The sequence below is a fragment of the Balaenoptera musculus genome, chromosome 3 (genome assembly GCF_009873245.2).
Source record: "Balaenoptera musculus isolate JJ_BM4_2016_0621 chromosome 3, mBalMus1.pri.v3, whole genome shotgun sequence".
NCBI lineage: Eukaryota > Metazoa > Chordata > Mammalia > Artiodactyla > Balaenopteridae > Balaenoptera > Balaenoptera musculus.
This window is the reverse complement of record NC_045787.1, coordinates 62177778-62249866: the sequence shown is the minus strand read 5'-3', so window position 1 is coordinate 62249866 and position 72089 is coordinate 62177778. Positions and strand designations below refer to the sequence as shown.

Genomic DNA, 72089 nt, shown 5'->3' with positions numbered 1-72089 from the left:
TATGGCATGAAAAAATATCAGATAGAGATCTGGTAGTGCCTCCAGGCAACTAAAGTCCAAAAAAATCCTCTCTGGAGGACAAAAACTTTAACCCAGTTCTCAAAGAATTCCTACAGATAACGTTCCAAATAATAAAAAAAAAACACATTACAAAACATTCAAGGAAATAAGGCACCATAGGTGAGAGCCAACAGAAACAACTGACACAGAATCACACTTTCACAGACTTTCAAGCTATACAATAAGTATATTTAATATGCTTCAAGAAATAAAAGAGAAGCCTGAACATAAGGACAAGAAACAAAAAATTTTTTTGAAGTATATTTGAAATAGAACTTCTATGAAAGGAAAATATAATTGAAATGAAAAACAATGTATGAATTATATGGTAGATTGGACAAAATTAAGAGATAATTAGTGAAGTAGAAGATAAATCTAAAGAACTTGTACAAAATATAGCACAGAGAAACAAGATTAAAAAGAAATATGAGAAGTTAAAGGTAAAGGAGGATAGAGTAAGAAGTCCATATGTCTAGTTGGAGTTCCAGATGAGATATTAGAAAGAATGGAAAAGAGACAATATTTAAAGAGAGAATGGCTGAGAATTTTTCAGAATTGTTGACAGACACCAAACTACAGAATCCCAACAAATCCCAAACAGGATAAATAATAATTAATGGAAGCCAGAAGACAGGGAATATTATTTTTAATGTGCTGAGGAAAAAAAAAACTATCAATCCCAAACTCTATAATTAATGAAAAGAATAAGGGTAAAATAAGGACATTTAAAGACAAATAAAACTCAGTATAGATCCTCACAAAATGAATTTCTAAGGTATACACTTCAGACTCAGAGAAAAATGAACTCAAATTGGAAGTCTGAAATACAAGAAGAAATGATGAGCAAAGGTTTTATAAATAAATAGACAAACATTGGTCATATAAAACAGTAACAATGATGCTTAATTTGTAGAATTAAAAAGCAAGATAGAACTAAAGTACTATAAACAATAAAGTTGGGAGGGAAGCAATTAGACATAGTCTTATAATGATCTTGTATTTTTCAGGAGCAGGTAAAATGATTGATAAGTTTAGATTTCATAAAATATTAAAATATTTATGCTTACCTCTGGGAGAATAGAAAATGTATTGCTCGGGAACTAGTAGAAGGAAGAAATTAACAAAGAAAATATCCTCCCCCCCAATACACAAAATTCTTTTGGTTTGCATGTTGCCAAACTATACTGTGGGACTGTGCCATCCATATCACTGAGTTTTTCTTATATAAAGCTATAAATAAGAAATTTCCTTCAGATCCAAGTGCCAACAAAAAGCTTTGTTTATTTTAGGAGATTTCTTTATGGCTAATAGGTAATTTTGTATCTATTATATTTTCATTTTTGCTTTTGCCACCTGGAAGCCCCGCCCAAACATTGACCTCCACTTTAATAATTATGTAGGAGCTACTATCCTATAGATCTTTTAACTCTCCCCTCCCACTTTGATTATCTACCATTTATTTTTATTTTTTCTGATCCTTATTTTCATCTTGTGTTCGTGTCTTAAATGCTCTGTTGGACAAATTAGGTAGGAATAAATAAATATATACTTGAATGGATCAATAAGTAAAAATGAAATGATTAAAGCAAATAAAAAATTGAAATCTGTAAAGTGGTAACTATTTTACTTGCTCTTTAGTCTTCTTCATTAGTGGCAGCACAGGAAGAGTGGTATGAATTAGTCTACCCTGTTTGAATCAATTCATCCAGGGTTGGAATTCCAAGCGGCTTGCCTATGCTTGGGGTTTTTAGTAGCAGTTAGTGGTGCAAAACACTAACATGACAAGCAAAATCTATTATGAAAAAAAGAAATGAGAACTTATTACTGACCAACTTTTAGAGCTAGTAGTATTTTAAACATGATATTATACGTATATATGTTTCGTCATTTGTGAACACAGTTTTGTCTCTCAGGTAGAAATAGTAATGGAGAAAGAAGCTGCCCTCCTTTGATATAATGAAGCTGATTATGGCAGTTGAATTTGTTATAAGAGTTCATCACACTTGATTCAATTTATGCTAAAAATAACATTCTTTCTCAGAGCAATCCCACTCAAAAAAAAAAAATCAGTGGAGACCTTCAAAAGAACACAGAAAATAAAAATGAAATGAAATAACAAAATGACATTTTAAGACTACAGTGTAGGTTTATATGGGAGGAGGCCAACAATGGGGTGACCCCAAGAATTAGGCTATGCAAAGAAATAGCTTTTTGCCAGCTGACCACAGGTAATGGGTAAACCCAGTATACAGCTACATCCTGCAGAGTACAGAGACTTGACTTTAACCTGTCCCAATGAAAAATTTTAACACGTTTAAGGAAAGACTGTGGCAGTCAGAAGGGGAACTGGTCAGACATTGAAGTTTTAGAAATGGGTGGTATGGGAAGAATCAGTGAGGCAAAAGTTGGCAGTGGACACGTGAGTTGTCCTGGCCGCTGATACAACCCTTCTGGGACAAGTGGCAGACAGGCCACATGGTAGAAATGGATGCATCAGGTAATTATAGGCTGACCCAGTTAAACCTCACCCTTGTTGCTTGCCAAGCAAATTTCTGTTAAACTGGCTTCCTGGCAGTTTGTCTAAGGATGTACTTGCCTGGTATACACTGATGTGTATAAAATTGATGACTAATAAGAACCTGCAGTATAAAAAAACAAAAACCAAACAAACGAAACAACTAATACTAAACTTTCATTGGGTTATTTGTATGGAAATATGTTAATATAGGTGTTTCAGACATTATATGAAATTTCTAAAAATCTTATATGTTCTGGTATAATGTTATAAGTCATAATTCTAGTTATTACTTTAAAATGTATATCTCAGAAATAACTAAATTTCCTTGTCAATTGCATTATTATGAACTTTCATCAAATCTTTAACCGTGGTCATTTTTAAGTCTTTTGTCATTTACAGACAGTTCTGGGTGTACTCTGATGCTTTGGCAAATATGATCCTATAAAAGTGTTTCATCCTCAAGGAATTCATGGAAAAGACTTGACAAGGACAGGTTTCTGGTAACTGACTATACTGCTGAACTGAATGAATAAGCATTTTCAGAACTCTAATGGAAAACTGATGAACTCATAAAAGTACTAACAAAAGATCAAGATGAAAAAAAAATTAATTACATGGGACTGAGTGAACTGATGAGGATGATTATAATTTTTGTGACTTTCTGTTTGAAAAAAAAAAAAAAAAGAATGTACTTGCCAGGCTGAAGCTAATGTCAGCCCTGTAAAAGACACTTTGCCTTTTAATGAAAATAAGGGCAGTCTGCTTATTATCCTTCAGCCTCCCTCCACATTGACAAGGCAAGAGCTTCTGCATCTCTATGACTGAATCCCCAACCCAGGTCTCTGGTACTTTTACCACGGAAAGGAACATTCCCCTTGGAAGCCAGTCTGGCGGTCTTCCCCGTGACACCTGGCCTCCCCAGGGACCTTCTGAATGTTGACAGTCAGCCATCATTTTACATTAGTAGATGAGGATAATGTTCCAATGAGACATGTGATTACCAGAGGTTCCTTATCAGAAGAAGGAATGTGCCAGAAGGTAAAGAGATGAGCTTCAAAACATGGGTTCACCTCTCCCAGTACAGCTCATAGAGGTCCTGGCTAACTCCTCCCACCTACCCACCCAAGGTGAGGCAGGTGTCAGTCCTTTAGAATGTACCCTCCTATGTTCCCAGGGTCTTGTAGACCTTTATAGAAGGTCTCTCACTTGTGGCCAGGCCATGTAAGCCCCAGAGGACATCACTCACCTTGGCTGCACCTTCCCCTGGGTACCTGGGTCACCTAGGGGAAGTCTATTCCTGAGATAGTCAAATCCTACTTAGCTTTTGCTGCCACCAACTCAGTACTAAAGAAACTAAAACTTTCCTCATCCCCTAATTGTCATTTTTTTTTTAATGCCAGAAAAAAAAAAAGTATGATAAGGTAACACCTTTTTCGTTGCTTCATCTTTTCTCATCTAAGTTTGGATAATGTTCTAAGATTGGGTACTGAATGTTAATTATTTTAAAGGATGTAAAATTTCCATTACAAGATTACTTACAGGAATGGTAACATCTCCAAGTTCTTGGGAGTTAAACACATTTCAATGTGGAAGGAGTGTCAGGGAGACCTTGGCTTTATCTGAATCTGGGAGTGATGACATAAAACTATCACAGAAAGGGCCTCAGTTATTGAGTACAACCCTCTTCTCTCCTTTCTATATGAGGATAAGCCGGGGTTCAAGGAGGTTAACTTATTTCCCCAGAGACAGTCAGTAGCAGACCAGAATGAACAGTCAGTTCTCCAGGCTCCTGGTACAGTGTTCTCTCCACGTCCACATTGGAATACGGTGCTGTAAGTAAGGCCCTTTGTTTGACTCTTATGGGAATGCCAGATAATAGAAGTGTACTCCATAGCTCCCTGCCTATTTTCCTCAGTCTGTTTCAAATCAGAGTCTTTTCTCCACTTCCCTCATACCCCAAATTTCTGTACCTTGGGCTATAATCCACACATGTTCACAAATAAATACTAGCAGCTACTTCATGGTCATTTTCTTGCTCTCTTTCCCTGACCTTAGACAATATCACACCCTTGACCTCCAGCACCTCTCTTGATATCAATCAGCTTAAGTCTGTTGCTGCTTCCAAGGGTCCTGCTGCATCCACAGAGCGCCATTCTGCTTCTGAAGCTCCCACCACATCTGCTGGGGAGCACTGTCATCTCTGCTAGAGATCATTGTTAACATCTGTTGGGAACCATATTCTTGTCTACTAGATACTATTGTCACATCAGCTGGGGACCACAGTCATGTCTGCTAGGTACCATTATCACATCTGGCAGGGACCACATTCATGTCTGCTGGAAACCACTGTCACATCTGCTGAGTACCACCTCTGGTGCTTTGGATCCTGTGAGATTCCAAAGCTGTGCAGCATTTTGAAGTGAAGTTTGAGAGATTACTTCTTTCCTGGTTAGGAGGAACACATGTATTATAGGAAGTTGTGGTGATGCCAAAGCAATGCTGCCTCGTACACCAAAGCTTTAACCAGTTTTCAATGAAAAACTCTTTTCATAATTTACTATAATCCTACCTCTATGGGATTTGATGATGAATCACTGTGAAGCTGGACCAGGAGACAGAGCTAAGAGCTGGGCACCAAGTTATAGTCAGAATCTCTCTTCTGAGACTTTGTTTCTGGGTCAGATTGACTTTCTTCATATCTTAGGGTAATTTTCCTCCAAGGAGGCTTATTTATGGGGTAACTACTATTACAGCTGATTTATTGGGTGCTTACTACATTCTATGCCCTGTGCCAAGAGCCAATTTTACCTCGCTTAACTTTTACAAAAGCCCTGTGAAGCAGATACTATTATTATGTCCTTATTTTACAGAAGAGGAGATGGAGCCTTACAGAGGATATAAGACTTTTCCAAGGCCACACAGCTAATATGTGGCAGAGCTAAGATTTAAACCCAGATCTGTGGAATTCTGGAACCTGTTTTCTTAAGCTTTATCCTATACTGACTGGTACAAATACACTTTGGGCAGCCCACCATTACCACTGTCACATGTGCCTGGCTATGGCTAAAACCCAGAGGTGGACACAAGGCTCAAAGTAGGGCCCTTAATGTTACCACTTTATTCTTAAAATATCAGTATGCAGGATCCTGGCAAGACGCCTCTGGAGTTAAGAAATTAAACACTTTTTTTTTGCGGGGGAGGTTAGAAACTTGCTCCATTTTGAGGATCCCCATGGCCCTGCCTTTTTGCAGCTAAGAAGTCCCCTGTATTCCAGCAGTGGGTGTATGGGAAAGGATGGGGATGAGGGCAGGGAGAGAGGAGAGAGGAATACTTCTAGGAGCCCATCAGCCATTCTAGAAAGCAGACAGTTTATGGTTCCTCATCCTCCCTCTGCTTTGTTCTCTCTAGTTTCACTGTTAGTGCATACTGGCTCCTCTCTCTGCCTTGTGCCAACTGCCTAAGAGGATCTGTTGGTTGGTTAGTCCCACACTATCCAATACAGCACCACTCTTGGTAAGAGTTTTATTACTGTGCTTTGTCAGAAGCTGATCTCCTTATGTTCAGCCTATAGATGGCTTTTACGTCAGGTTCCAATCCCTGGTCCAGTCAGTGGCAGGAACTGGTCTAGCTGCTTTGTTCAGATAGAGGGGGGCAGGCACATAAGCTTTTCTTAGCCTCCTTTCTTTTCACACACCGTTATTTTGCGGAAAGTCCCATTACCACTAAAAGAAAGTGATACATTAGTGCTGTCTGATTTGGGTCTGATTTAGGTCAATATAATTACTGGGGTTTTTTTTTTTGACAGAAACAACCATGTTTCAGTATTTTTATCCTTTACATAAAGCGACTGGTTCTGATATGTAACAGGTCTTAGAAAAGCATCCAATCCCAGAGGTGGGCATAGAGCTCAAAGTAGGACCCTTTACGGAGAGGCTTTTCATTCAGTTCTCTTTGTGGCTTGGGTTTGGGGGAGCAGATTGGAAGTGTGCCCTGGGAACCTCTTCCTGCAGAGCTCTGGGGAGCCAGCCCTGGATCATTCCAAAATTTAGCCAAGTTTGGTGTTGTCATTATTCCTCGAGGGACATCACTGGGTATGATCACCTCTCAGTTGTTCTTGCCCCCCTTTTACCTCTCTTTCTGCCTCTGTGCTTTGTGGGTAGCTTCCTTGATGTAATAGTTTTTGATCTAAAAGAGTCAACAAGCTGAACAAACTCAAGCAATGATTTTCCTTTCCTCCTGTGATTATTCCCCAATATCCATTCACCCCTTCTTCCTTTTAGTCAAGGATAGACATATGTCCTCTTAGCTAAAGACTATATTTCCCAGCCTCTTTTGCAGTTGTGGTGGCCATTCTAGACATTCTAGATAAGGAGATGTAAGTACAAGGGGTTTGTACAACTTCTGGGTCATATCCCATCATAAGTGCTGTGCTGTGCTGCCCTCTAGCCATTGGGGCATGGGGGTGGGGTGTGGTTTGTGGCTGACAGCCCTCTTTGGGAATTCCCTCAGCTGAAAAGAGCCATCTCATCCAAGGTCATGCCCTCCTCCTGGAGCAGCTCACAGCCAATAACTGGTCAAGGGATATAAAGGCCCAACTCCCCATCCCAACTCTGAAGGGCCATCTCTCCTTCACAGTTAACTATAGGGTCAGTTGAGGCCTGGCTGTGATTGTCCTGCAGCCTAACTTCTCTCTCTGCACAATTTTTCCTCCTTCCTTTCCCCCTGCAGAGGTTGATCCCAAAAGCACTGCCTAACGAACCTCTTACACGCTAATCCCCATCTCAGATTTCCTAGGAAACCCACCCTGCAGCACATCTTTAAAAGAAAGTTATTTGCCTTCCTTTCTGCCTACTTTTCTACTGGTTGGAATGCAGAGAGGGCGGTGGTGAGTGAGCTTTGACCATATGAATGAGGAAATGCCTTACAGGGTGGAGGAGCAACAAGATAGAAGGTAGGTGGGCCACTGGATGATGTCATGGGTCAAGCTCCCCATGAACACTGGACCACTGACCACCTGCATCCTTCTAGTCTGTTATGTGAGAGAATAATCAACTTTGGTGTTATCTGAGCCACGCTATTGTTGGGTTTCTATGTTAGAGCAGCTTAGCCTATACAATAGGAGTTGGAGAAAGTGTGATCAACTCTAGTCAGATAATTTAAGACCTTGTAGACCACAGTAAGGATTCCAGACTTTATCTTAAGGACAGTGCACCTTTGCTGCATCTTTAGGCATTGTGTATATTGTCTGTCTAAGAAAGAACTCTGGAACTGAGTTGCTTCACTCTTAGAGTAGAATTGCCTTGACATACGTCTTTAAAAAAGTAACATTAGTAGGACTATTTGCCTAAATTTAGTTAGAATGACTCAATTACTAGAAAAAAATTTTTTGTATTATCCTCACAAAATACAAATTTGTAGATTTCACATTAATAAAAGTAGAATAAGAAGTTGATTATTCTCTTTGGCATTTTATTTGAACCACTGTTCTTTTGAGTCTCTCTTTACTGGAAGTAGATTTGATTTTTTTCACTGCAATCTGGCAATCCTGTAGAACTTGAGTGGAAAATAGGATTATGCTGAAAATTCCTTGCAGGTGGAATGATTAGTGACTCTATATGACTAAAGAATAGTAATTAGAGGCACAAAGACTTGAAAGGTCAATTCTTTCAAAACTTCTCCATAGTATGTGTAACCACATTACTTTCTTGGTTTAGACAGCAAATTAAATTCATATGTTTTCTTGGGGAAAATAGAAGCAACAGCCTCGTAGCAAAATTCCTTGTCAAATTGTTTTCTGAAAATCAAATAGTAAATAGTTTCCCCACTCTGGTTCACAACACATCTCTTGGCAATTTGTTTTTTTTTGGACACACATACATGATTATTCAGCTAGGTGGTCTAGGTTGGAATTTCAGTTATTGCTATCCAAATAAAACACTCCTTTTCCAGAAATCAGCAGACTCTGTACTAACTGTTCTCTCAGAGCCTGGATGAAGGCCATGTTGGGAACCTGAGGCTTCTCTTGAGTACTTTCTATCATCTTTTTCTCTCAAAGAGGAAACAGAAGCTTCTTTAATAGAGCCTCAGGTTGTAAAACAATCCCACGTCTACCCACTCAACTCCTCAACCATTTCCCATCAGTCCTCCATTGGTATCTCTCCCAAGACGCTTTAAAATGAAAACTACGTAAAATATGGTTTTTCCCTTCTTTCTTCAAGACCAGGACAGGCTAGTTTTCTCCCAAGATACATGTACCACACTTACTTATAAATAAGCTTCTTTCCTCAGAACAATGGTCCTCAACCAGGGACGATTTTGCCCCCTCACCTCACCCCGGGGACATTTGGCAATGTCTAGAAACATTTCTGGCTGTCGCAGCTGGGGCATGCTACTTGAATCTAGTGAGTAGAGGCCAGGGATGCTGTTAAACATCCTGACATGCACAGGATGGCCCCCCCGCAACAAAGAACTATCCAGCCCGGAGTGTCAGTAGTTCCGGTGTTGAGAAGCCCTACCTAAATAAGATTTGAAATTGTATTTATTTTCCAAATTAACTGGCTATCATATACTTTGGATTTTATTCAGGAGCAGTATTTGGAAACAAAATTTGCCCCTTAGATTATAGTTACCAGATTTAGCAAATAAAAATACAGGAAGCTGAGTTAAATTTGAAGTGTTTACTTATATGAAAAAATTATCCATTATTCATATGAAATTCAAATTTAACTGGGCATCTTGTATTTTATCTGGCAACCTTATCTTAGATGGAGACATTTGCCATAGTTTTCACTGGTAGAACCACTTTTATATTTTAATTTAAACCACTGATTTTAGTTAGAAGATGCTCACTGTTTAAAATAAATTTTTATGTTAATGTGGTACGTAAACAAACTGGTTAACTTTCAGAAAGACCGTATTATTATGAACACAGCTTGAGAGTATCTTTTGTTTCTTCTCTGAAAATTATATCAATCTGATTTTTGTTAAATAGCTGTGATGTGATAATAGACTTTCTAATGTTCTTACGCTCTGCTAGGAATGGTCCTCTTTTATTCTGGACCTGGGCCCAGTTTGTTCTAAGACCTTACCCCAAATACACAAATCAGGGTCTTTCATTTTCTTTTCTTGCAGGACCACCTATTGCTTTCTTCATTCTCAAAATAAAACTAAGTGGTTACAATTTGAGAAGAATGTGAATAATTAATATTGATAATCTCAGACAAAATCCAATACACCATCCACATCACCAGAAGAAAAGTGACTGTAAGATCCAAAACAATAATATTTGTCTTCCATAAAACTATGTGACATGTGTATGAGCCCAGGGCTGGGGTCAGAAGACCTGCATTCTGGTTGAGGTTCTGTCACTGGCTCACTCTGGATCTCTTATCTAGTGCTCATCCCTCTACACTTGGCTCTCTCTTTACCAAGTTTAAGATGCTCTGTGACTTAGGTATATTCAAATATATGAGAAATGACTTAATGTTATCACAAAATTGTCACATCCGCTAAATTAAATTTTAAAGAATAGTTAATTCAGATAACTGCAAATTTACTAATTAAATTAAACTTTAACTATACTTATTTATACTATACATGGAATTACAAGCTGCTAAACTTTAAGAAATCCATAATCTATTATCTTTTGCCAATATAGGAAGAGCTGGGGAATATTACAGTAAAAATGAAGACATTTACACTATTTTCTGTGTAGTAGCACTGAAGCACTAAAATAGTCCCAAAAGGAGCTAAGAAAAAGAACAAGGAAAAACCACCTTGTTCCAAAATATATTGAATGCAACTTTTCCACATGATCTTAGTCTAATTACTGTCATTTCTGAGCTCTCGTTATTATTTTAATGTTTGAAATTGGTTTTTATTTTACTTTTTTCATTTACCCCAGTTGCAGAATACTAAAAGTTGCCACTTTGCCCCAATGGGTAAACAATTCTCTAATCTTTCATCTGTTTGTCCATTTCTAAAATTTTTCTGAATTTCTAAATCAAATCCACAAGCTTCAGAGAAGGGAAGACTCTAGCAAGTAAGAAGCAAGAAGGATCCAACCCAATGTCGTCAAAGGTCCAGCCTGCAGGATGTGTCTGGCAGGACCTCAGATCTGCATCTCAGGAACAAACACCAAGAGATGCTGCGTCACCAGCATTTGAAAGCACTTGCCCAGAAGGCACAGACAGAGTCCTGACTTCTCCAGGCCAGTCGAATGCAGCGCTGATCACACTTACAGAATGAACAATATCATTTACACATCTTAGTTATCACTCTAAAATGGATAATCTAAAACTTTTCTATTTTCTCCATTTGGGGAAAAAAATAAACCCTTGAGGCAACCCTGAATGACACTTCAGGAAACGTAGCCTCCAGCTTCAGCTCAGCTGTTGCAGCTAGGATTCCTTGTGAAAGTGACCAGCCACGGGTAGAATATCAGGAAGCTGAGCTGGGAGGTTTTCAAAGTCCTTTTAGCTCTAAATTTTAGTTCCCTTTATCTTCACCTCTCTGGCCCTGATTCATTTATGCCGAATTGGGAGAGCCCCAAGTATGAATGACCCATCCCCCCACTTGCTATCACGTATTTCCCTGTGCTCAGCTGCTCTTTTAACTTTTAAAGAAACAGACTTGTAGAGGAATGTTTAAAACCCACAATATATGAAGAGCTTCTCCAGAATCTCTCACCAATTTATTTCTGATGATAAATACCAGATGCTAGAGAGGAAGATTAACTATGCAGGCAACTTGCATGTAAATTATACACTAATGGCAAGAAAGGGGTCTGGAGGGATATGGGATTTCATTTTGAACTTGGCTATGGTATCTGCTTCTGTCCCCAAAGGGGAGCAGTTTTGAGTTGCTGTAGGTTCATTCATACATATATGTTCATTGTTTTTTCTTTTCTTTTTTTCTTGCATTTGCTCTCAGCTTTTTTTTTTTTTTCTTTTGCCCTTTTTCCTTTGGAAGAACTGCTTTTATGTCTGGTTTGCAGAGATCAGAATGCCATGGGCAGTTCTTGAGTCTCATGTGTGGTGGGAAGGGGTTAGAGAGCTTACTCAATCAGGACAAATCGTTAGCAAACAGCATGGTGTGACCACTAACCTAACCCTTCAGAAAGAGCCCGCATGCTGCAACTAAAAGATCCTGCACGCTGCAACAAAAATCCCGAGTGCCGCAACTAAGACCCGGAGCAGCTAAATAAATAAGTAAGTAGGTAAGTAAGTAAGTAAGTAAGTAAATAAATAAATAATTTAAAAAAGAAAGAAAGCTCTCTAGGTTCAAAACCATGCCATCACCTATTTTTCTATCTCTCCCTACTTAATCCTCCTCTTTGTCTAATCCCCTTCCCCTCTGGTCCCTTTCTTGATCCCTCTCTCCTTTCCCTAAGTATTTCCTGAATCTCTAATTTGCTTTTTAAAAGTCTATGAAATGCTTCAGGCATATATAAAAGCATAAGGAATAACATAACAAATATTTGTTCCTACTACTCAGCTAAGTTTGTTATTGCAAATTATTGAAGCCCATTCTATATCCCCCTCCTGATATATCTACCCTCCATTCTCCATGCCAGGAGTTAAACACAATGCTTAACTTGCTACTCATTCACCTATAACAGATTATAAAATGGAACTTAAAAAAAAACTTGTTCTCTCTGAAAAAAAATTACATTCTTTGTTCTTATGATAATAATCAGGGCATTTAAAATGATTATATATACAATGGATAAACAACAAGGTCCTACTGTATAGCACAGGGAACTATATTCAATATCAATGTCCTGTGATAAACCACAATGGAGGGCTTCCCTGGTGGCGCAGTGGTTGAGAGTCTGCCTGCCGATGCAGGGGACACGGGTTCGAGCCCTGGTCTGGGAAGATCCTACATGCCGTGGAGCAACTGGGCCCGTGAGCCACAACTACTGAGCCTGCGCGTCTGGAGCCGTTCTCTGCAACGAAAGGCTGCGAGAGTGAGAGTCCCGCGCACCGCGATGAAGAGTGGCCCCAGCTCGCCGCAACTGGAGAAAGCCCTCGCACAGAAACGAAGACCCAACACAGCCAAAAATAAATAAATAAATAAATAAATAAATAAATTTATAAAAAAAAAAAAAAAAACCACAATGGAAAAGAATAGGAAAAAGAATGTGTGTGTGTGTGTGTGTATATATATATATATATCTGAATCACTTTGCTGTACAGCAGAAACTAATACAACATTGTAAATCAACTATACTTCAATAAAATAAATTAAAAAAAAAGAATCAGGGCACTTAATTAAATTTTAAAAGAGAAAGATGAAACAAAGTTTTTCAAGTGAACGTACATTGAAATAATTGTTCCTCCAGCTACCTCCTGCTGAAGGGGCATGCACTCGTTAAAGTTTCCCAACACCATCAATACAATTGTGTTCAGAAGTCTTGTTCTGAATCTCTGTAATTTTAATAACTCTTTTGTTTAGTTCTCAGTCTTTCCTTTTTTTTTTTTCTCCTGGAGTTTCCCCAACTGTCCAGTTGTTCTCTCCTGTCTCATTACAGGATTCACCCCAATGACATTTACTGCTTGGACAATTTATTCTTGAACATAAAATGTTCTCTCTCTGCTCTGTACCAAATGAATATAGTTGACTTTCTCGACACCTTTTCTAAATGATTTGGTGAAAAAGGATGAAAACCATTCACATTAGGACGGAGCACGAGGTCACTGAGAGAGGTGCTTCCAGCCCTTCGGAGGCAGAATGACTATTAAGCATGGCAGAGAGCATGGTCCTTGGGCGCCTGTTCCTCTTTGGAAAATGTTAATGGTTTAGGGGCAGTAGAGTCATCCTTAGCAACTGGGCCTTCCTGACATCCAATGAGGGGATGTCAGTCCCCGAGGCCAGGACTGAGAGAGACCTCTGCTCCCATCAGGCCCAGCAGATGTGCCTTGGTAGAGGTGCCCTTGATGTAAAGGTCTGGTGTCAGATCCACATCTATGTCAGGCAGCTACTGAAGGCAGTGACTGGATGTCCAAAGAGCAGAGTGCTTGCTGTGGAGCACCACCAAGTGGTGTACCACCAAGTAAGCCCAGAATTAGATGCTGGTCAGTTTGCTGTTTTAATATTGATGACAGTTAACAAAAATAGAGTGCATGGTACGGTATAAAATATGAGAGTAAAAGATGTCTAATCAATAAACTTGAAGTACAAAGAATGTTGAAAGTAGGGCTGTATAACAGTGGCTTTTTCCAAATAATGCTATTTAACTAATTTCCAAATTGTTTTTTTTTCTCATTCTTACAATATGATTTATTTACATTTTTGGTAAATAGTTAATGTCAAGAATGTCTATGAAGTAAATTTTATTTGGTGTAAAAAGCTCAGGCTTTGGAGACAAACAGAACTGGGTAAAAATCCTCATGTAATCACTTTTCAGGACAAGATATCTACCCTTGGTGTCTCCAAGTCCAAATTCCTTAGCATGACTACACAGGCCTCTGACTATGCCTGTAGTCTTATTTCTCATTATTATCTACTGCTCACTTTATTGTCCTAAAATGTTGAATTACACGTTCTCAGACCACAGCATACTATTTCTTTACTCCTTGTCTTTACTGGAGTTGTTATCTCTGCTAGGAACTCCTCACTGGTCATGAGGGGTGCTTGCCTGACACTGCTTCATCTCCAAGCGATTTGCAGACGGGTGAATTATCCCTCGCATATAATTTCATAATACCCTGAACTTATCCCCATCAGCACGAAGCACACAGAATGGATGTTATATGTTTATCTCCTCCAATATAAGCCACTCAAAAACAGGAACTACATCTTATTTATCTTGGTAACACTGGTGTCAGCATTATAGTAAACTCAATAAATGTTTCCTGGATTGGGAGGGATATATCTGTGAAATGAGTATAATACCATCCCTAGGGTTACTGTGAGGAGGAATTTTAAAATGCTGCTGCTAATTCTGTTACCCAGCCTCCTTCTAACGTATTTCTAAAACACAGAAACAAATATATCATACATGCAAAGAAAATATATATTGACAGTCATCTCTAGATGTCGTTCTTGTACTCATAACATTTTCCATAGAAAAATATGTTCAACTGAATTGTAAGCATATTTGCTAATTTTAAGATACCATTTGGCTTATGAAATCCAAATAGCAGAAAGACTCTTATGGACCAGATGAACAGTTTAACTGAGAGTCAACTGGTCTCTCTTAATTTTTATAAACTGTTGGCCATATCTACAAGTAGAAATTATCTTGAAGAAGGATAAATGTAAAAATAGATTGGTTTTTAAACAGGTCTACATACATAATTAATACATCTACACCTGAAAAGATCAGAGAGAAAAGAATTTTTTCTTCAAAATGGAGACCACTTGGGATATTTCTTTTGCTTGAGGAAGTTTCTTCAACAATTCCTGCCTTGTAAGGCTTCTTCCACCCACTACTGCATGAGTGCACGCACACACACACACACACACACACACACACACACACTTGTTCTTGGTGTACCAACCCTGGGTATTGATACTGAGTCACTGTACACACTGGAAAATACACCCAAGAGAACCTCATCTGGACTTGCTTTGGTCACTCTCTTTATCTTGTAGGTTTTCAGTATTTAGCTAACCTTGGATGAGAGTTCAAGGTCACTTAATTACCTACTCCAAGAAAGAGGGGAAAAGGCACATAAATTGTGTTTATTCACACAATAGTCTTATCATCTCATCCTTATGATGGGAATCAGAGGTACAGAGTGGAAGGCTGTGGTGACAGTAACAGAAGGCATGAAGTATTTGGAAGCCGAAGAATGGATATACCTTGTAGAGGCAGAGGTCAGCGAAAGGAGGAAGTTTCCAGAACTGGGGAGAAGATGCAATGGAAAGATAAAATACAGACATCAGAGGAAATCACTATAAGGAGGGGTAGACATTGTCATGAGAAGCAAAGGGTGAGACTGGGACACTGGAAACTGAAGGGGCAATAAAAATTCTGCTCCTTTAATAGTTGAACATGTTTTGCATCCTTCTCTTCACTTTAAGGAAGCTCTCATCAACCATGAGCTTTTATTATATGCTTGCTGGGTGCCATGGGGGATATAAGACTTAGCTCCTGCATTTGAAGTAGAAAACCAGGATGCATCTTCATGTGTGGGCAACCATATGGTGTGAATAGATACTGTTATACAAAATTAATAATATTAACAAGTAGTTACATACAAAGACATTTTGTCAAGTAGTCAACACATATTCCATTCTCCCATATACCTACTCAATATACCTTTTGGCTTGATTTTAGTGCTGTTGCCTCAGCAACCTTGATGAATATGGGAAGCAAGATTTCAAGAGCTGTGAGTGATACACAAGTGTAAAACTGCCCTGTGACACCATTTCAAACTCATTAGACTCTGTCCTTTCCTCTTCCTAATTCATACCATTACTTAAAATATACACTAAGTAAAATATACACTTAGTCTGCTAAGATAACATTTAAAACACTGATGTGAGTAATGGCTGACATTTCAAGAGGAGGTTTCATAAAGTGGGGTATCAGACCAGATATGTGTCATTTTACACAACTGATGTGATTATGTATATAGATATAATTTATAGATAGGGACTATTTTTAAATACTAGGGAGTTTGCTGTTTAAAACAATTTATGTATAAAGCAAAGAATCCTTCAGTAATGAACTCCTACTGATCCAGAGGGCAGGATTTCACAAGGCAGAGCTTAGTTGGTCTTCACTATGAATGGTACCTTATTAAGCTGGAAAAGTTAATGCAGCTCCATCAGACTTAACAATATCATGGAATGACTTAAGTTCTGGAAATAACTAAAATTGTTTTACATACTCATTTTTAAACACTTCCGAAAATGGTACTTTATAACTTTTTAATTACCACCATAAAAAAATGTGGCATGTGAATTTGTTTTTTACCTAGTAACTTGAGTTAATGCAATGGAATAAACATAAATGAATTTATATACATATATAAATTATATATATTATATGTTAAATTATAATTAAAGTCCATACTTTATTCAGATTTTTTTAGATTTTTATCTAATCTGTAACTTCCCACCTCCAACAGTGAAGACGCCTATCGTCTGCCATCCATGTACTTAATTGTTCAAATCCATAGTACATATAGCAGTACCAGAATTGCTAACCCATACCCGTACCTGTGAACTTTATCAACTACAGTACAGCATTATGTACAGTTCCTTTTGCCTTTAGTCATACAGATTACACTCATTTCCAAAGTTGCTTAGATTAGGACCACCATCCATCCCCTTCAGTGTGGTCGTTTCATGCATTTGTAAGAAAGATTCTTTTGTCACAGTCTATATCCCATGCTGGGATCCCCTGACCTCCTAAATAATTTTTTAATTTACATATATTAAGGATCACTTTTTGTGCTGTAAAATTCTATGGTTTTAGACTAATGGTTCATGTCATGTGTCCACCATTACAGTATCTTACAAAGTTGTTTCATCTTCTTAAATAACACCCAGTGCTTTATATTCAACCTTCTCTCCCTCCTTTCAAACCCCTGGCAACCATCAGTCTTTTTACTGTATCTATAGTTTTGCCTATTCCAGAATGTCATGTAATTAGAATCATATAATTTTTCAGTTTCACTTCTTCATTTAGCAATATGCACTTTAGGTTCATCCATGCCTTTGGGGGGGCTTGATTGGTCATTTATTTTTATAGCTGAATGATATCCCATTGTATGTATATGCCACAGTTTATTTATCTACTCACCTATTAAAGGACATCTTGGTTGCTTCTGGTTTTGGGTGTTATAAATAAAGCTGCTATGAACATTCCTGTGCAGATTTTTGTGTGGATGTAGGTTTTCAAATCAGCTGAGTAAATACTTAGGGGCACAATTGCTAGATTGTATGATATATTAATTTCCTAGGGCTGCTGTAACAAATTATGACAAGCTGGGTGGCTTAAAACAACATAAATTTATTCTCTCACAGTTTTGGAGTTTAGAAATGAAGTGAAAATTGAGTGTCAGCAGGGCCTTGTTCCCTCTGAAGACTCTAGGAAAGAACACTTTCTTGCCTCTTCCTAGCTTCTGGTGGCTGCCAGAAATCCTTGGTATTCCTTGGCCTGCAGATACATCACTCCAATTTCTGCCTGTCTTCACATGGCCATCTTCCCTCTCTGTGTGTCTGTGTATCTCTGTCTCTGTGTCTCTATGTCTCCTTCTTATAAGGACATCAGTTACTGGATTTTGGGTCCATCTTAATCCAGTATGATCTCCTCTTAACTTGTTTACATCTGCAAAGCCCCTATTTCCAAATAAGGTCACATCACAGGTACTAGGAGTTAAGATTTCAACACAATTTTGGGGGAGGGGGAAACAATTCAACCCACAATATATAGTAAGATAGTGTTTAGCTTTGGGAGAAATTGCCAAACTGTCTTGCAAAGTTTTGCATTCCCACCAGCAATGAATAAACGTTCCTGTTGCTCTACAGCCTTGCAAAGTAGTTGGGATTGTCAGTTTTTTGGATTTTAGCCATTTTAACAGGTGTGTACTGATATCTCATTGTTGTTTTAATTTGCAATTCTCTAATGACAAATGATGTTGAGCATCTTTTTATATGCTTATTTCCATCTGTATATCCTCTTTGATGAGGTGTCTGTTCGCATATTTTCCCCATTTTTAAATGGGGTTGTTTGTTTTCTTGTTGAGTTTCAAGAGTTCTTTATATATTTTGGATACAAGTCCTTTAACAGATAGGTGTTTTGCAAATATTTTTTCCCAGTCTGTGGCTTATCTTTTCATTCTCCTAATAAGCTGTTTTGTATTTTTATTATTCAATTGTATATACTTTTTTCCTTTGAGACTTCCTCTTTGACTCATTGATGATCTAGGCGTGTCTTGTTTAATTTCCAAGATTGTGAAGATTTTACTGTTGTCTTTCTGTTTCTTATTTCCAGCCTGATTCTAGTATGGTCAAAAAATACATTCTGTATGATCTCATCAAAATTTTTTGTTGAGGTTTGCTTTATGACTCAGGATATGGTCTATCTTGGTGAATGTTCCATGAGCTCTAGGAAAGAAAGTGTGATCTATTGTTGATTGGAGCATTGTATAAATGTCAATTAAATCCTGTGTTTAATTCATCTAGATGTTTGCTTATTTTCTGTCTAGTAGTTCTATCAATTTGCTGAGAAGGGAGGGGGTAACCATAACTATAATTCTGGATTTGTATATTTATTTTTTCATACCTATCAGTTTTTGCTTTATGTGTTTTGAAGCACTGCTGTTTGGTGTACATATTTAGGATTGGTATGGCTTCTTGGTGGATTGGCCTATTTATTGTTATATAATATTCCTCTTGTCCCTAGTAGTTTTCTTTGCTCTGAAGCCTACTTTATCTGATATTAATATATCCACTCTTACTTTTTTATCTGATCAATATTTGCCCGGTATAGTTTTCTCCATCCTTTTGTGTCCAACCTACCTCTGTCATTATATTTGAAGTTCTTTGTAGACAGTATTTATCTGGGTTGTGTTTGTTTTTTAAATTTTTATTGGAGTATAGTTGACTTACAATGTTGTGTTAGTTTCTGCTGTACAGCAAAGTGAATCAGTTATACATATACATATATCCACTCTTTTTTAGATTTTTGTCCCATATAGGTCATTACAGAGTATTGAGAAGAGTTCCCTGTGTTTTACAGTGGGTCCTTATTATGGGTTGTAGTTTTTCATTCACTCTGCCAGTCTCTGTCTTTTAATTGGTGTATTTAGACCATTTACGTTTAGAGTAATAACTGATTTTGTAGAGTTCAAATCTGTCATTTTATTATTCGTTTTCTATTTGTTCCTTGCTAATCATTCCTCTGTTTCTCTCTCACTCTCTCTCTCTTTTTTCTTCTTGTGGGTTACTTGAACATTTCTTAGAATCCTATTTTGATTTATTTAATGTTTTTGAGTATATTACTTTGTGTTATTTTCTTATTGGTTGTTCTAGGCATTACAATATACATATATAACTTATCACAGTCTACAGGCATATGATGTTCTATCACTCTGAGTGAAGTATAGAAACCTTATTTCCTTTTAGGACACTTTACTACCCCCACTTTTAAAATATAATTCTTCTGTTTCTGCATAATTGATCAGTATGTCAAATGATTTTTTTTTCACTTAATTCTTTTTAATACAGGCATAACTTGTTTATTGCACTTCACAGATATTACTTTTTGTTTTGTTCTTTACAAATTGAAGGTTTGTGGAAACACTGTATTGAGCAATCTACTGGCACTATTTCTCCAACAGCATTTGCTTATTTTGTGTCTCTGTGTCACATTTTGGTAATTCTCAAAATATTTCAAACTTTTTCATTATTATATTTGTTATAGTGATCTGTAATCAGTGATCTTTAATGTTATTATTTTAAAAAGATTATGACTTGCTGAAGGCTCAGATGATGGTTAGCATTTTTTAGCTATAAAGTATTTTTAATTAAGGGATGTACACTGGGTTTTTTTTTTTAAGACATAATGCTATTGTATACTAATCAGACTACAGTATAGTGTAAACATAATTTTTATATGCATTAGGAAGCCAAAATATTTGTATGACTTGCTTTATTGTGATATTTGCTTTATTGTGGTGGTCTGGAACTGACGGATATCTCCAAGGTATGCCTGTACAAAATACAGACAACAGGTTCACTATGCTGGAGAAGCAAAATGAATCTCTTTCAATATATATCACTGCCTAATAGCCTTGATACCAAATAAATAAATGAACCTGACTCCCCATTTACATTTCTAGGCAATAAGGTACCATTAGAGGAAGTCACACAATTGTGCTAACTTAGCTAGGCTTCAAGATGACTGAGCCCCACTGCTGAAGCTTTAGATTCCATCTTCTTTCAATTCGTAGGGCAATTCCTAGGATCCCTTCCCTTTTCTATCATCCTCAGGACCAAGCTTTAAAGGGTACTAAAACCCAGGTCCCCACATAGGACTTCTAATAGTTGGAATTGGTAAAATGTAAATTGATCCTGTTACATTCTCTAGCTAACTTCATTTCCATAAAAATAGTTGAATAAATATTTAAAGAATATCTCTTTGAAAGGGCATCTAATTATTAGCCTGCCCATGGCTCTCACTTGATTTGTCTCCATCATACTAATTTAAATTTGACCTTTGCTACTGTCAGCAATGCTTCCATTCACTTTTTTTAAAAAAAATAAATTTATTTATTTATTTGTTTTTATTTTTGGCTGCGTTGGGTCTTCGTTGCTGTGCACGGACTTTCTCCAGTTGCAGCAAGCGGGGGCTACTCTTTGTTGCAGTGCGCGGACTTCTCATTATCGTGGCTTCTCTTGTTGCAGAGCATGAGCTCTAGGCACACGGGCTTCAGTTGTTGTGGCACGCGGGCTCCGTAGTTGTGGTGCATGGGCTTAGTTGCTCTGCGGCATGTGGGATCTTCCTAGGCCAGGGCTCGAACCCATGTCCCCTGCATTGGCAGGCGGATTCTTAACCACTGCACCACCAGGGAAGCCCTTCCATTCACTTTTTACTAACTCCCTGATACATCCTCTAAATTGCTTTCTCTCTCTCTTTAGAGCCCCTAATCTTTTTCCCTCAGGCTCTTTTGATTTGTTTTCTAATGTAACAGGGAAATTTGAAGGTAACTGATTTGAGCTAACTCAGCATTCCATGCTCTCCTTGAAACTTACTCCAGTGTCAAAAAGAAAGCATGTCTCTCATTTTCAATGCCAGCGCCACTGCTCAAGCTTCTGATCTCAGCCTCTCAACTCTTAGGGTAATTCCTAGGACCCCATCACTCTTCTCTCTGCCATCTTCAGGCTTTTGCTCACCACGTCTGTATGTAGATCCACCCTGTCAAATCCGTCAAGAACTTTATCTTGAGTCTTCTTCTCCTGTCCTATTCCTTTCTGTCCTTTATCTGGCATATTCCTTGTGATATTATACCTGCCCCTATTCCTAATACCATTCTCTTTAGTAATCTCTTGCAATTTGATTTCTAACAACCTATTCAATGAGAAATGCTCAGTGCAAGGGTGCCAGGTGACTCTCTTCTAATAATATTCTGCAGCATTTCCTCCCTTCATTATTTTCACATTTAAATTCATATAATGCAATGCATGAGTTCATAAAATGCTTCCTCCTATCATGTCCATGAAACAGTAACATTCCACCTCCCGTCCAGGACTATGTGAATCCATTAATATTGTATTAAGACTTTTACTCTTTTTTTACTTCCTCAAAACTACATATCCCCATGCCTTCCAATATCACCAATTATGGTTCTCAAGTTAGTCAATCAACATTCTTCCTGATCAGTCTCCAGCTTATTGTCAAATCCAGCATCCATTTACTTGTCTTCAGATTCTTTGCCATTGTCATTCCCATCTCTAAGCCTTGACTTATATATGTAGTATATCCCATGGAGTGCCTTCTTCTGTGCCAACTTAAATCCAATGCACTCATCCTTCAAGGTCAGCTAAAGTCCTACTTCTTCTACCAGGCCTTTGCCAAGCATTGCAGTACATTAAAGACTTTGTCTAAAGCCACATTAGACTTGTGGTCTGCTTGACAAAATGGTACCTCTTAATCATCTCTAGTTACCTCAAATATGTAGGCCTTGTTTTATCAACTATCCCTTTGAAAGCATGAACACAAGTTTTTATTCCCTGACTGCCCAGCAAGGTGCTGGGCATATAGAAGTTGCTTCATGAACTTGTTTAATGGCTTAATTCTAAACAAATACTATTAAATAAATAATGATAGTAATATCATGGCACTGATAATTCTACTCTGAGTGAAACTATGATTTTTATAGGACTACTTAGAAGGCTACAGGCAGAATGGCCATCAAAAAGTTTACAAATAATAAATGCTGGAGGGGGTGTAGAGAAAAAGGAACCCTGCTACATTGTTGGTGGGAATGTCAATTGGTACAGCCACTATGGAGAACAGTATGGAGGTTCCTTAAAAAGCTAAAAACAGAGCTACCATATGATCCTGCAGTCCCACTCCTGGGCATATATCCAGAGAAAAACATAATTCAGAAAGATACATGCACCCCAATGCTCATAGCAGCACTATTTACAATAGCCAAGACATGGAAGCAACCTAAGCATCCAGCAACAGATGAATGGATAAAGAAGATGTGGTATATATACACAATGGAATATTAGCCATAAAAAAGAATGAAATAATGCCATTTGCAGCAGCATGGATGGACCTAGAGATTATCATACTAAGTGAAGTAAGCCAGACAGGGAAAGACAAATATCATATGATATTGCTTATATGTGGAATCTAAAAAAAACGATACAAATGAACTTCTTTACAAAACAGAAACAGACTCACAGACACAGAAAACAGATTTATGGTTACCAAAGGAGAAAGGGGGGAGGCACAAGTTAGGAGTTTGAGGTTAAAATATACACACTACTAAATATAAAATAGGTAACCAACAAGGACCTACTGTACAGCAAAGAGAACTATACTCAATATCTTGTAATAACCTATAATGGAAGAGAATGTATAAAAGTGATATATATATATATATATATATATATATATATATATATATATATATATAAAACAGAATCACTTTGCTGTACACCTGAAACTAACACAACATTGTAAATCAATTATATTTCAATAAAAATTTTTTTTAAAAGAAAAAGAAGGCTACAGGCAGAATGACATAGTGGTTAAGAGTATAAGCCCAGACTGCCTGGGTTCAAATCCTGCCTCTATCACCTATTGGCTAGGTGACCTTGGGAAGGTTAATTAACATCTTTGTGTCTTAATTTCCCTCCCTGAAAATAGGGGAACATAACAGTATTTACCTCATGGAGTCATTATGAAGATCAAATGAGTTATGTTGGATACTTAAAACAATTTCTGGCATGTAGAAATTGTTCCATGAATGTCAGCTATTATTAAATGCTTATCACACATAAAATGACAGTGTCTCAGAGCTAGAACAACCTTCACTTTATAAGTGAATGAGTTGAGGAATAAAGGTAAAATGATTGGCTCAAGGTCATATGGCTATTTAGAAACAAAGTCAGGAAACCAGCCCTCCTGACTTCTATTCAGTGTTTGTTAGTTTCCTCCCCAAGCATTCCTTATCTGAACATGGAACTGAATTACAGAAGTTTAGAGTTGAAAGCGACATTCAAGGCTCTCTAGTTCATAATGCATAATCACTTGTCACAAACCTTTCATCTTTGCTGACAGCACCATATTACAGATTCTTAATCATCCAGACAAAAGATCCTAATACCATGGCTCCTAAGTTAAGAAACACACGAGGGATAGGAATGGATGCCAAGATCAGGTCCCTGGAGTCCAGATGACCATCACCAGATGAAGCCATTTTCAATGTCTATATTTTGAAAAGTAAGATTTCTTTTTCAGGGAAAACACTGTCTGGAATACTCATTATAAAGCTGTAATTCAGGTCATCCTACACATACAGGAATGTTTTTCAGATAGCATGCTTCCTGATAGGAATCTGAAATTATTTTGATGAACTTTGAATAATACTCTTTAGCAGCCAGAAAAAGGCGCAGGGGCATACCAACTACCCATACCAGGCATAATTCCTGAAGGTTTCAGCTTTCTCTGTGGTCCTCTGGAACCATATTCAGCCTCGTTGTGCAATCAACTGGCCTAGGGTTTTAAAATTCAATCTAGAAAATACAGACTCTCAAGAGGAATTGCAACAATAACAGATTGCTATTAAACAGGCACTAATAAACCTGTGTGTAAGGATTCTCTCATCAGAAGCATTAGCATGCTATTCTCTGTCTCAACTCAATGCTAGGAGATTTAATTTCTCTTTAATGCAAATGAAACTGTTGTATGTAACAGCAGCAATAAGGGAGAAAGCTAAACTGAGTAATTATGCTGTGTGTCCACAAAGAATGTACATCCACTTTCACCTCCCTCCCTCCTATAAACAAGACTCAAGTAATCTACATTCTCTGTGTACGATTATTTAAAATGCCTAATTATAGTATATGGACTCTGAGCTTTATGGCTTGGGATTTTAATCCTCTAAACAGGGAGGTCCAATTACTTGAATCTGAAAGTTGAATTACCTGCTTTATACTGAAGACTGAACAGACAGACTCCATTGATCCCACAGAGGATGTATCATTCCTACTCTCTGCTTTCATAGTATTTTATTTTTATCTCTAACTTTACACATGATAATCTAACTTGTTACACCTAATCCTTTGTCTCCTTTGTAGAGTATAAACTCCTGAGGATAGAAGTCATATCTTATTTATTCCTGTATTCTCCCAGAGCCTTACAGTGTTTTGGACATAGTAACTGCTCAATAAATATTTTGACATTTAATTTTAATGGTACATATGTTACACATTTCCCAGTTTAAAGTATTGTTAAAGGAATGTCACCTTTGACATAACTTCCCTACCCATTTCTGAGAACTCTCGCCTTTGAAACATGAAAATGCACTTTAGCAGATTCATACTGTAATTTAGATGGCTATGTAAACAGTAAGGGAGTGCTTAGCAATTACTTGTTCAATTGTAATTTTATGAAAATTTGCAGAGATTTCTTTTGAGTTTTCAGTTGTTTAAAGGGACCCAGCCATCTCAGAGGCACAAGGAAGGAAAGATCTCAGAGGAGTGCCTGGGAGGGTATCCCAGAAAGTTTACTTTGCCTTCTAGAAAGAAGCCTGACATCCAGGTGCTAATTTCAAGACCCAGAGAGCATGTTACGATCATGGCATTCCCAAGGCCTATCTTTCCTCTTTTTCCTCCATTTTTCTGAGAAATTGTCAGTTTGATGTTCAAGAAACATGTAGTTCATGCCCACTAGGCTCACAGACACGACTGGTGACATGATTTGCAGGGCCCAATTGAAATAAAAAATGCAGGGCCCTTTGTTCAAAAATTATTAAGAATTTCAAGACAATGACACCAGAACATTAAGGCAAGTGTGAGCTCTTCTAAGTATAGGGCCGTGTGTGACTGCAGCGATCTCACATCTATGAAGCCAGCCCTGTTCTGTCTTCAAAGAACTTCTAGTACACTGAAAGGCAAAAGTTTTGTATCAGATAGAAGCTACAATTCAAGTATGTACAAGATGCTGCAGGAATCCAGAAGTTCCTAACTTTGGAAAATTGTCCCAGAGAGGTGACAGTTAAGCTCATTTCTGAGGGAGCAGTGCCAGGGAAGAACGATATTCCAGTCTGAAGAACGGCAGAGTCACTTGACAAACTTCAGGAAACTTGTTACTTTTAGGAAGAGTGTAACGAGCAAATATGAAGGTGACTAACTGAGATTGAGAGTGGCAAGAAGCAGAAGCCAAATATATGGGGAAAAGGGGTCAAACAATTACAGAGTACCTACTATACGCCAAGTTCTTTACCTCCATGTCATAATTTTAAACACAACAATCTTGTGAATAAACTGTCATGCCTGGTTTACAAATGGGTTAGTTTAGGCCCAGGGTAGTAATAGTCAAAGTGCTTGGTACACATTAAGCATCCAATAAGTACTTGAGGAATTACTGGCGGGTTGTATGACATTGCCCAGGACTCTTAACCCCCAGGCCAAACTGATGCTAAGCATGTTGTTAACCCCTTCAGTGGCCCTTCCCGCCTTGCACCTCCCCCAGTCCCCAAAGTACCCTTCCCTCCCTCGCGCCCCGCCCCCGCGTTTCCACGTGCCGGAAAGTAGGCGGCAAAAGTATTTCCGGGATAGCAAAGGTCGGCCCCGGCAAGATGGCGGCGCCCTTGGAGCTCAGGTGCTGGGGAGGCGGCTGGGGGCTTCCGTCGGTGCACAGCGAGTCCCTGGTGGTGATGGTGAGGCCGCCTCGCGAGCCGGGGCGCGGGAAAGAAGGGGCGGGGCCAGAGACGCGAGGCTGGCTGGTCCGGGTTCCGGCGGCTGGGGTTGGTTCCCGCGGCGCTCGGGCCCGGCCGGCCGGGGCGCTGCTCGCTGCACCGCCCGGGGCTCCCTCCCGTCCAACGAGTTACAGCCTAGCCTGTGACCCCGCCGAAGCCTGGAGGAGAAGTCATGGCTTCTCCGCTTGGCTCCGAGTTTTCGCAGCCTTGCAAAGCCGTCTGCGCAGTGGAATGAAAGCCCAAAACAGGAGGCGCGCGCTACCCGCTCTGCATCCCCCAAACGTGTGGGGGGAAAAAAGTCCTCGAAATCTTGGTAGCGCGCAACCCCGGCTAGAAGTAGCGGGAGGGACGCAGCCCCCGAGTCAGGCGTTTCTGCCTTCGGGGGACCCGGCTTTGAAGTAAAGCTGCTCTGCAGATTTGCATTACGTACTCAGTCTAAAATGTTTTATTGCAAACTCTCTTTCAGGCTTACGCCAAATTTTCTGGTGCACCCCTGAAAGTCAATGTCATAGATAACACCTGGAGAGGTTCAAGAGGTACAGTGTAAACTTTTAAACACCCATTTCTGCCCTCTGTAAGCACCCTCCCCCCTCTTATTTAAAGCTAGGGGGCTTGTAGCCATGGAGTACCTTGGGGTTTTAGTTCTTACCATGACCTTGGCTGTGTGTTGCTTATGTTTTGATCATTCTGAGTAATACTTCAAAGGAGAAGCCAAGTCAGTGGAAATTACGAGAAATGAAAATGCTCTCCAAAACTTTTTGTGTGTGTGTGAAATTGCAAAAACCTAAGATGAGTTACTCATTTTTTTCTTCTCCAAATGTGACTGGCATAGTTTTTAGGGTATTGGAATCTCTTCAGAGGAAATCGAAATGCTTCCTTGTATGTAAACTGTGTTTTGATTACAGGAGATGTACCAGTTTTGACAACTGAAGACAATATTGTTTCTCAGCCAGCAAAAATACTAAACTTTTTAAGAAAACAGGTGGGTTCCTTCTGAAGAAGTAGATTCTTGATCCCTGCATGTTGCTTCCAAAGAAAGTGCATTAAAAAAATTTTTTTTTAGAATTCTTTTTTGGAGATACATAGGGCTTGATATAAGAATAGATTTGAGAGTCACTGTTCTAAATCATGAGTTGTACTGTGATTCAAAAGCCATATAGTGAGTTATAGTCAATTTATATTTTCATGCACTTTGCTTGGTTTTTATTGAAGTTTAGGAATAAGTAGATTCAATTTAACCATTTTCACTATTGTACTTATTGATATGATTGTAAATTTAGTTCCATAATTGCTACACATTTTGTGCTTGGTGTGAGGTCTGAGTTCCCATCAACTAGCAACTATTTATTTTTTAAAAGCACTTAAACTAATAGTTGCAGTTAAATGTTTCATGAAATAATGTATCCAAAATATCTGAACATGCCAAGATTTATATATCTAAAATGTTTAAACTGTAACAATTTACATAAATGCAAAAGTTATCATTGATTTTTGCCAATAGTTTAAAAAAAGAAGTCCTATATCAACAAAATTTAGAACTTTTCTCAATTGGAAGGTTTTCTTTTTTTCAAGGGGAAAATGCTACTAATTAGAACTTTTTCCTTATTGTTAACAAGAATAATAATAGCCTCTATTAAGTTTGTACTACATGCCATGCACTAAACTAGGTCATTAACAATCATTGAAATAATAGTTAATAATAAATAAACACCTAAAACTAACATTTATTGACCTTAACGTGTGCATGATGCTGTGCTAAGAACTTTATTTGCATTAAGCAGCATTTGTCGCTGAATTTGTATTTCTCTTTTCCCCTTTTAATATGTTTGCCATTTTTGAGGAAGAATAGGAGTCCTAATTTATTTAGCTTCACTGTTTTGGGATGTTCTTGACTTATGAGGTTTTTGGTTTTATATTTTTTAATAGAAATATAATGCCGATTATGAACTGTCAGCAAAACAAGGGGCAGATACACTAGCTTACATTGCTCTCCTCGAAGAGAAACTTCTTCCTGCAGTGGTGAGCATTGGTGAATATTACAGTATTTTAGTGACTTACTGAAAGTGTACTTAGTCGATTTAGAAGAAAAATAATGGAAGAGGCTTAAGAGAAGAAATTTCATTTATGTATCAGTCTTGATTCTTTCATGTAACTGCAGAACTGGGTTGATTCTGTTAGACGTTCAACTAGTGTATGAAACAACAAAGTGAAAGATAATGTCATTTTGGAAATAAAAATTCTCTGTGAAAGATTGGAGTTTGTCCATGTGTAGAGTTGGGCCAACTGTAATTCATTCATTCAACAAATATTCATTGAGCACCTACTATGTTCCAGGCCTTACTCTGGGTGCTTGGGATAGAGCAGTCAACAAAACTCACACATTTAAAAACCTTGATTTATCCTTGAGTCATCCTAACTGGAAAATTTGTGTGAAGTCAACTTCATTCAGAGATATTTATGAAAAACTTTCACATTGATTGAGGATCTTCCTTTTAGTAAAAGAATATCCTTGTAGTGTTTTTTCCCTCCTTTTGCAGCTTCACACATTCTGGGTTGAGAGTGACAATTACTTTACTGTGACAAAGCCATGGTTTGCTTCACGAATGCCTTTTCCCTTGAGTTTGATCCTGCCTGGAAGAATGTCTAAGGGAGCACTGAATAGGATTCTCCTGACCAGGGGAGAGCCTCCCCTCTACCACCTCCGAGATGTAGAAGCTCAGGTATGGTTGGGATTACCTTCAGAGCAAGGGCCCTCCAGAGGAGGACAAGAGAAAGAGCAGGGGTGAACTTACCTATAGATGCTAGTCTGAAAAGGAGTTCTCAAGTATCTTTCCTACCTCTGAGATGTAATTTCATCCTTATTAGATATACAGAGATGCCAAGGAGTGCCTAAATCTTCTGTCAAACAGACTGGGAACATCTCAGTTTTTCTTTGGAGATACGTGAGTGCATGCCCTTAAAAACCATTTTGATGTTTTGTTTGCATGTATTCAGTGAGCAGTTATTTAAAGCAAGTTCCCTTGCCCGGTCCTCCCACCCCATCCCCAATGAGTTTTTCACCTAAAAAAAATATTTAATGGATTTTTACTATAGGAAACTTTTTCTGTTTGGGTAATCTCACATTGACTTAATATGCTACATATGTGAATTTGAAACTTCTAAGACTATTCCCACCGTGTCTCCAGTCTCTATATCACACTTATGAGTACAAATGAATCATTAACTTACAACTTAATTTTCTTCTAAATAAAATGGGTTGAGTATTTTTTTAAAGCTACAAATGAGTAAAACCCTAGCTGCATCCTTTTTATAAGCCAGAATGGGTAGTAAACCTTTTAAAAGACTGTATTGTGTACTTCAGAATTGACAAATGTATTTGAGAAAAAGTGTTTTTTTTAACATAATCCCAAATTAATATTTTCTTATGTGCTTTTAAAAAATCCTTAATTTATTTTTAGGCCTTCTACTTTGGATGCCTATGTGTTTGGTTTTCTTGCACCTCTTTATAAAGTATGCTTTCCTAAAGTTCAGTTACAAGAACATTTGAAACAGCTCTCCAACCTGTGTCGCTTTTGTGATGACATCCTAAACAGTTATTTTAGGCTTAGTCTTGGAGGTAAGCTGGTTCCTCTTCAGCTAATCTTTGTTTGCATAGAATACTTGCATATTCTCCTAAGGATGTATAAGCCAAATCCATTACTTATTAAAGAAGTTTGTATATTGTCTTTAAATGCTGGTTTATAGAACTTCAAAAAGTTGCATTTTTCCAACTTTATTTTTATTCCCATGTGTTAGTTCTTCTTTAAATAGAGAAATATATATTTGCCGTTTGTCTGTTCTGGATTTTATACAGTTCTTGCTTCTTTTTCTTTAAATATTGCCCCTTTGAAGTGGGTCATTTTCTTCTAAAAGTTAACCACAGGTATTTATTGTGTCCCTGCTGAAAGATAGCATTTATCCTAATGCAAATGGGCAATTACTTTAAATGTTGCTTCTAGCATTTTCCTGTGTGAACAGAAATGAGCAGCAGATTGATTTTGGTGAGGTACACTCCCATGATTCCAGTACTTCAAAACTGATTGCATCCGACTGGAGGTATAGTAAACAGAGGGCACCAGTCACTTAGGCTCTGATTCTTCGAGAGTGTTGGGCCTTGTGCTTAAGTGATTGGGACACAAAATTTGTATGGGGAGAGTTGGCCAGAATTGTCCTTTTAAAAAATAGAAGTCATAAGGATCGTTGGTTTAGGGACAGTTTACTTTTTATAGTGGGTTATGTGTTTTGTATGTAATACACTTGTATATAACAAGGGAGGGGTTAGTTACTTTGGGGGTCATGAAACTGAGTAACTTTCAACCTTGTTACTTGGGAGCAGTGGTTAGCAAACCTGACTACAGAACGAATACAAAATCTTGGGTCCTATACCAGATTCACTGAATTAGAATCCCTTAGGGATGGATCCCAGGAATCTGTATTTTTTAAAGTTCCTCCAAGTACTTCGGATGCTTCGTGTATAGCTGTTTGGGCCTTAGAAAGCTGTTCAAATAGTTGTAACTGAAGACCTGTGTGAAATGGGGGGGAAGGTACAAGTCAAATTTGAGAAGGAAATAAGGACTGTTGTGCTCTTGCTAATGACCTTGGCTATCTGCATAATGCTTGGCTAACAGGGTCTCCTTAAGGACAAATATAGTCCTTTGGCTTAGGGTTTGGTTTTGGGGCATTACTCTCCCTCTTAAGTTTGCCTTTGAACCCAGAATGGTTTTTCATTTTGCCTTTTTTGGAGGGTGGGGTGGGCAGTGGGGCACTTAGGAGGGTGGATAGACTCAATATTCTTTGAATCTAAACAGCTTGTAAGGCTTTCAGAATTTCCTCTTTCTGATTTCTGTCCTGGCTTCTTAGGCATCTCTCCTGCTGGACAAGAAACGGTAGATGCTAATCTGCAGAAACTCACACAACTTGTAAATAAGGAATCCAACTTGATTGAAAAGGTCAAGTTTACTTCAATTGTTATTTTATAGTAGTTTAGTATTTTCCTTTCTGCAATTAATATTGTTTTGGGTTATGCATTAACTTTACCTTTTCAGTTTTTTTTTTTAAGTTTATTTTTTCAGAAAGCTGTTTAAACATACATTTACTAAAGCTGTATAAAATACAGTGTTTTGAAGCCAGTAATGGCCTGATTGCTTTGGGGAAAGATCTGATAATGGTACTGGATTTACTTTTACCACCCAGTTAGTAGTACTTTTCAAGTTAGGAGACCCAAAAGCCTGGCTTCAAAAAAAGAGAGAGACAAACAAAAAAACACTTCTTGCTTGCTTGTCTGCTTCTTTCTGTCTCTGAGGGTTAATGTTTCTTGAGATTGTAAGCACCTGTGCTTATCCTTTCTTGCTAAAAGCACTATGGTGTTTTTTTCTTTCTTCCACATAAATGGTTTTATTTTGTCTCCTTCCTATCCTCTGTTCTCAACGTTGTCTACAATTTTTGCCAGTGTGGATATTTTGCCACTTAGGGAGTATGCATTTGTTGAGAGAGATATTGAGGAATTGGGTAGGGGAGGGAGCCAACAATGGAAATTTCAAGGGTGATTCTAATTGGAAAAAGACAAGGGAGTTATGCATGTTTTCCTCAAGTGTTTGATAAACTTTCTTTTTTTTCTTATACAAGTGGATAATGCTTTATTCTTTCACAAACTAATAGGTCATTGTGACTTAATAACACTGGCTAGAGGATTTGGGGGATTGAGTAACAGGCACTGTGTTATATGAGCTTTATATGAGTTATCTCATTTAATCTTCACAGCAGCTCTGTGTGTGCAGGTACTTTGTCATTCCCATTTTACAGATGAGGTACTGAAGCTTCGAGAGTAGCTTATAACATCACCTGCCCGAGGCCGTTCAGCTGGCAAGAGGTAGAGAGGGAATTTGAACCCTAGAAATTGGATTCCAGCATGGGCTTTGCAGTTAGTCAGTCATCTAACTCATGAATGAAAGTATGTATCCATTACTACTGGTGGTAATAGCCAGATTTATAACTGCCACTCTCTGGAATGACCATTTTATTTCTTTTTACGGTATTGCATGTACCTCTTATTAAAGTTTGGGTAAGCTGAGTCAAAGCCAAGTTTGTCTTAATTCATAGCCTAACCCAGCAAATCTCATGAGAGGAAATACACTGAGAGTTAAGTGTGGATAATGGAAAGATTACTCAGACTGTTTTAGATACGTTTCTGCTAGATGAAGGCTATCCAGTATAGTTTCCATTTCTATCTGTGGCAAATTCATTAGACATGTGAAGGGAACCATGAAATACCTACATATGCAGAAACTGAAGCCAGGAGGCCCTGTCACCACTTGGTACAGTTCCATTTTGGCATCATCAATATATGAGAGTTTCCTGACCCTATATCAGCACCTCTCTCCACCCCACTTCCCATCTGCTCTTCAGTACAGTTCACTGTTTGCTACAAGACATTAGAACAACAAATTCTATTGGCTACCACCGTTCACCATTTAGACAGGAAATCTAGAGCTTAAAAAAAAGAGAGAGTTATGTTTGAGGAACTTAGTTCTTGCAAGGAAAAAAAAGGTATCACAATTGATTCAGATAGTTCACTGGGAATACTTTTTCCCTCGGAAAATTAAGAGTTAATCTTTTATTCTTTTCCCTTTATTATGAACCCTATGTACCTCTGCTGAAACATTTCCCCTATGCTTTATAAAAGCATCTTGAGAAGATAAGAGAGAGTTTTGGGCTGCTTATATTCAAAACTCTACAAAAGCCTACCTATCAAGTAGATGATAAGATGCTATATTCTGTTGGTTTTGGGTCATTGATGGCAGCTGCTTTCAAGTCTTTTATGAAGCAGCTTAACACCAGGACCTTGCACTCTGGTTTTGGGGTACCCTGGTTAAAGGTAGTTTTCTAAGGTCTGACTCAGTTCTAAGTAACCCCTGTCCTAGTGTTTCCCGGGATGCTAACGTACTCCTTAGGGTAAGTCTGAAACTCTTGGACATTTTCTAAATATGCTCTTGATTTGTTTCTCTGGAGCAGACTTAGAACTGATCCAGTGTTTGCATTGCCTCTGGATTAGGTCTAAAGAATTTATCCTTCTTTCTGTCTCTTTTTGTAACTTCTCTTGGTCTAAATAGTCATAGCCTAAAAGAGGTGATCTTTTTGAGTGGAGTACAGGTCATTTTTATTGAGGCAATGAGATATAGTTGAAAGAACAATAGTGTTAGAATAAGAAGACCTGTGTTCACATTTCAGCTCTGATGCTAGCTTTGCAACCTAATGCGAATCTGGTAACCATTCTGAGCTTCATTTTGCTAATCTGTAAAACAGGGAATGATTGTGTCCGCCTTTTTTTTTTTTTTTCTTTACAGTTGTGTTGGGAAGATCAAATGAGAACATACTTTGTAAACTGTGGAGAGTAATGTAACAGAAATACTGCTTTTACACTTAATATTAGAAGATCTCTTAAACCAAGTTGTGCTGTGGTTGAGTTCAGTAGACTATTCATTTTGTGGAATTACTGTAATTTTGTGAAGTCATCAAGGATGAGCCATATTGCTTTCATACATATACTGAGCCAGCCAGTATTTAGATATGTTGAGAATTCTTGAGAGATTATTTGCAAGAAAAAGGTTTCTCTAGCAGTCCTAGAAACATAAGGTTCAGTACTCTTCTAGACTATAGTTTGGATGGGGAGGCCACAGTCCATATAAGTGGTGCCATAGCCATTAGTCAGATGTACCTTTTGTACTTTCCACAGATGGATGACAATCTTCGCCAAAGCCCTCAACTTCCTCCTCGGAAACTGCCAACACTTAAATTGACTCCAGCAGAAGAAGAAAGTAATTCCTCACAACGGCTATCACCCTGACAGTCTTCATGCTTTGTGTCCAAAGTCATGTAATTGTTGCAGTAATCTCTTACACTAAGTGTGTGAAGGCAAAAAGAAAATTCATAAATAAGTATAAGGAAGACTCTAAAACAAAAGAAACTTTCTGTGACAGCAATTTGTTTTTAGTTAGGAAGCTCGTGTTTTAGCTTGGCAATGCACTTTAAATAACATCAACGTAAATGCTAAATGAACTTGGGGAAAAAAGAAAACACATTGTACTGTATATAAAAAACCTGCCTTAACCTTGGCAGATTTTTGCCTTTGGTTCACATGTTGCTGGCCCAAAGCTACACTTCTGTTCTGAATGTGCACTGTTAGTTTATTCAAGTTAATTTATTAATTTAGTATTCTTAGACCAGTCTAAATATCTAATATGTGGCTCTTTGGCTGAAGCCTTTTTTTCTTCTGTTTAGAAATCTGATGCTTATTTTAGACGTTAGGAAAAATATATTATTCTAATATTCTATTTACTTCAGTAGAAAAGCCTGTATTTAACTTTAAAAAGCAATGAGGAATGTGTTTTTAATTATGCTCTCATAAGTCTAATCTTTGGGGGAGTTAGTACCATATATATAAATATTAAAGATGGTTACATATAATATTTGTCTGACTATATGCACTTCAATGTAACAGTATTTGCTCATGTGTTCAATACAGGTTAGCAAGGGCTGTTTTAATTTATTGGAGCTTTAGACCTGTGTATTCATAGTACATGTTTAACTCTAGTCATCTCTTTCTTGGGTTGATTTCAGGAGAGCTGAATGTGTTAGCATCGTTATTATGCCAGGCTGTAAAGTCTGACTGACACTTGCCCAGTGGTTAGACACTACTCAGGAGGAGCCCACTGCCAGCGAACTAGAAGTACTACTGTGCACCTGGTCCAGGTTCACCATGCTTGGCTCAGACCAGTGCTCTTTCCTAAGAAACATATCATGTAGTCACAACCTTTATGACAACTAATTATTTTCCATAGCGTTAACTGCAGTTGAAGGAGTCAATGGAGTAATCGGAAATAGCAGATTTTAAAGAACATTTTCTATTTATTGGTTGTTGAACTATTCAAAGATTTGCTGTGTGGGTAATTTTACTTATAATAGAATCTTGCTTATTTTAGTGGCTGAGGTGCTTCTGCTGTCCTAAAACTACTTCTGGGGTTTTTAAAATATAGGACCATGTTTTTGATTAGTGTCTTAAAAGATTACTATGGTGCTCAGCAAATCTTGTCACATCCTGCAGAAACCCCCAGGTTAGGAAAACAGTTTTGGACTCAAGAGACTTGTCTGATTTGAGCTGAGTGGAACTCGGCTGTGTTTGACCTGCATCCTCTCAATTTGTTCTGTATTTAGGTAGCTATTTATACAGAAGTCTTTATGTCATTGTAAATATTTTTTCTTGAAAGTTTTAATGAGAAACAGGGTAGTCTTCAAAGTCTTGTTCATCTGTTTGGATGCATTGAGAGAAAGAAGCTAATGAGTTTCACATTACTTCTGCAAAGGTGGGAGAGAGAGTGTGTGTGTGTGTGTGTGTGTGATGCGTTAGTCTTCTGTTATAGTCCAGCAATCGGAAATCTGTTTGAATGTTCTGTGTTGGAAATCATGACCATAGGACTTGATTGATGTTTATTAGAGATGAGTGGTTAGCACATTAATCATCTGCTTATGCTTTAGTCAGGGTTAGTCATTTTCGATTATGATTTCTATTAAAACTTTCAAAAAGCATTTGAAGTGACTTACAATTGTCAAACGTGTGTAAAACAGGACAATTAAAATTAGTTTTTGGAAAACTAAAAAATTTGTAGGAGAAAGAACTATATTAACCCTAACAGATTCTAAAATTGAATGGTAAATTTAACTCCAGGTTTCTCCGTGGGCAAAGTCAAAGGATAATACTGGGTTATGTAAAGTTTTCTGTCAATAAGGTTACTACTGTCCATGAGTAAGCAAAATGTGTTTACATTTTTATAGGAATGTGGAAGGAATATTTTATTCTTATGACACAAAGATGCAGCCAGTAAGCATACTGTAATGTTTGATGTGTTGAAAGTTTAATAAAAAAATATCATTTTAGAATAACAAGTATCTATCCTTTTTTAGTAGAGAGGCGACTGTAAATATGATTTATTTCCTTTTGGTCATTCCTGCTTTGAACTGCCTTTAGCTGTATGCTATATAGGCCATGATGCTTCCAGACTATCTTTCCTAAGATGCAAAATATGATTTAGGTAAGTGAGAATTTATATGCTGGGTTACTTAGTTGAGGGTTTTGGTATAAGCTAATGAGATGCTAGGAAGCTATCGCTGAGCACGAGCCACTCCAGGGATCAGCCACACATATAGGAAGCTCTTGGAAAGGGATAACTTTCCAGACTGGGCAGAGAGCTTTTGAGCAACGTGTCAGGATATGCTTTGGATAAAGTTTGAGTTGGCTGGGATAAATGGTCCACAGTCTTAAAATACTGTGAGCCACTTTCTTTTGGAAGTGATGGTGGAGGATAATATGATAAAAGGAACTATGTTTGTGTTTATGTTTCTTGGTAGTATAGGATGAGAAAATTGGTCAGATAATCCCCATAAGATAAAGATCTTTCATCAACAAACTGTCATCAGTTATCCATAAGACTGGCCATTCCCCTAAGACCAAAGAAACTGTAAAAGACCTTTAAGGACAGTCATTCCTACACAATGTTTTTCCCCCTAAAAGGTTGGCACTGACAAACGAATTAAATTTCAACCTAGACATGTTTGTTTTATTTTTTGAGTGCTAGAGGATTAGAGATTTTATGTTAAATCCGAAGCATTTTGATTTCCATTTGTAATTTCTGTTCACTTAATGTGGCTAGATATATTAACTTAAAGGAATGGGGAAGCTTATTTCAATCAGAGCTAAGTTACAATTTTCAGAAGTCTGCAAAAATGGCAGAAAACTAGACATCAAAAGAGGCAGAAATTGGTAACAGTGTTAGTATCTCAGAAAACCAATTTTTAAAGGTAGTATCGTGTGATAAAAGTGGTATTTGAAGTCAGTAGTATGTTTTCTTAGAGCCTCTTCCAGGAATAGACATTTACCATGTTATTAGATTTTTCATAAACTGTTTACTTTTTCATAAACTGTCAAAAATTGTATCCCTCTGAAACCAAAATATAAATGCTTAAATGTAAAGACAAGAGGCTGAGGGACGGTTACATAGGATCTCTCTGTACTATTTTTGCAACTTCTTTTTGTGAGTCTATAATTATTTCAAAATAAAAGGGTTTTAAAAATAAATTCAATAAGTTTATCATTATCTAGATAAACTATGATTTAAAATTTAATGCTGTAAACATAGTATTCAGTATTCAGTTCCAGATGAATAAATGCATAATATAAATTAAATATAATTTATTTCATTCTTGAGTTTAAAGAAAAAAACACCTCAGATTTATAACAAATGATAATCTAAAGATCTGTTTTACCATATCAGCAAAGAAAAACAACAAGAACCCCTAAAACCAAGAACCCCTTTTCCCTAGGAGATTAAAAATTCTACGATTTTATGTTTGTAATTGTATCTTTTTTTCCTATGGTATACGGGTTTACTTTTGAGGATAAAATATTTTGAAAAAAACTCCTCCTTGTCTCTGTGTGGTAATCCTTCTTTGTTTTGCAAGTGTTCTCTCTCTAACTACACTAGGACCATGCTTTGATGAACAAAATGCAGCGTGTCTGTGTGCTTTTTGTTTTTTAAGTTCACAGGGATTTAGTGATTGACTTTGTCTTGGTTTAATTATTTATATAATTGAAATCCTGAGCAGAGCCACATATTATATTTGGGTTGTAATGACGGTCTTTTGTATATGTTGTTGGCATTTAGAATTATCTTTTGCCTTTTTTCTTGTTCAGCTCTGTGGAATTTACATTTACTTTTCAATGTTTTCATATTTCCTAAGAAATTACTAGATTTTTAAGAAATTTGTTGTTAATTACATGAACCAAAGCTCAGTAATCCTAGTCTCAAAGGTTTAACTGAAGTTTCATTAGATCTTCAAAATGTTGATTTTCATAGAGATGTAAAGATGGAGTGCTTTGCTTTTGTTTTTTTAAAGGGTTTGTAAAATTATTTAGCCCCAAACTCTTGTTGGGATATAATGTTTGCTAGAGGTCCAGGTTACCTCCCCTAGACTTAAAATTATTGTGATTGAGGTGGAGAGGTATCCTCGGAATCAAAAAGCATACAAAAATCATTTGTTCCAGATGAGGAGGCCAATGATTACTGATGAGAATTAACATTCTTGAACAATGATATAAGAAAGGGTAGCTTTGAGTTGGATGTTTGTAAACAGAGAGTGGAATGTTATGATAAAAGACTATTTAGAGCAAAACAAAGTAGTTGCTTTAAAAAAATGCAGGAAAATAAGTCTTTTTATATCCTCATTATTATTAATTTGAAATTATATTGTAAGATATTTTTAAACTGTATTTCAGTTCTTTGGAGAAGCATTTCAAGATATATTTTGGCAGAATATATTGTTATTATATGAATAGAGGGTTCTTTGGGTAAATAGGGAAATGCTGGGTTAGACAAAGTTAAGTTACTGTAGGCTTCTCAGAACCTTACATATGCTGTTGGTGGTTTCAGACTCCAAGAAGGGCCTGTATTTTATACACTATTTTCCTAATTTATTTTTATGTGGATTTTTTTTTTAAGTAGGTGTCATGTGGGATTTGTGTTCTGAGAAATACACTTAGGGAAATGCTGCCCTAAGAGTGCTTCTGCTTGTTTGTACTCATTGCAGAGGTTTCCAGTTGTTGGCTGCCCTTCTAGTGAGTGGTGATAAAATGGAAGCGACAGGTTAGGGCTCCCTAGGACCATGGAGTTGACTGAGGTTTGGCTGTGGGTCTAAATAGGCTGGTAATTTAGGCACATGTGAGACCCTTGGTCAGTCCAGCTGCTTCTCTAGAATCCCAGTTGGCTTGGAACAGCTGTACAGGAGTGTGAACTGGTGGTTTCAGAGAACTAACCACTTGTTAGGCATCTATGAGACAGAGGGAACCAACTTGGAGTTCCATTCCAAACTGTTCTTGGCTGTGCTTTAAAAGTACCAGAAAGGCAGTGAGTATTTATAGCATTAAAGTCACATACAAGCTAGTTATTATATATGTGTATATATATATATATATGCACATGCATACACACATAGTGTCTTAGAAAGTGTACAGTTGCTTCAGTGACAAAAGCAAGGAAAGTTTAATATTTTCAACTTCTATTACTGAAGACATGGTCTAAAAAAGGATTGTATGTTTGTGTATGCATTTTCTAGGATGAGGGTTTACAGTTTTTATTAAATTCTCAGCAAGTTTCTGTATCCCCCCAAGTTTAAGCCTCACTAGACCTTCTAATTTCAGAGGACTAAGTATATCTGATTTCATTTCAAAGTATAAACCCAGTTCACTCATCAGGCATAAGGATGCTCTTTGTTTTCTGCAGTGTATATGCTTGCATATTTGGAACTGCCTGCTTTGGATGTGTATTTGCTGGAAAGCTTGCCTTTGGGTTTGAGTTGTGGTGTGGTGAACATCTGGCCATGTGCAAAGCAGTTGGATCTTTGTTCTGATTCTTTAGATCTCCTCATGCAAATTCAGAGAAATGCCTTCTAATCATTGAGTTTACATGTCCTGGATCCCTGGATGTCTAGAAACAATGGCTTGCCAGAGTTTGCGTCAGTCCTGAGTGAGTCACGCACTATAGAGGAGGCTGTGTTGGCCATTCGTTCTTTGACCTGTTGGCTGCCTCTCTTGCAGTGCTGGCGTCTTATTTCTTGGAGAAGGACGGGTGTACTCAAGCTTTTATGTTAATTGCATAAAGATGAGCTTTATTCTTCTTCTGACTTGATGTTTTATTTTGTAAAATAGGAAATAATGTCTTTCCATTTTTCTATTCATCCCGAAGTGGAAATTTGAGGTGTTTGTAATATAATTTTAGCTTTCTGGAAGACTGATAGCAAAGAAGACAAGTAAGAAATTTATGTATACTCATATCGGTTTTGTTCCACCAAGTTTATCTTCAAATGGTATACATTTGAAACATCTGTTCTAGTGTACAAACACTGTAGTTTTGTTATGAAGTAAACAATCTTAAAATAAGCATTGTTGGTCATAATTTCAATATTCTAGCCTTGCCTAGTGTGAAGATATTTTACTCAGAGACTGTGTATAAATACCCAGAAGTGGTGATGATATCAATGTTGTGAAGAATTTATTCTGATAAATGAGAAACTGGATATAATGTCAAAATAGCTATTTTCACAATAAAATCTCAAGTTGCTTGAATGTTTATTAATTCCTGGTTTAATGTTATTTATTCTTTGAGGTGAATATTTCATTGGGAAGAATTTTGGGGTCGTTCAAAATAGTTCTGTGCTGGGACTGAGCTAGATAGAGGGTTGTTCTTTTTAAAATGTCCATTCTTTCTGTGATGCATTGAGATCACTTGTGCTCTTTCCAGCCTGTGCTAAAGGAGGTTAGAGGCCTGCTCCCTAGGCCATGGTGTGTGTGTAACCTCAGACAGCTCACACAACTTTTCAGGACTCTAGTTAGCTTATCCCTTTGGCTTTATAAGTTTCTTTAAAATTTTCTTTTTTGCTTACTTAGGAAGTCCAGTGATGTTCCATGTAATTGGATGGAAGGCATACACTGAGAAAAATAATGCAACTTTAGTTAGTGGGGAAGATATTCTTTTTTTTTTTTTTTTTAATTGGGTAGCATATATGGGTATGGAGAACCCTGTTAGGGCTGTTAGTCTAGTAAGGGCAGGTTCCCTGAGGGGATGAGTCTTTGTTAGTAGAGTTTATTTTTTTTAATTGAGGTATAATTTGTGTATAGTAAAATGCATCAACCTTCCAAGTAGAGCTGTTCAGGTATGTATTCCTCTCACATGAGAAGCCAGCTACATTTTTGTTGATACTTCTATCACCAAAGAATACAAATCTTAATTGCATATGAACTTCGGGTTTCAGATGAAATGCCCTTGGGTGGATTGAGGTGGTAACGATCACTTACTTCTTGCAAGAGAGCAGGAAAGAAGAGTTGGTGGTGGTGGGATAATAGAATTCTTTTGGGGAAAGACAACTGTTGGATTGGCCAAAAAGTTCATTCGGGTTTTTCCGTAAGATGGTATTTGGAGTCACAAAGCTGAGAACCTTTCAACAAACACCTTCAGAATTTTTCGTTATTAATTGCTCAGCTCAGAGGCTTGACTTTGGTCTGGGACTATTTGGGGTGCTCAAAAACTCCTGAATATTTAGTATGATGTCCTTTGGTGAACAGTAGGCTGCAACGTAAGTGGTGCTCTGTTTTTCTTTTGCCATTAATAGCAACCATCGGTAGGAAAACTTTTCAGTTTTCTGTATGGGGATCTTGTCCTAAGTGAATCTCCGTAGGAGAAAGATTGAAATAAAGGGGAAACCACTAAGATCACTGAGGACTGTGCATATGTTTGAGACAGGTATATATGAGAACAAGAAGGAAATGGTGGTGGAGAATGTAAGGATTTGTCTTACTCCATCTTGTAATTAAGTTCCTAGTTGTAAAGCAAAGGAGATACTCATCCCTTCTTGATCTGACAAGAAGTTCAGGAGAAAGGATGAGAAAACATGGCACATTTCTCCAGGTACATTAGTCAGCCTCCTGGAATGCTTTAGACGTCTGTGATTACGAAATGAAGACAGCTGTGCATCATCAAAGACGTTGCTAATTCCTGACACAGGCAACTCACTCCAAAAGCTGTGCTTTTCCAAGTAAGAGAGGGGCTATTACATTTATCCTGCTTTTTGAGTAAGCGAGTGAAAATAGGGAAATCTTGACATTTATAAATAAAATTAGGGATTGGTTTTTCAGATCCGAGTTTTGGGCAGGTGGTCTTCTCAAGAATTCACATTTTGAAAAAGTTAAGAAATCTTTTGGTATAGAAGGAAGCATGATGCTTTCCAAATATCACAGTTAAGACCAAACAGATTTCAGTTTCATTTTAAATGCAAGAAGCAAACTGACTTATTTGAAGACTGTCAGATTGTGCCTATTCTGATATGTGTTGTCCCAGTTCTCTCTATGAGGGAGGAATTGTCTTTTTCATCTAATGAACATGGTTTACGTTTTGTATTACATATAATATGCAATTCACAGTGACTACTGCTAAAATGGTTTAGAAAAAGGTGGGAAGGGATATAGTAGATGTAGAAATTAAAAGGAAAAAGAACCAAAGAGAAAGGAACTTTAAATATGATGTAATTGGGGCTGTGGCGAGGGAGAGGAATGGAATGTAGAAAGACAGTGGATTTCAGAGTTAGAAAGCCTGACTTAACACAGCACACCAAACCGGTGATTTTAAGCAAGTCACCTGATTCTTAGTCTGCATTACTATTCATTGCAATGCAATGGAATAATTGAATCTGGATGTATGAACATTTTTATGTGTTTGGTTTTTTAAAAAAAATTATTAAAATTTAGATGCTACCAATAGGAAGAGCCCCATCCCACCCCTTATGAATAACCTCTGTTAACCTATTGGTATCTAGTCTTTCAGTCTTCTGTTTTCTACATACATACACACACACACACACACACACACACACTTCTGTATATATTGTAATCCTATATAGTATGTACTGTTCTGTAATATGCTTTTTCACTTAGTGTTCAGAAAATCTTGTAGGTCACTACATATTCTACATGATTTTTAAAGGCTGTGTGCAATTTCAGTGCATGATGTTACATTGTTTATTTCATTCCTTTGCAATGGACATTAGGGTAAATTCCTCTTGTAATGGTCTTTGTTATATGTTATTAAGTTGTTTCTCAGGAAAATGCACCACTTTATATTCTCTGATGCCCTGTGTAGGAGAGCCTGTTCTACTGCAACCCCACGAACTTTGAGTTCTTTATCTCGTCACTAATCTGAAAGGTAAAAAATAGTTTATTTATTTATTTAATATGTATTTCTTTGATAACTAGTAGGGTGAATATTTTCCCCATATGTCTACAGTCCATTTGTGTTTCTTCTGTAAGTTGTCTATTCATATTCTGCATAAAAGGAAAATTACTTAACTTCTCTGAAACCCTGTCTTCTCTGCTGTAAGATGGGGTTTCCTTGTGGTCTAAACGGAATAACACATTGCAGATCCAGAATATGGCAGGCACGCAACAGTATTGTTTTCCTTCATGTTATTTCCTGGATTAAGAGCTCCCAGAGGATGGAGACTCTTTCTTTATTTATCCCAGCACCTAGTACAGTGCTTGGGACAGAGAAGAAGCTCAAAAAGTTTTTGAGGAAGGAGGAATAGCTGGGATTCGAAAATATTTTGAGTATATCAGGAAAAGGAGTGAGAAAAGTTGAAGCCGAGATCCAGTGAATCAGCAGTGAGAAAACTGGTGTGTTCCTCAGAAGCTTACTATTCAAATGGAAGAATTTAGGTTTTATTCTCAAAGCTCTACAAGAAACAATTTCTTATAAAGTGGCTAAAGGACATTAAATATTTGTATTCAAGGCCATAAGTAGCCTTGAAAAGTTGAGGTTTTTTTTGTAAGCTAATGAGTACATATTTTAAGTACACTAAGGTGACTAATTAAAGGAATTAATAATTAAAATTTCTGAAAAGTGAATAATTAAAAAAAAGGTCAATTCTAATTTTCATATATTAGATTTACCTAGATTAGGAGTAAACATGCAATAATAATATAATCATATTTTAAAATGGTAATAAGTTAAAGTAACCCAGAGTTGTGGTGCCTTGAAAGGAAGGAAGAGAATTGGTGTCAGGTCTTGTTTTATCCAACATGCCCTGGGATCATGGGGGAGAGAGTCAGTGATTCGTTAATGAGAGTGGCAGATGGCTTTAAATTGAGAGGTATTGTAAACAGCAGGAATGACTGAGAAATGATACAAAAGGAGCCGGAAAGGTTAGGAACATGGACAGGAAATCAAATGATTCAGCCTGGAGTAATGCAAGCCAGTCTGACATCTGGGGCCAAATAAGAAGAAATAGAGACATGCCATGAAAGAGACAAACATGAAAAACAGTCATCTCAAAGGAGATTGTGGGTGTGGGGAGGGAGTAGAGGAAAACAAGAGAAGTAAGAAGCAGGAACTAATGGTATGTACCCAGTACTATGATTTGGTACTTTCCGTGTTGATTTCTTTTTGACTGAGGTTAAGCAATTTAGTGCTATGTAAGAAATAGAGTTTTTGAGGATTAACTCAGTACCTAATGAAACAAAAGCTCAGCCTCTCTTTTAGTTGATCCTAATGATTGTTAGAGTGTTTTCAGTATAGAGAGCATTGTGGAAGTGGCTGGAATCTTCAGAAAAGCTCTAGTAGGATAGATCACTTGCCATACTCCTACCTGGCATCTCTCATTCAGTGGGTGTTGCCAAGAACTCTTGGAGCAGCTCCTTCCAGGCTATCCTAGTTGCCAGCAGCATGAGGGGGCCCTACAAAACCTTTGGTGGGTTAGTACAGGGTCCAGCTTAAGCAAAAATAAGATGTGAGTTTCCCAATGGCTGCTCCATGAGGCAGTCTGTTCCTTCCAGCATTTCTTACTATCCCTTATCCTTCTCTCTTGCTATAAAAGTCTAGTGATCATTTGTATTTTCTCTAGATGTCAATAAACTAAAGTCAGATTTATTGGCAATATTGGCCCACTTTAGGAATCTCCAACTCTTTTTTTTTTTTTTTTTTTAATAGAGCCACCACTTCTCATATTTTCAGTTACAAGGGCTTTTGGAATTGGGTCACAGTGAGGACCTCATGGAGATGAAGAGGAAGAGGACCAAATTATTCTAGGGAGGACAAACCCTAAGCAGGTGATGCTTACTGTATCCATTCCCCATCCCGAGGAGAAGACCAGAACATTGGTGCAAAGAATATGTTGAAGGAGTGAGCTGGAAAGTAGAGGTGTCAAAGACGTATCACTTGTAGTTCCAGTTGTAGCTTGTAATGTATGTTAATGGCTCAAATTGGAAGCTTGAAGCTGAATGTGTCACCTATACCCAGACATATTTGCCTTGTAACAGAAGGTCCTTATGGCTAAAAAAAAATTCATTCATGTATTCAACAAGTATTTACTGAGTGCCCCCTATGTTCCAGGCACTGTTCTTAGTACTGAGGATACATCAGTGGACAAAACACAGATCTCGGCTGTTGGGGTACTACATTTTAGCGGGGGGAGGGGGACAATTAATAATGAACCTAATAAGCAGAGTATATAATGTAGTAGAAAGTGGAGGTGCTATGGAAAAAGAAAGTAAAGCAGGATAAAGGGGCTGGGAGTGCTGGGATTGGGGGCAAGTGACAGTATTAAATAGGGCAAGATAGGCTTCATTGTGAAGATGAGCAAAGACTTGAAAGAAGTTTTGGGCGGCCTTCCAGATATCTGATGAAGAACATCCTAGGTGGAGCAATGGTCCTAAGGGAAGGTTTGTCTGGCATGTCTGAGAATCAGCAAGGAGGCCAGTGTCTCTGGAGCAGAGTGAGCAAGGTGGAGCGTGAAAGAGATGAGATCGGTGAGCTAAGGAGTGGGAGCAGACCAGGTAAGAGCCTGTGGGCATTTGTAAGTCTTTGGCTTTTACTCTGAGCCATTTCAAGGTTTTGAGTACAGAAGTGATGTCGCTGATTACTTTTTAAAAGGACTACTTGAGCTGTGATGCTGAGGATTGACAAGGGTGTGAGCAGAAAGACCAACTGGGAGCATATTATAGCAATCTAGCCAAGAGATGGTGGTGGCTCAGATGGATGGGATGGTAGCAGTGGAAGTGGTAAGAAGAGGTTGGATTCTGGATGTATTTTCGGGTACCATCAACAAGATTTTTTGACTGATTAGATGTGGGTTGTGAGAAAAAGAGAAGTGACTTAAAGATTTTTGGCATGAGCACTGAATGGATCAAGTTGCCGTCAACTGAGATGGGAAAGGCTCTGAGGAGAAAAGTTTTTGAGGGGAGATTGGGAGTTCCATTTCTGACATGTTGAGTTTGTGATATCTTTTACACATCCAAGTGGAGATGTTGAGTAAGCACTTGAGGAGATATAAGTTTCGAGTTCAGGAGATACAACTGAAGAGTCATGAGTATAAAGATGTTATTTAAAACCATGAGACTGAATGAGATCATCAAGGATTTAAGTTATAGAGAAGAGAAGAGGACTAAGAACTGAGACCAGGGACACTCTGAACATGAAGAGACCATGGAGAGAAGCAGAAAGGAGGCCTGAGACCAATGAGGCTGGAGGAAAATCAAAAGAAGGTGATGTCCTTGAAGCCAAATGAAGAAGGATGAGGGAGTGATTAAGTGCAGTGACTAGAGCTGATGGATTATGTAAGATGGTGACTGTGACTTGACCATTGGATTTAGCAAAATGACCTTGATGAGCAGTTTCCATGGAGGGGCGGATAGGAATAGGTTCAAGAGAGACTAGGAGGAGAGGAATTGGGAAGAGTGAGAAGAAACAAATGATGACGGGGATAATTGTAAAAAGCATGACAGAGCTGGGAAAGATATCTAGAGGTAAAAATGCCTTCCTGTGGGTCCTTGAGCTCCCACCAAGAACGTAGCTACCTATTTATTTATGTATGTTTATGTATAGCTGCAAGTCAAGTCAGCATGCAACCAGCAGTGCTGAACTAGGTCATTAGGAAACCTTCCCTTTAACAGAGATTCAAATGGGGTTTAATAGAGTTTGTCAAGGGACTTCTTATTTATTACAAAAATATCGCTATTTGAAACATGGGATTCTTCTCAAAATGATGAGCTAAATTCTTTTGTGAATAAGCATATTAATACATTTATACTTAGTTAAGCCAGAGGATGCAGAGACGAAGTCAATCACTGGAGTATTTTCTTCTTTGTCTAGAGGATTTCAGCTTCTGTGGTTTAGGTAATAGAATTTGTTTCTTTTATCTAGGCCTGGGGCCCAGAGAACTGAGCCCAAATGAAGTAAATCTGCATCTTTATTTTCCATTTGAGCTACTTAATGACTGTGTGCATTCATCAGGGGACAGGATGAGAACATATTCAAAAATTAAAGGGTTATTGCTATAGAAAGCATTGAGAATGCTTTGTGAAGCATAAGTATGTTTTAGGAAAAATATAATGTTTTAAAGGCACCGACTAGTCTGAAAACAAACCAGAAACCTTGGTGTCATCTTATCTCTTTCCCTGTCTATCTAGTCAATCACCAAGTCCCATCTGTTCCTCACTATGGTCATCACTTGGATCTGAACGGTGCTCCTGCCATGGCCTCTTCTATCCTGGGTCACTGCTGCAGATACACCATCAGCCTCCTATCTCTGGTTTTGCTCCTTTCCAAACCATTCTCCACATTGTTCAAGAGTGATCTTTATAAAATGCATAAAGATCATGCTTCACCCTTGCTTAATACCTTTTAATGGTGTCTTGTTGTTATCAAGTCTAAGCTCCTTAAGAGAGCCTATAAGACATTTCATCATCTGGTTGAAGTTCAACTTTGCCCCACCTTCTGTCCTCACCACTGAAGATCCAGCCACCAAACCTCCTAAATCTCCAAATCACTCCATACTTACTTTTAAGTCTTTGGACGAAGAGGCTCAAATGAGTAATAGAGAAGCCACAAAATCAATTTAACAAGACTAAACAGAGAATTAGATTTTTAGGCTCCTTTAAAATAGAAATGGAAGGGAGGTTGTTCTTGCCCTTTGTAATTCCCCTGCTTGACCAGTCCCTGCTTCACCTACACCTACTCATATGAACGTGCTTGCCCTCTGCCCCAGCTAGCGATTGTTCTAATCCTTAGGCCAGAACGGTTCCACCTGCTAATTTATCAAAGGGAAACATCTGCCCTTGTGATGGTGCTTAACCTGAAGGGCTGAGAGGGATGTGCCCCAGCTGCCGGTTTCCCTGGTAACTGAGCCAACCTGACATCAATTCCCCCTATAAATGTAGCCTCCTTCTCCCTGGAGTAGCAAAGATCGCTGCCATGTCCTCCCTGCTGGGGTGGGATGTTGCTCCATGACCCTTTTGTTTCAGACGTATAAGATCCCCTGTCCATCAAACCATTGATGTCTCTGTTGCTGTCTCTGGGCTCTTTCTTCAGTCTCAAGGCTGGGCAACTACAAGGCTTGCAGGCCTGCGGGGTGCAGCCCAACAGAGGTCCTTTGTTTTCGTGTTCTATGTATTCACATTATACTAGATGTTTCTATTTCTGCTTGGCTCATGCACGTGTGTAACAGCACTGCACCTAAATCATGTTTGGCTTCTTCTCTACTCGGCTTTGAGAACTCTCATGGCTTAATCCTTTCCCTGTTTTTACATTTTACTCACTCACTTCACACACCCACTTTACACACTTTCCCTTGTTTGTCTTTTCCATCCTCAGTCTTCAAATACTGCCTATAATTTGACATCTCACAGACTGATGTCTCAGGCATCTCTTGTGAGATCAGACTCCTATCCAAAGGAGATCTAAAAGGTCTGCAGCAATTTCAAACTTGAATCTAAAGCTGAACTCTGATCTTCACTCTGCCAAAACCTCTTCCTCTGCTAGTGCGTCCCATCTCAATAAACATCACCTGTGCTACTCCGTTGCCAAAACCTACTAAAAAAAAAAAAAAAAGAAAACCTACTAACATGCCAGGCAATGCCTAAAATGTTTTATATATAATAACTTTGTCTTTTAACAAATCTGTAAAGTAGCTACTATTATTATCACCCACTTCATAGATGAGGAAACTAAGGCACAGAGAGGTTATGTAATTTGCCCAAGGTCACACATCTTACTAATGGTAAGTAAGTAATCAGGGATTTAAACTCAGATGATGTGGCTTCAGAGTCCATGTTGCTTAAATAACCTCTACACCAACTGTTATTCTTGGTATCCTCTTTCTGATTCCACCCCTGATAAACTCTCATCCAACTTATCAGAAGTGCAAGCAGTCCTACCTCCAAAATGCCCTGAATCCATCAACTTCTTTCCATCACAGTTGCCATAATGCCTAGCCTTTGCCAAGACTGTCAAATTTTCCCTGGAGATCTCCAATTCCACTCTTGTCCTTCCCACCTCCCTCAACTCAGCATCCCCAGTCATTCTTCCCAAAGAAGCCAGGTCTTAGCTTGAATGTAATTTTTTTTTTTTCCTGAGAAGCCTCCCTTGATTCCCATAAATGAATCACATCCTCCCAATTATTCTTCCTCATATCACCCTATTCATTTCTTTCATGGTAAGTTTCATAATTGATAATTAGACATTTGTGTCTTTATTTTTTAAAGCTCCATGAGAACAAGGATTTTGTTTTATTTTCCACTATCTACCCAGTGCCTAGCACAGACCTTAGCCCATAGTAGGCATTTAGTAATATCTGTGAATGGATGGATGGATGAGTGACTAATATTGAGTAAGAAGTGACTGACTTTTATTTTATGTGTTATAATGAAAGTATGGTTTCACTTCTTTATAATGAACTGATGGGAGGAGGCTGTATGAATTACTGAAAAATATACAATGTATGATTTTTAAAATAAAACGTAGTTTTATTGTTTCAGTGAAGGACTTTGTATAATTCTAGTATGCATGCCACCCATTGCTTTCACCCCAACACTCCTTTCTAAGAGATTCTGTTCCTACCCTCACACCCCTAACTCAGCTCATTGGACCAGGGATAGAAACTGATCCGAGCTAAGCTAATTAGATTCTCCCTGCTCAGACTTTAGAGTCAGGAACCTGAGAAACAGATCTTTAAGGCAACTGCATTCATTCAGCCTTCAAATATTTATTGAGCATCTAGAATGAAGTGGTCATTGGGGATGTAATGAACAAGACACATCTCTCCTGAAGACATTACAATTCAGAGGAGAAGACCTGCTATTGCAATTCAGTGTGTTAAGTGCTGTGACATGTGAATTACCAAGGAGTACACAGGAGGGCCTAGGAGAGGTGCCTTAAGCAGTCTTGCAAAGGCAGAGAAAGCTTCCCAGCAGAGGTGATGTCTTAGCCAAAAAAAGCTAAATCGACCCAGGAGAGAGTAGGCATGAGGGGAAAGGGTATTCTAAGCAGAGGGAACAGAAAAGGCCAACATAGTGCATTCAGTCTGTTGTGCAATGATAGGGGAGATTTTACTGAGAGGGAAATGTGGTCTCCACCATGAAGGCCCTTGTCAGCCTGTACAAAGTTTGGACTTTATCCTGAGAGCTGTGAGAATCCTGAACAAGGGATTTTAGCAGAAGAGTGACACATTCAGATTTGTGCTCTAGAAAGACCCCTGTGGTTTCAGTTGGGGGGAACATAGTGGAAGGAGATGTACCAGTTAGGAGATTGTTATAGAAATCCAGGCATGGAATGATGTTGGCAGGAATGAGTTGGTGACAGTGGGAAGAAATGGAGTGGATTGTTAAAGTGTGTTTAGGATGGTGAAGGGTGAGGGAGAGAGGAATTAAGGACAATGTCCAGGCTCACAGCTTGGGCTCGCAGTAGACTGTGAGGTCACCCTCTGAGACAGGAGACATGTCAGGGACCTCAAGGAAGAGGTCAGGGCTGGAGACATAAATGGGAGTGTTATCTTGGAAGAATTAAGTGAAGCCTTTGGGGTTGACTTTACCCAGTGAATATGTGGAGAAGAAGAAAAGAAGAGGTCCATGGGTGGAATCCTGTGTAACTCTGCAATTAAGAAGGTGAATGAGGAAGAAGAGTCTATAAAAGAGTTTGAGAAGATGAGTCCTGAGAGCCAGTTGGAAACCCAAGGAAGAGTGATGTTGCGGAAACCAGTGGCTGAGACCCTCTCTGGAACAGTCTAACGAATGTCAGTGTCCTAACAAAAAGACCAAATCAAGCATAAATTCACAGTAACTAATTGCTTGGGGATATCTAACATACATGATATCTAACATATATTTCTCTTAATTATGTAAATGTCATTCTTAGATTGTTATCTATGGCAGTATCCATCTGTGTGTCCCTAAGAATGCTAAGAAGCTTCCTGATAGTCGCCTCGCCCTAATTCCTTGCAAATTCTCTAAGAGTGGAGTCTGGAAAACTCACCGGAGCACCATAAGACAGAAGGAGAAAGGAAAACCAGATTGGACAGACTCCATGATCCTTCTCCAAGGTATTTCTAAATGGGCTTAGGAGATTAGCATGCTTCATTTCCAGATTGTTCCTGCAGTGATTCAGCCATGTGGCTGACAGGGTCTTGGTGCTCCTGCCCAGTGTCAGACCTGTGCCTCTGAGGTGGGAGAGCTGAGTTCAGGACATTGGTCCACCAGAGACCTCCCGGCTCCATGTAATATCAAATGGTGAAAGCTCTCCCAGAGGTCTCCATCTCAATGCTAAGACCCAGCTCCACTCAACGACCAGCAAGCTACAGTGCTGGACAGCCTAGGCCAAACAACTAGCAAGAAAGGAAGACAACCCCACCCATTAGTAGAGAGGCTGCCTAAAATCATAGTAAGGTCACAGACACACAACTGGATGTGGTCCTGCTCACCAGAAAGAAAAGATCCAGCCTCATCCACCAGAACACAGGCACCAGTCCCCTCCACCAGGAAGCCTACACAACCCACTGAACCTATCTTAGCCACTGGGGGCAGACACCAAAAACAATAGGAACTATGAACCTGCAGCCTGTGAAAAGGAGACCTCAAACACAGTAAGTTAAGCAAAATGAGAAGACAGAGAAACACACAGCAGATGAAGGAGCAAGGTAAAAACACACCAGATCAAACAAATGAAGAAGAAATAGGCAGTCTACCTGAAAAAGAATTCAGAGTAATGATAGTAAAGATGATCCAAAATCTTGGAAATAGAATGGAGAAAATACAAGAAATGTTTAACAAGGACCTAGAAGAACTGAAGAGCAAACAAACAATGATGAACATCACAATAAATGAAATAAAAAATTCTCTAGAAGGAATCAATAGCAGAATAACTGAGGCAGAAGAACGGATAAGTGACCTGGAAGATAAAATACTGGAAATTACTATCACAGAGCAGAATAAAGAAAAAAGAATGAAAAGAACTGAGGACAGTCTCAGAGACCTCTGGGACAACATTAAATGCACCAACATTCGAATTATAGGGGTCCCAGAAGAAGAAGAGAAAAAGAAAGGGACTGAGAAAATATTTGAAGAGATTATAGTTGAAAACTTCCCTAATATGGGAAAGGAAATAGTCAATCAAGCCCAGGAAGTGCAGAGAGACACATGCAGGATAAACCCAAGGAGAAACATGTCAAGACACATATTAATCAAACTATCAAAAATTAAATACAAAGAAAACATATTAAAAGCAGCAAGGGAAAAACAACAAATAACATACAAGGGAATCCCCATAAGGTTAACAGCTGATCTTTCAGCAGAAACTCTGCAAGCCAGAAGGGAGTGGCAGGACATATTTAAAGTGATGAAAGGGAAAACCCTACAATCAAGATTACTCTACCCAGCAAGGATCTCATTCAGATTCAACGGAGAAATTAAAACTTTTACAGACAAGCAAAAGCTAAGAGAATTCAGCACCACCAAACCAGCTTTACAACAAATGCTAAGGGAACTTCTCTATGCAGGAAACACAAGAGAAGGAAAACACCTACAATAACAACCCAAAACAATTAAGAAAATGGTAATAGGAACATACATATCAATAACTACATTAAATGTAAATGGATTAAATGCTCCAACCAAAAGACATAGACTGGCTGAATGGATACAAAAACCAGACCTGTATATATGCTGTCTACAAGAGACCCACTTCAGACCTAGGGACACATATAGACTGAAAGTGAGGGGATGGAAAAAGATATTCCATGCAAATGGAAATCAAAAGAAAGCTGGAGTAGCAATTCTCATATCAGAAAAAATAGACTTTAAAATAAAGACTATTACAAGAGACAAAGAAGGACACTATATAATGATCAAGGGATCAATCCAAGAAGATATAACAATTGTAAATATATATGCACCCAATATTCGCGCACCTCAATACATAAGGCAAATGCTAACAGCCATAAAAGGGAAAATAACAGTAACACAATCATAGTAGGAGACTTTAACACCCCACTTTCACCAATGGACAGAACATCCAAAATGAAAATAAATAAGGAAACACAAGCTTTAAATGACACATTAAACAAGATGGACTTAATTGATATTTATAGGACATTCCATCCAAAAACAACAGAATACACTTTCTTCTCAAATGCTCATGGAACATTTTCCATGATATATCATATCTTGGGTCACAAATGAAGTCTTGGTAAATTTAAGAAAATTGAAATCGTGTCAAGTATCTTTTCCAACCACAACGCTATGAGAGTAGATATCAATTACAGGAATAAATCTGTAAAAAATACAAACACATTGAGGTTAAACAATTCACTACTAAATAACCAAGTGTTCACTGAAGAAATCAAAGAGGAAATCAAAAAATACCTAGAAACAAATGACAATGAAAACATGACAACCCAAAACCTATGGAATGCAGCAAAAGCAGTTCTAAGAGGACAGTTTATAGCTATACAAGCCTACGTCAAGAAACAAGAAACATCTCAAATAAACATCCTAACCTTACACCTAATGCAATTAGAGAAAGAGGAAAAAAAAAAAAAAAAAACCAAACTAGCAGAAGGAAAGAAATCATAAAGATCAGATCAGAAATAAATGAAAAAGAAATGAAGGAAACAGTAGCAAATATCAATAAAACTAAAAGCTGGTTCTTTGAGAAGATAAACAAAATTGATAAACCATTAGCCAGACTCTTCAAGAAAAAAAGGGAGAAGACTCAAATCAATAGAATTAGAAATGAAAAAGGAGAAGTAACAACTGACACTGTAGAAATACAAAGAATCAGGAGAGATTACTACAAGCAACTATATGCCAATAAAATGGACAATCTGGAAGAAATGGACAAATTCTTAGAAAAGCACAACCTTCTGAGACTGAACCAGGAAGAAATAGAAAATATAAACAGACCAATCACAAGCACTGAAATTGAAACTGTGATTAAAAATCTTCCAACAAACAAAAGCCCAGGACCAGATGGCTTCACAGGAAAATTCTATCAAACATTTAGAGAAGAGCTAACACTTATCCTTTCAAACTCTTCCAAAACATAGCAGAGGGAGGAACATTCCCAAACTCATTCTACGAGGCCACCATCACCCTGATACCAAAACCAGACAAAGATGTCACAAAGAAAGAAAACTAAAGGCCAATATCACTGATGAACATAGATGCAAAAATCCTCAACAAAATACTAGCCAACAGAATCCAACAGCACATTAAAAGGATCATACACCATGATCAAGTGGAGTTTATCCCAGGAATGCAAGGATTTTTCAATATATGCAAATCAATCAATGTGATAAACCATATTAACAAATTGAAGGTGAAAAAGCATATGATCATCTCAATTGTTGCAGAAAAAACTTTTGACAAAATTCAACACTCATTTATGATAAAAACCCTGCAGAAAGTAGGCATAGAGGGAACTTACCTCACCATAATAAAGACTGTATATGACAAACCCACAGCCAACATTGTTCTCAATGGTGAAAAACTGAAACCATTTCCTCTAAGATCAGGAACAAGACAAGCTTGCCCACTCTCACCACTATTATTTAACGTAGTTTTGGAAATTATAGCCACAGCAATCAGGGATGAAAAAGAAATAAAAGAATCCAAATCAGAAAAGAAGAAGTAAAGCTGTCACTGTTTGCAGATGACATGATCCTATACATAGAGAATCCTAAAGACGCTACCAGACAACTACTAGCGCTAATCAATGAATTTGGTAAAGGTGCAGGATACAAAATTAATGCACAGAAATCTCTTGCATTCCTATACACTAACAATGAAAAATCTGAAAGAGAAATTAAGAAAACACTCCCATTTACCACTGCAACAAAAGGAATAAAATATCTAGGAATAAACCTACCTAAGGAGACAAAAGACCTGTATGCAGAAAACTATAAGACACTGATGAAAGAAATTAAAGATGATACCAACAGTTAGAGAGATATACCTTGTTCTTGGATTGGAAGAATCAACATTGTGAACATGACTATACTACCCAAAGCAATCTACAGATTCAATGCAATCCCTATCAAACTACCAATGGCATTTTTTACAGAACTAGAACAAAAAATTTCACAATTTGTATGGAAACACAAAACACCTTGAATAGCCAAAGCAATCTTGAGAAAGAAAAACGGATCTGGAGGAATGTGGCTTCCCGACTTCAGACTATACTACAAAGCTGAAGTAATCAAGAGAGTATGGTACTGGCACAAAAACAGAAATATAGATCAATGGAACAGGATAGAAAGCCCAGAGATAAACCCATGCACATATGGTCACCTTATGTTTGACAAAGGAGGCAAGAATATATAATGGAGAAAAGACAGCCTCTTCAATAAGTGGTGCTGGGAAAACTGGACAGCTACATGTAAAAGAATGAAATTAGAACACTCCCTAACACCATACACAAAAATAAACTCAAAATGGATTAAAGACCTAAATGTAAGGCCAGACACTATCAAACTCTTAGAGGAAAACGTAGGCAGAACACTCTATGACATAAATCACAGCAAGATCCTTTTTGACCCACTTCCTAGAGAAATGGAAGTAAAGACAAAAATAAACAAATGAGACCTAATGAAACTTAAAAGCTTTTGCACAGCAAAGGAAACCATAAAGAAGATGAAAAGACAACCCTCAGAATGGGAGAAAATATTTGCAAATGAAGTAACTGACAAAGGATTAATCTCCAAAATTTACAAGCAGCTCATGCAGCTCAATATTAAAAAAACAAACAACCCAATCCAAAATGGGCACGAAGACCTAAATAGACATTTCTCCAAAGAAGATATACAGATTGCCAACAAAACATAAAAGGATGCTCAACATCACTAATCATTAGAGAAATGCAAATCAAAACTACAAGGAGATATCACCACACAACAGTCAGAATGGCCAATCATCACAAAAATCTACAAAACAATAAATGCTGGAGAAGGTGTGGAGAAAAGGGAACCCTCTTGCACTGTTGGTGGGAATGTAAATTGATACAGCCTCTATGGAGAACAGTATGGAGGTGTCTTAAAAAACTAAAAATAGAACTACCATATGACCCTGCAATCCCACTACTGGGCATATACCCTGAGAAAACCATAATTCAAAAAGAGTCATGTACCACAATGTTCATTGCAGCTCTATGTACAATAGCCAGGACATGGGAGCAACCTAAGTGTCCATCCACAGATGAATGGATAAAGAAGATGTGGCACATATATACAATGGAATATTACTCAGCCATAAAAGGAAATGAAATTGAGTTATTTGTAGTGAGGTGGATGGACCTAGAGTGTCATACAGAGTGAAGTAAGTCAGAAAAAGAAAAACAAATACCGTATGCTAAGACATGTGTATGGAATCTAAAAAAAAAAAAGGTACTGATGAACCTAGGGACAGGACAGGAATAAAGACGCAGATGTAGAGAATGGACTTGAGGACATGGGGAGGGGGAAGGGAAAGCTGGGATGAAGTGAGAGAGTAGCATGGACATATATACACTACCAAATGTAAAATAGATAGCTAGTGGGAAGCAGCTGCATAGCACAGGGAGTTCACCTCGGTGCTCTCTGACCACCTAGAGGGGTGGGATAGGGAGGGTGGGAGGGAGACTCAAGGGGGAGGAGATATGGGGATATATGTATATATGTACAGCTGATTCACTTTGTTATAAAGCAGAAAGTAACACACCATTGTAAAGCAAATATACTCCAATAAAGATGTTTAAAAAAAAAAGAGTGGAGTCTGTATTCATGAGGGCTTTTCTGAATTTGGTTTTCAAATGCTATTACATGTCGGTTTGTGAAGTACGCTTGAATGTCAGAGTTGAGGATGTGGAGAAAAGGAGACATAAGGAAAATTTATTTTAAAAATGTTTTTCAACTTTAAGCAAAGCATCTAACAACCCACTAAGTTTAGCATTTCATGTGTGCTTATGACCTGTCAAAAACTGCCAGAACTTGACTTGGGATAAAGAAGAAAAAGATGTTGCCTGTTTGTCATCTCTCAGAGCGTCCAACTTCTGAAGGTCACTTTGCAACCAAAAAAGAACTTTCCTTCATCAGTGGACATTTCTCAAAGGAGAGAAACATTAGTAATAGGATCCAGGCCATGTAATGTTCATTAAACAATTAGATGCTGATGCCAGTTGGTAATCACTCTTTTCCAGTTTATTTTCAACAGTGCGAGTGTTCCTAAGAGGCTTGCATGGGATTGAATCTGGTATTTTAATCAGAATTTTAGTGTATTTTCAGTATCGGTTACATCTCTCTCCCTCCTACTTACATTGAGCAATAGACTCTCCTGGGTCTGATTTGTGCTCTTTCTTCTGAGTGTTTAGTCAATTTAATATACACGGTGGACATATTCTGGGAAAAAAACACTAGGCTTCTCAGCAGAGCCATTTTAAAGATCAGGTGTTGTTTAAAAACAAAGCCATACCATTTATCACAATTATAAGGCAGGAAATACAGCACTCTGCAATGTTTAAATACTTTTCTTTAAGGACTCTTATTTTCTTGGCCTCACAGGCACTCAACTTCTCTGAAGATGATTTTGTGACATCCCTCTGAAGTTTGAGGTCATGGAAAAACGCAATGCTGTTTACCGAGTGCTTTCCATTTTAAACTGTTTCACTGAATGATTAGTGAAATGGAAAAGAAAGCACAATATGAAGGCAGTCGTGGTCAAGGCTACTATTCTCAGGTCCAGGACAGAAGGTCTGAGTCTTGCCAAATACGAGGCCAGAACATGAGCACAGCCTTTTCTCCCCTGGGTCAATACAAGAGGTGCGAACATGGGTGAGAGGGCTCCAATCCCAGTCCGCCAACTCAAGGTTTAAGAATAACTTTCTTCATTTTCTTTTTTTTTTTTTTAACATCTTTATTGGAGTATAATTGCTTTACAATGGTGTGTTAGTTTCTGCTGTATAACAAAGTGAATCAGCCATACATATACACACGTTCCCACATCTCCCCCCTCTTGCATCTCCCTCCCTCCCACCCTTCCTATCCCACCCCTCTAGGTGGTCACAAAGCACAAAGCTGATCTCCCTGTGCAATGCGGCTGCTTCCCACCAGCTATCCACTTCACGTTTGGTAGTGTATATATGTCCATTCCACTCTCTCACTTTGTCACAGCTTACCCTTCCCCCTCCCCATATCCTCAAGCCCATTCTCTAGTAGGTCTGTGTCTTTATTCCTGTCTTGCCACTAGGTTCTTCATGACCTTTTTTTTTTTTTTTTTTGATTCCATATATATGTGTTAGCATACTGTATTTGTTTTTCTCTTTCTGACTTACTTCACTCTGTATGACAGACTAATTAACGACTTAATTTCTAATGCCAAGCTCTTATTTCTCCTGGCTAGCAGAAAAAAAAAAAAAAAAAAAAAACAGAAAATGCACAACTTCAGTCCTTCCAGGGGTCCCCTCCCTACAATTATTTATGCCAGTGTTTCTGGAGCTTATGCAGTGCGAAAGCCTCTCGGGTGGGGCCCACCTGGTCCCCATCTACACAATTTAACTCTGAGACAGCCTTGCCCTTGCCCAGCCTGCATGGGCCCTCAGGCCCAGCCTCTCTCTGTGCTGCCGGCCGTGTGCAGCTCCCTCCCCGCCTTTCACTCTGCCCCCACGCATCTCTGCCAGGTTGCCTCTGTACCCTGCTGACGGCACTCTCCCAGGACGCAGGGCTTACAAATCCTTCTCCCTATTACTTCCCTCTTCACTTCCTCCTAGTCGAATAGAATATCTTTCTAGTCTGGGGAAATCATTTCTTTCTTCCCCTGTTTCTTCAGTACAATCTGTCCCCCCACCCCTTTTCTTTTTCAATTGAATCGTCTTCTGCTAAGGGCTTAGACTTTTGTTTCCAAAGCTTGGAAGGAAGCTTGTGAGGCAGGAGCACAGAGTCAGCAGCTATCTGCTTGAACGGGAAGGAAGGGAAAGAGGAAAAACAGGGATACAATCACTGTAGATAGATAGCTCAGCATCTTATCCCGCCCGAATGCACACCTCCCCTCACTTCCTCTCCTGACACCTGGACTCCCAGTGTTTGTTAGAAGATACCGCTGAACCCCTTCTAGCCACATTTCCAGGTGTCCACGGGCCCAGGAGCCTATGGGTTCGTACACAGATGTGCACACCAAATGGCAGGGAAGGACGGGCCTGGGAGAAACACTTTCCTTCAGCAGAGGAAGGAGGTCTGGCCCAGTCCACTGAGCACAGCACCTGCTCTGTGAACAATTCTGATCCAGTCCTGGTTGCTTCCATGCCCTGAATGGGAGGACCACATGGAGAAACAGAAAGAACTGTAATCCCAGAGTGGGTCCAGGTAAGACTGCTACTGGTCTGCATCTTCCCACCCCTGCCATACATACGCCAAATGAAACACAAAAGAACAGGACACAGAAGGCAGAGCCCTTTCCCCTCCAGCCAGAGAGATGCTCAGGGGTGAGCAGAGACATCAAGGGCCCTGGAACAGCTGGAGAAGGAAGGTAGACAGCTCAAGGTTTCTTAGAGGTCCCAGGTGGTTTCATACCACCAGGAGCTTTGGCAAGTTGTGGAAAGTTACAGACTACGCACCACGCGGCTGATCAGAAGGCCAGCAAAGAGGAACAACAGAAGTGCAAGTGGTGGCCTGAGTTCTGGGGCCGCAACTTCCTGTGCCACGACTTGCATATTCCCAGAGACACAAGAAAGGCTACAGAGGACGTTCTGTCATTATGCAGGTGGGAATGGGCCGGGGAGGTGGCTGCTGTTTTAGCAGAATTAAGGACAAGCTGTTAAAGAACCTTAACAAGGATCTGTAAGCTGGACGGAGCCAGGAGTTACAGATATCTGCCTCCATGTCTCTACATCGGTATTTTAATCCATGCACCATAGTGGAATAAGATGAACCTTTCCCCCGGGTGGACTGGGGTTTAAAGTCCAGGGCTGTCATTTCTTAGCTATCGAGTTCTTTGGCAAATTGCAGGATCTCTTTTCCCTCATCTGTAAATGGGCATAATAGTTTTATAAAGTACACCTAGCATATTACCTGGCATATAATTAAGACCAAATAAATGAGAGTTGCTACTGTTGTTATTGTTATTACTACCACTATTATCATCTGATCCCTTGATTTCACTAGTAAAAAACCAGAGCTGGAACCTACAGGGTTTTACTGTCTTTGGGCTTTTGCATTTAAGAGACTGCATTAGGCCAGCTAAGAGACCAGAGCATATAATCAACTGTCCAGTGGGTGACATCTTTTGCATTTAAGAGACTGCACTAGAGGTCTCACTAGACTCTAGTGAGACCCTAGACTCACTCTGTTCACTCATTAATAAGTCACACACTTGGGTCATAGTAATTCTCTGGGGGTATGGGGACTGAGTCTGCAAAAATGATGGCATTTGCTGAACCTAAGTCGTGAACAGCTGTGCTGGGCCAGAAATAGTTTCCCAAGTGATGACTTTCTTTGCCAAGTCAAAGGCACAGCTCACAGTGGGCTTGGCACAACAGAAACATCTAATAGGAGAGTCCCTTTTTCAGGGTGACACCCAGCAACCTTTCACCTTCAAAACAGGGCAGTGACCAATTTCTAGAGCACGTTCTTTGGCCTGTTTTGCTACAGAAGCACAAGAAGAGATTCAGGGGAAAGAGAAGCCTCAGTAATTTATCAAGGGGAAACAGGTTAATTGAATCAAAATCCCAGCAGGAACTGTAAGTTAGAGAACTTCCAAAGCTTCTGGCTCCCACATCCTCTGTTGCCTGTTGTCAAGAGCATTTGTGGACGTGATAGCCTAGCCTATGTCCCCCAAACCCAAGCCAACTAAAGAAAGCAATGCATTTGGTGGAAAAGTCACAAAAATAAAGACATCCTAATAGAGCAGTTGGACTATTCTCACTGCATTTTGACCAGAAAAGGGAGCCATGGAGAGATTCTGTCACCATCTGTGATCTACTTGCCATAAAATCATAAAGCAGAGAAAGATGAAAATGGAAGGACTTCAGAGGTATAGCGCAGTCTCTCACCCATGCCCAGAAGCTTACAGCTAATGGGAGGCAGCTTCAGAACTAGAACCCAGGGCTTCTAACTCCCAGCCGGGGCCCTTTCCACCACCCAGGCAGCTGTCCTAGAGGTGGCAAGAGCACACATTTTCAGAAAGTACTCCAAGCTCATTAATGAAGAGGTGCCAATTAAACAGCAATTCCTACTTGCATCAGGGGATCAGGGACAAGAATAACACTGCATGCTGAGTCTGAAGGGACCAGGAGGCCAACAAGAACACAGGCTGCCTCCAGCTTCTGATCAGACTGTGCTCCAAGTTCATTTCCATGTCATTTGTTTGGACACCACAACATACTTCCAGATAGAAACAATGGTATAAATGAGTAACTTCCCAGGTCAGTGTAGAGAAGCTTATTTAATATATAACTTTACTTGTAACTTTACTGACTATTCCTGATATTCCAGCTGTAACAAGCCACCATTTACATCTGTTTCATGAATAGAAAAACAAATTCCAGGCCCCAGCTTGGAAGGCAGCAACATAGCTCCCATTTTCCTCCAGTGGGAGCGGTTTCCCTTGCAGTTGCCTGGGACTCTAGGGTATTGGGAACAAAGGAAGAGGCAGGAACTCTTCTCCAGGCTCTGGGAACTTGCTCTTACACTGCTGACTCTCAAATCCGACCCTTGGGAGGTGCTGGTCACCAGCAAAGGTCTCAGTAGTCTAAGCTAAAATACAACATTGAAGTTCCAGGGCAGAAAGTTTTTCACAAAACAAAGTGTATTCAATTTAAAGAACCACCCTTTATTCTTGAGATGACTCTTCTCAGTTTGGGGTGTTGAGGTGTCTTTTTGGAAATGATTGTAGCCAGTGTATTTGTTTTCTTAATATTCTTTCTTGGAAAAATGACATGGGCAAGCCTATGTTGATGGTCCCCAGAACTGCATTCCAAAATTTGGAGAACTCCAATTCTGAGAACCACTGCTCAACACCTTCCCATTTCTTGGGTGAGTTGGGGAAGGTTTTTGCTCTAGTGTCCATCCTTCAGGGCTCTGGGAGCAGTGAGCCAAGGTGAAGTGAGCTGCTGGAACTGGGGGATCCCTCATCCTTTACCACTGGTGCATGGGACAATATGGGTCTCTCATGAATTAAGTGTCCCAAAGGAGGGTCTGATTGGGACTAACTTTATCTAATGGCTTAGAAGACAAATTCTGGGTGGGCCAAGGGTACCTCTCTTAAACTTCATTAATTGAGACTGATTAGAAATGTATATTTCAGGTAGAGGCTAATCATTCAGTTAGGAGCTACTACCTAATACGGAGTGTATGAGGAGATGACTAAGCAAATCAAACCACACATTTACAGGGAAACATTGAATGTACCTGGGAATGTGATCTTTAAAATAATGTTAAAGTATCAGTTTGCATTAAAATATTAATTAAAAACTTGTAATCAAGTTTTTAAAAATTTTGTCTTTATTTTTCAAGATTTTTTTTTTGATGTGGACCATTTTTAAAGTCTTTATTGAATCTGTTACAATATTGCTTCTGTTTTATGTTTTTTTGGTTTTTTGGCCGCGAGACCTGTGGGATCTTAGCTCCCCGACCAGGGATCGAAACCGCACCCCCTGCATTGGAAGACGAAGTCTTAACCACTGGACCACCAAGGAAGTCCCTATCAAATATTTTTGAGACAGATTTAGTAGGCCTTGCTAAGCATTCTTTTGTTGGAGTTATTCTGTTCTTGAAAGCGAAGCAAAACAAAATAAAAACAAAGATCATGGGCTTCCCTGGTGGCACAGTGGTTAAGAATCCACCTGCCAATGCAGGGGGTGCAGTTTCGATCCCTGGTCCGGGAAGATCCCACGTGCCACGGAGCAACTAAGCCCGTGCGTCACAACTACTGAGCCTGTGTGCCACAACTACTGAAGCCCTCGCGCCTAGAGCCCATGCTCCACAACAAGAGAAGCCACCGCAACGAGAAGCCGGCACACCGCAACGAAGAGTAGCCCCCACTCGCCGCAACTAGAGAAAGCCCGCGTGCAGCAACGAAGACCCAACGCAGCCAAAAATAAATAAATTAATTAAACAAACAAACAAACAAACAAAAATCTTATTCACATCCTGTTGTTCTTTCTGTGCCCTTGGAATTCGCTCCTGAACTGCCCTTTACTTCTCTTCTCTCTTCTCTCATGCATGCTGCCTTAATTCAGGCTCTCATCACTTCCTGCCCAAAGCCTGGTTTTCACACTTCCTTTTTAAAATCACAGGACACTTTCCTCAAACAAAGTCTATATGGAAGTCTAGTTTCAAAACAACAGAAAGCTGCTTTGCTTGGAGCAGGGCGAGGGCTGGCTCCCTGCACCCTCACCCCTACCTCCGTCATTCATTCATTCAATATATATTAATTGAAAACCATGGCCTAGTCTATCAACTTAATTTCCTAATTGGGCCTCCTGGCTGTAGTCTCTTGGCTCTACCATGGACCGTCCATCCTGGTAGTAGAACTACTTTTCTAAAACAGATCTGATCTTATCACTATACTTTTCAGAAACTTTCAATTGTGTCCTTATTGTGTGTGATGTCTTGACCCTATGGTGTCAGCAGTATCTGACCCTCACTGAGAAAAAGGCTTCAGATAGAAGATATAAGAGTTGATTTTATATTTGCGAATGATGTGACTGACCAGGGCTTAATCTACAAAATATACAAACAGCTCATATAACTCAACAACAAAAAAACAAACAACCCAATTGGAAAATGGGCAGAAGACCTAGATAGACATTTCTCCAAAGAAGACTTACAGATGGCCAAGAGGCACAGGAAAGATGCTCAACATCACTAATTATTAGAGAAATGCAAACCAAAACTAGGGTGAAGTACCACCTTACACCCCTCAGAATGGCTATCATCAAAACATCTACAAATAATAAATACTGGAGAGGGTGTGCAGAAAAGGGAACCCTCTTATACTGTTGATGGGAATGTAAATTGGTGCAGCCACTATGCAGAACAGTTTGGAGGTTCCTTAAAAAACTAAACATAGAGTTGCCATATGATCCAGCAATCCCATTCCTGGGCATATACCCAGACAAAACTATAATTCAAAAAGATACATGCACCCCTATGTTCATAGCAGCACTATATACAATAGCCAAGACATGGAAACAACCTAAATGCCCACTGACAGATGAATGGATAAAGAAGATGTGGTACATATATACAGTGGAATATTACTCAGCCATAAAAAGAATGAAATAATGCCATTTGCAGCAATATGGATAGACCTAGAGATTATCATAATAAGTGAAGTCAGAAAGAGAAAGACAAATATCATATGATATCACTTATATGTGGAATCTAAAATACAACAAAAGTGAACTTATCTATGAAACAGAAACAGACTCACAGACATAGAGGACAGACTGGTGGTTGCCACGGGGGAGGGGAGAGTGGGGGAGGGAAGGATTGGGAGTTTGGAATTAGCAGACGCAAACTACTATATATACGATGGATAAACAACAAGGTCCTACTGTATAGCACAGGGAACTATATTCAATATCCTGTGATAAACCATAATGGAAAAGAATATAAAAAAGAATATATATATGTATAACTGAATCACTTTGCTATATAGCAGAAACTAACACAACATTGTAAATCAACTATATTTCAATAAAATTTTTTTAAAAGAACTGATTTTATTAAAGGCTCAATGAGACATGGGAGTACAAGTGGAGATACTTCAGTACAAGTAGCAAAGTGAAACACAGAGTCAGGGGACAGGCTAATCATCCACACCTGAGAGGAACCAGCACTGCTGGGCCCTGGGCAGGGTCTGGGTTGGATGGGTACCCCCTGGAAGATTCAGCAGGGGACCACTGATGCCCAGTGGTCCCAGGAGGATGTGTGTGAGTGGTGCGCCCACAGCAGAGTGGGGTCAGTTCCCAGCAGACACAGCAGTTGCCCCAGTAGTGGGAGAGGTCTTATTTGGGAGCATGAGTGAGCCTCTGGGGAATGCCAGCACTATTTGTGGGACACCCATTTGCAGCAGGTCAGGAATGGACAAGAGTCTGTATAACCCCAGTTAGTACTATTACTTTGCCACCGTTTATTCCTATGTTTTGATGAGAGCTGAGGTTGTCCTGGGTCATACAGGCTTTAAGAAAACAGTTCCTGAGAAATAGTTGTCAGGGCTAAAACGTATCTTTCCATTGCCCTTTCTCAGAGAACTGAGTTCATATCATATAGAAGATGTTCTGTATCGGGAACATTTTGACTCAAGTAGCTAATTATGGCCTGACACAGAGAACTGGAGTCCTGGGCCTGTCACAAGTCTCTCCAAGGCCTCTGCTGTGGTGTCAGCAGATTTATGCTTTGTAGGCGGTTTGTTCTCTCACTTGGTTTGCAGCAAGGGGATGGGGTGAAGGTGAACGGATCATCCCATAGTGGTGACTTTTGAAATGGAATATGGTTTGGGGTTCCTTGGAGGACTATGGGTGACCTGTGTTTAAATCTCGTGTGTCCGAGTCGGGTATGGCCCACAGCATCTGCCACGTCACCCAGCTAAGAGCTGTTTGGCATCTGAGATAAGGATGTCTTCAAAGCATCCTGGACGGGTCAGAGCAGGACTGGCATTGTCTTAACTGAGAGATAGGCCTGCATTTCACCCTGCCGTTACTTGCGGTCCTTCCCTGACTTTAGCACCAACATGATCAGGGCCTCCCCGCTGCCCAGGGGGCGTGCATGGGCTTCTTCTTTCAGTTGGTCACAGGCAGAAGTTCAGTTCCTCCCAGGTCTGCTTGTTAAACCCTGATCGCAAACCATCTGTTCTCAGTGTTTTCCCAGGTTGCCAACTGAATGCAGGGAGGATGGAGTGTTTTGCACACTCTGCAGCTATTAGTTTCCCTGCTGATCCCACTTCAGGGTAGTGGGATGCTTTTCTAATGGTAAACACTCTTTAAGCTTGAGTCATTTAAAATGTTTGAGATCAGCAATGTTCAGAGGAAGCATATTACAGCTGACCAAACAGAAAGGACATTGGAAATCTCTTTGCCTCTGCTCTGTGATCCAGTTGTCCAATTCTCCTCTCACGAAGAAAGAATTTAACCTTCAGGAAGGATGGTCTGGAAATTTTCTCTGCATCGTATCAGTGATTTCACCAGATGCAGTCTTGCCTCCCTTACTTGCTAAACGGCAGGATATACAGTCTTTACATGTGTCTGAAGGCTCCAAGGAGGGTCCTGAACAGTCTCAACGTAAATAAAGAGTAGACAGGGATGGCCCCCTCGTTCTGGGTGGGGAGAGCTGCCCCAAGATGCTCTCATCACTGATGTCATTTGCATGGCTGCCTCCTGCCCTGTTAGGAGAAGTACCCGAAGGCCTTCTGGGCTGTCAGGGAGGGAATTTGATCACAAACTCCCTGGTGACTCGAGAGATTGAACTGTTTGTATACTTACTAGCTAATGACACATTATCTTCTACATAGTGCCTGTTCAGATCTTGCCTGTTTTTTGACTGGTTTGTGTTTTGCAGAGAGTGTCTCTTGAACAAGGGGTCAGAAAACTACAGCCTGCTGACCGGTTGCCTATTTTTGCAAATAATGTTGAATCAAAAGATGCCTGTTATGAACCCTCCTACACTGTTGGTGGGAATATAAATTGACAAAGCCACTATGAAAACAGTATGGAGGTTCCTTAAAAAACTAAAAATAGAGTTGCCATATGATCCAGCAATCCCATTCCTGGGCATATATCCAGACAAAACTATAATTCAAAAAGACACATGCACCCCAATGTTCATAGCAGCACTATTCACAATAGCTAAGACATGGGAACAACCTAAATGTCCATTTACAGATGCATGGATAAAGAAGATGTGGTACATATATACAATGGAATATTACTCAGCCATAAAAAGAATGAAATAATACCATGTGCAGTGACATAGATGGGCCTCAAGATTTTCATACTAAGTAAAGTAAGCCAGACAGAGAAAGACAAATACCATATGAGATCACTTATATGTGAAATCTAAAATATGACACAAATGAACTTATCTACAAAATAGAAACAGACTCGTGGTTGCCAAGGAGTAGGGGATGTGGGGGAGGGATGGATTGGGAGTTTGGGATTAGCAGATGCAAACTATTATATACAGAATAGATAAACAACAAGGTCCTACTGTATAGCATAGGGAACTATATTCAATATCCTGTGATAAACCATGCTGAAAAAGAATATGAAAAAGAATATATATATATATATGTATAAGTGAATCACTTTGCTGTACAGTAGAAATTAACACAACATTGTAAATCAGCTATATTTCAATAAAATAAATCTTTAAAAAAGATGACCATTAACTTATGAATGAATGTCTGTGGCTGCTTTCTGTACTTCTAGGGCAGGGTCAAGTACGTGACGGAGAACGACCTGTCTAAAATATTTACTTTCTGGCCCTTTACAGAAAAAGCCCTGCTTCCATGGTTCACCTCCTTCTAGTAATAAAACAGTACAAATTGTAACCACAAGGAGATACCAGTTCATGCAGTCATCAGATTGTCATAAAGCCTGAAGTGAGAAACACACCTATTAACAAAGAGACACGTACAAGTATGTTTGCTGCGGCTTGTTGGTCAGAATTCTTAAACTGGGTGATTTTTCACCAGGAAAAAAATTAAGATAAGAATTTTGCTATATGCATACAGTGGAATACTTTTTGAGATTTTAAACTGATTATAAACCTTCAAAACATCAAGTTGAGCAAACAAAACAAAACAAAACAAAAGCAATTAGCAGAATGATACACACAACAGTAGCAATGCTATTTATATAAAATTGGAAAATATGCAAACGCAATCTGCTCTTGTGGGTGAAGGATACATATTGAGCTAGATCAGTCTACAAAGGCTGATCTAGGCTGGTGGGTGATCTAGGCTGAGATGAACCCCACGTTGGTTTACCGCCGTGTGAAGAGATCAAGGCTGTGTAGAGGGGAGAGGGGACTCGCCCAGGCCCGAAGCTCTGGGTCTCAACAGCCCTCATGCAGTGAAGAAACCCCCTGGAGAGAGACCCCTTAACTGCGGGCTCACTGCCTGTCATACCCTTTTAGTCTGGGAGTCAATGCATTGTCATATGGGAATTTCTTGCTACAGCACAGTTATGAACACCCACATTTTATTTATTTGCTGAATCATCAACCTCTCCCAGGTTCCATTTCAATGGACTGACCATATATGGCTAAATCCATATAAAATATAGAAATACCAAATTCAGGAAAGTAGTTACCCCTGGGATGGGGTTGGGTGACAGAAGAGAAGGGGTCAAGAAGACATCCTAGTGGCTATAATGTGTCTATAATGATTTATCTCTTCATAGCATAGGAAACCAATGTGACAAAATGTTATGATTTGATTAAGCTGAGAGAGGGCACGTATAAATCTATGGCGTGAAAGGAAGTTGGTGGATAAGGGTGGATGGAGGACTGAGCTTCTTGGTAGAAAATGAGACAAATCTATTTTTGAGGGAGAAGAGAATGGTCAGAACTGGCACCCAATCTAGGTTGATATGTTTACTATTCTATATTCCACATTGAAAGGAGGAATTCAGCAACTTCTTATTGTGCTAGGCACTGTGGGTGGTGGGGTCCAGCGCTATGATGGGACAGTTCCTGCCTTGAAGCCACTTACAATCAGTGAGGGAGAGTTTACGCCAAGACTGATGCTCCTGCAGAGCAGGATGGAAACAGCACAGTACCAGCCTGAGCGCATTGCTGTGGGAGCAGCAGGGGAGAGACCGTCAGTCCGGGGAGAGGAGGAAGGGAGCGGAGAATTCTTCAAGCAAGAAGTGGGAACTCAGCTCCCGAGACACAAAACATCCCTAAAGGAGGAGAAGTGAGGAAGGGATTCAACAGGGGTAATCTTCAGGGGATCGCGCACAACCCAGCCCAGTGGAAAGGGTACAACGTGCTGAGGAGAGGGGGGAAAGCACACCTGGAGCATGTGTGTGTGTGTGTGTGTGTGTGTGTGTGTGTGTGTGTGTAGCATCATCGAGTAGAAATTGAGGCCAGATGTAAGGAGTTGGGAAGCCTCTGGCTGCCTTTCTAGCTTGGACTTCCTTCCACAGGCATGGGGAGCTACTGAAGCCTGGAAAGCTTGGAAGGTTGGAAAGGTCAGTGCGACAAGACCTGTCCTCATGATTATCTCCCAAAATGGGAGGGAGGGAGGGAAGAAGGGAGGGAGGAATGAGTAAGAACAGGAGGCAGGGAGGCCTGGTAGAAGGCTGTTGACACATGTCCAGGCAAGAAATGCAAGAAATGACACAAGCCTGTGTTCAGAGAGTGGTCGTGAGGATGGAGAGGCAGGGAATGAGCGAGGACCCTGTGGAGGCGAGGCAAGTGGAGGTGTCACAATCACCCTGAAGGTATTGCTCGCTGAAAATGCCCCCTGAATATCAGGGCAGCTGGACTTCCACGACAGACGCCCTTGGGCAGAGGTGGAGGGCCAAGAGCAAATGGAAGCTGAGTTCTTGTGAGGACAACCATGAAATCAGGAATTATTCACAGTGAAGGGAAAAGCCTTTGTAGGTTTGCAAAGACGCTTCAAGCCCAGGACTGAAATGTAGGGTCTGGTGCCAGGTGTGGCTAGGGACATGGAGAGGGTCATTTTAATCATTATATGTCACTTGATCCAAGGTCAGGAGGCAGGGCAGCATCATAACCTGAATCCCACAAACTCTGTTTCTGAGGAGCCCTCTGAAGGCTATAAATGGTCCAGCACAACTCAAACCTAAAAACAGACTCAAGCGAAGTCATGAGTTGGGAAGTGCGGGGAAGAGGGCCCATAGGGGGTGGTGACTCCAAGCATAGCTAGGAAGGAGGGGGGCAAGGATTGGACTGGAGAGTTCCAGTGCGTCCACCCTGGGCTACCCCTACCCGCCAGAGGAGCTAAATATGAAGCTGCCATGTGATGACACCACAGCAGAAAGGCTCCATTTGCAAATTCTTTTCATCAGGGAAGAGGTAGATCTTCTCTGCCCTCAACTGATAATCCTTATCCACTTCTTTGTCCAACAAGCGATCCAACTTGGTCTACAGACACTACAACATGACCCAACACCTGAGAATGGTCTTTGGGTGCCTAGGACCAGTCAGGATGAAGAGAGAGAACAAAATAGGTGGGGCCTGAAGTCTATGCCTGGGAGAGCATTTTACAAAGTGGTAGGCTCACTGGAAGACTTCTTTCTTTCTTTCTTTTTTCTGCTGGTGTGTGTGTGTAGTTATTGTTCACTTATGTCATTCCATGTGTATTAGAGTCAGTCTGTTTCACATGTCTGGGCCACTGTTGTAAGTTCCTTGAGGTCAAGGATGGCATCTCATTGATCTTGGCATCCCAGAATCTGGCACAATCCTTCACATGTCATCAGACATCAGTCAATGTGGTTGTCTTCAATGGAAAGCAGCATGGACACGGGTCTGCTTGCAAAAGACATTGTGTTATCCACTTGTGCTGATTTAGAACATAAAAAATCCATAATGACAACCTGGTGTTAATTACAGCCAACTCCTTACCCAGTTCCCCAATCCTACAGGTCCTCAGAAATGTGGCTGCATCTGAATACACTGCCTTGGGTCTGTGATCATCTGGGTGGTCCTCTGTCCTTCCGAGGAGGAGGGAGAGGCGCCTGCCCTGAGCATAGGGTAGTTGGGCATCTCCAGTGCCTACTACAATCCTGAACATCCCAGCGACCGCCCATCCTCCTCCTAAGCTACTGAGCACATTTATCTCTTGTTGACAAGCATCAGGCCAAAAGAGGCGTAGGAGTTATCAATGAGAACGAAGAAAAGCACTTCCTCATCCAAGCATTTCAAACTCAGCTGCCCTTGTTCTATTGGTCCAGGACCTTGGGGATGACTTTGAGAACAAGGAGCCCTGGGCTCTTCTACTCCTGGGAAAAGTGCCGACAGGGGACTTTTCAGGTGGTCTTTTGCTGACTGGCAATATGAGCTGGACATTTAATGGGGGGTAGAATATAGTTTTGAGGAATAGGTATTTCTTTTACTCTTTTTTTTTTTTTTTAAGAAATAACATTTATCCTTGTCTAGAAGATATTTGTACCCACTTCACTTTCATCACCAGCCCTGTGAATTTTCAGGTAACTCCTTCATCAGCAGGGCCTAATTAGGGATGTGGATGAAGACATGTTTGCCTGCACCCCAACCTGGGTGAGCCCTGTGGTGAGTTCCTAGGGCTGTGCACGGTGAGAGGCATCAGCTGATGGGCACTGTCTGTGCTTGGGTGCTGAGGGGCAGTCAAGGGAAGTGTGTACACCCAAATATTTATGATGATTATCTCTGAGAGGCGGAACAATAGGTGATATTTATTTATTCTTTATATTTTTCTGTATTAATTGGACTTGAGGGCAATCAGCATGGATTATTTTATGATCAGAAAAATTATACAGCCATTTTTAAAAAGCTCCAGTAAAGCAGGGCTCCCGTGTGTTCCCCAAACACATCCTGCTTAAGGCAGCCCATCCACACCCTGTTCCTACTTGCCCTGCTGGGACCACTCACGTGTGCACTTATTCTCAGTGCCCCCTCCCATCCCCCCATCCCAAGACCCGCCCCTTCACAGAGCACTCCTGACAAGCCCCCAGTTATATCCCTCC

The 72089-nt window shown here is 39.3% G+C and overlaps 1 protein-coding gene across 3 annotated transcripts; it reads left to right on the top strand.

Moving 5' to 3' along the window:
* The first annotated feature begins 26333 nt into the window (after window positions 1-26333).
* On the top strand, window positions 26334-40679 carry MTX3 (metaxin 3). 3 transcript variants are annotated; one of them, XM_036848141.1, is made up of 9 exons: window positions 26334-26439; window positions 26945-27014; window positions 27384-27460; window positions 28405-28497; window positions 29016-29198; window positions 29344-29420; window positions 29937-30094; window positions 31378-31466; window positions 34250-40679. In XM_036848141.1, exons 1-9 carry the CDS (start codon window positions 26359-26361, stop codon window positions 34358-34360), a joined length of 939 nt encoding a protein of 312 aa, XP_036704036.1. In that variant the 5' UTR covers window positions 26334-26358; the 3' UTR covers window positions 34361-40679. The 3 variants fall into 3 exon arrangements, with proteins under 3 accessions (XP_036704036.1, XP_036704037.1, XP_036704038.1); XM_036848142.1 differs by lacking the exon at window positions 28405-28497; XM_036848143.1 differs by lacking the exon at window positions 31378-31466.
* The last annotated feature ends 31410 nt before the right edge of the window (window positions 40680-72089 follow it).

Excerpts from the sequence above, each read along its gene's own strand:
- MTX3 (XM_036848141.1), top strand. The coding sequence starts at position 26,359 with ATGGCGGCGCCCTTGGAGCTCAGGTGCTGGGGAGGCGGCTGGGGGCTT. Across the intron at positions 29,199-29,343 it reads TCCGAGATGTAGAAGCTCAG|ATATACAGAGATGCCAAGGA; the intron begins GTATGGTTGGGA and ends CATCCTTATTAG. Across the intron at positions 29,421-29,936 it reads CAGTTTTTCTTTGGAGATAC|GCCTTCTACTTTGGATGCCT; the intron begins GTGAGTGCATGC and ends ATTTATTTTTAG.